The sequence below is a fragment of the Eumetopias jubatus genome, unplaced genomic scaffold (assembly GCF_037043125.1).
Source record: "Eumetopias jubatus isolate StellerSeaLion01/CBP00866 unplaced genomic scaffold, mEumJub1_p1.0 scaffold_15, whole genome shotgun sequence".
NCBI classification, from domain to species: Eukaryota; Metazoa; Chordata; class Mammalia; order Carnivora; family Otariidae; genus Eumetopias; species Eumetopias jubatus.
This window is the reverse complement of record NW_028274821.1, coordinates 30,330,690-30,402,778: the sequence shown is the minus strand read 5'-3', so window position 1 is coordinate 30,402,778 and position 72,089 is coordinate 30,330,690. Positions and strand designations below refer to the sequence as shown.

The following is a 72,089-nucleotide window of genomic DNA, read 5'->3' as shown; positions in this document are numbered from 1 at the left end:
CAGCTGAGAGTCTGCTCCCCGGCTGCGCCTCTGCAGCCAGCTTCCCTGCTCCTATACCTGGGAGCTCTGCTGCACTCAGGCACCCCCAGTCTTTCTGTGACACCGAGGGTCCTGAGACCACACTGTCCCACCAGGGTTCCAACCCCCGCTTAGCCACTGGAGCGATGTCCCTCAGCGGAGCCGACTTCTAAAATTTCCGACTTTGTGCTCCGCGACTCTTATCACTTGCCAGAGGCGGCTGTAGGAGGCCCCCTCCCCTGCCATCTATCCTCCTATCTTCCCCTCGCCTTGGATTCACTTCTCCACATGTCCTACCTTCCAGAAAGTGGTCGCTTTTCTGTTCAGAGAGTTGTTGCTATTATTTTCTTCGCTCTCCTGTTGAGTTCTTAGGTGTTCAGAACAGTTTGATCCCTATCCAGCTGAATTCCTGGGACCAGATGTAATCCAGGTCTCCTACTCCTCCGCCATCTTGCTCCGCCCCCCCTTTTTTTTGTTTTTTAAGATTTATTTATTTGACAGAGAGAAACACATGGAGAGAGGGAACATAAGCAGGGGGAGTAGAGAGGGAGAAGCAGGCTTCCCGCTGAGCAGGGAGCCCAATGTGGGGCTCAATCCCAGGACCCTGGGACCATGACCTGAGCCGAAGGCAAATGCTTAATGACTGAGCCACCCAGGAGCCCCATGATGTTTTTCTACAGAAAAAAATATTACTTGTTGATAGAATTAGTTGCCTAGAATTGTGATTTGTCGTAATTATTGTTAGGAGGACCTTAAAATACCATTGGAGATAATGAGTATTATGAATAAGAATTTGCTTCCGATAAGGCAATTATATTAAAAATACTAATTAAAGTAAGTCTTTTTTACATTCACTTCCAAGAAATGAGATGAGATAGACCATGTACTTACCCCCCTCTTGCAGCACCCCCCCCGGCCTTTTGAAATGCTTATTTAGGTAGATAAATTAGTATTTATCTATCAAAGTTCTTGGCTTAGGATCCTAGAAAAATATCTGTCTGCTGAAGTTGACTGCTTTATTTCAGTGTAACTTCCTTTCTCTGGCTTGTGTCTTAACTTCCATGATGACTATGATGATCCAAATGTTTTAGGACATGTTAGTGATGCCAGATCCAATCTAACTTTTGTAACGGACTGATGGAAACTGCCATGAGCCAGTTTGGTCATGCACAGCTCTTAGGACTTTTTTTTTTTTTTAATTTTTTTTTTTTATCTCTTAGGACTTTTTGATAGGTAACAGTAACTGCGGGAAAACTTGAGGTAGATAGGTTATAATGAAAGCTAGTCTCAGATAAAAACAATTCTACACAACAGTCATTTATTAAATATTCTTAGCAAGCAGGCATAAATCATGATACACCCTTTCCTATGGGCTTAGCTCCTGAATTTTTAGGTGTTCTGACCTCTGCTTTCATGACTGGTTCACTTGAGTTAGATATGACAATATTCCAGGTACAGGATTCCTTTAACCTTATAGTTGGCACCAGTCAACCAGAAATCCTCATAGCTAGTAGTTGGACACAGGGTACGTTACACATGTGGTCTTAAACACTACCCCTAAATAAGAGTCACATTAGATTCTTATACAATGTTTGTCTAAAATATTTTTTTTAAGGATTTTATTTATTTATTTTAGAGATAGAGCGCAAGCACTAGCAGGGGGCAGGGGAGCAGAGGGAAGAGGGACAAGCCGACTCCATGATGAGCACAGAGCCCTACGTGGGGCTGGATCCACAACCCCAAGATCATGACTTGAGCTGAAACCAAGAGTCGGATGCTTAACCAATGGAGCTACCCAGGTGCCCCATTTGTCTAAAATATTTTATAGACAGATTATACAATCTACATATATGGACAGCCATTAATTTCACCAATGAGAGCCCTTTCTAATGACTATTACTTTGATTAGCAAGCTACTCATTTTACCAATAAAAACCACTTGGCATTCAGTATTTTAATTATAAATTCTCCAGATAAACGGATAATAGAAAAGCTGTATTACCTCTGGAATGTGATTTTCCTGCTTTAAAGCTGCCCATCTTTGGAGTGTGAGTTTCTGGTAAATTGCCCCTAGATCAAGTGATTTGTCCCACAGTGTAGCTTAAACCAACCTGTATACATTTTGACCTTATCTATGCAGTTTGAAAGCAAATTTAACAATAACCCAGTGCCATTATATAAAACAAAACAAAAAAGAATTCATCTGTATCAGTGCACTCTACGTTCTGATAAATTTATTAAATATGTCAGAAGTCTCAGGTAAGAGTAATTATACAACATTCAATGATAAAACTAGAGTCTAGAACTATTAATTTTGCTTTTTTGTCACATAGCCAGAGAGCATGTGAGACAGAGGGCTGGAGAGATTGCCCCCACCCACTCCCCACCCTGGCCCCCCAGTGATTTAAAGTTTAGAGCCTCTGTTTTAAAGAGAAGGACCAAAGAGCCTGATAGAGCAGTCTTATCTTTGCCACCCCTTAGTAGCTCCCCATAAGGTGCATTGAGAATCAAACCGTTCTGAACCTGTAACCCAGGGAAGACGGATAGACTGAGGTGAAAAGCAGTTGTCAGGAGTTACTAATTCATTCTGGAAACTGACTCACTCTTCCAGTTAAGAGTGCCGGTTACTAGTGCTTCATTTAAACTGATGTCGGCCCTGGGACTGTGGATCTTGTCCTGGCTGAAAATAGCTCTTGATTGATGGGCTTATTAACAGGGAATTAGGCCACCCAGGTTGGGAGGGAGATGATACAGAAAGAAGATGAAAGGCTCCTCCCCCCATCCCTTCCCTTCTCCCCAGAGGACTGTATTTTCAATTACATATATAAACTAAGTAAAAAAGACTTACTTTTAAGATGTTCTTAAAGACCTAAGTAATACCAATAAAATAACTATTTCTTTCCCTGCCCCCCAATCCCAGTACCTTTTCTATAAATTAACTGTTTGGTGGGGTGTCTTTTGCTTTTCTGTTTGTTACTTTTCTGTTTGTTTTCATATGTATAAATTTGCCTATAGAGATACTGCTTTGTTTCACTGTTTTTACATATTATCTGTTCATCTAGTTTTTTTAAAAAAATAATTTACCTTTGTAGTATTTGTGGAGAGATTTCATAGTGCTCTGCCTCATTAATTTTGTCACAGTATGACTTAATTTTAGTTTATGTAATTATTCCGCTTTGTTAACAATTGTTATTTCCGTTTAGTTTTACTGCAGACGGTGCATTCGTAAACATCTTCACAAATGCTTCTTGGTGCCCATATGCTAGCATTTCTCTGAGGTAGACATCAAGAAGGGGGACCAGCTGGGTCAAGGAATATATGCATGACAGACACTGCCAGACTGCTTTCCAGAACACCTCTATCAATGTACAGTTCCACCTTATTTGTATAAAAGTAGCAACTTCCCCACAACTTTTCCCTAATTGATATCAGTATTTAAATTTTTTTCCAATTTGATGGTGTGAAACAGAATTACAGTTTTATAATTTTTGTTTTTTGAATTACTAATTAGGTTAAACATCTCACGTTTTTTTTGTAATTTGTGTTTAGTTTTCTGACTTGCCTTTTTATATTTGACTCCGTTTTCTGTTGGACTGTTTGCAATTTTAAGGTATTTCATAGGCATTTTGTTTTTTAAAGATTTTATTATTTATTTATTTATTTATTTGACAGAGAGGGCATAAGCAGGGGGAGCGGCAGAGGGAGAGGAGGAAGCAGGCTCCCCACTGAGCAGGGAGCCCCACGTGGGGCTAGATCCTAGGACCCTGCAGTCATGACCTGAGCCGAAGGCAGATGCTTAACCAACTGAGCCACCCAGGCACCCCTTTCATAGGCATTTTTAATATTTATTTTATATATATTTATATTTTGTTACATAAGTCACAAATATTTTCTTCCAGTTGCTTTTTTTTTAAGTAATGCTTTAGATTTATGGAAATATTGCAAAGATAGTAGAGAATTTCTGTATAGTCTTTACTTGTTTCAGTTTCCTCCAACTATCCTCTGCATTAGTCACCTCAGGCTGCCAAAATAAATACACAGACTGGGTGGTTTAAACAACAGCAATGTATTTTTTTTTACAGTTCTGGATGTTGGAAGTCCCAAGATTAAAGGTGCAACCAGGGTTGGTTTTGGTGAAGCCTTTCTTCCTAGCTTGCTGTGACCTCACATGGCTTTTACTATGTGTGTGCAAAGAGAAAGACCTCTGGTATCTCTTCTGCTTCTTTTTCTTTCTTTTCTTTTTCTTCTTTTCTTTGTTTTTTTTAGAGTTTACTTAGAGCAGAGGGAGAGGGATAGCAAACGCTGTGCTCAGTGCAGAACCCAATGCGGGGCTTGATCTCACGACCCTGAGATTATGACCTGAGCTGAAATCAAGATCCAGATGCTTAACTGACAGCCACCCAGGCGCCCCTCTTCCAATTCTTATAAGGACTTTAATTCTGTTGCTCTAGGGCCCCATTTTTATGACCTCATTTAATCACCTTCTTAAAGGCCCTATCTCCAGTATAGCCCTTCTGGGGGTTAAGGCTTCAAGATATGTATTTTAGGGGGACACAGTTGAGTCTCTACATCATCTTGAAGTACTGTGGTACATTAAGACACCAACACTGGTATGTTGCTATTAAGTATACTCTAGACTTTATTCAGATATCCACAGTTTTTCCATTAATGTCCTTTTTCTATTTTAGGATTAATTCTAGGATACTATATTGTTTTTGGTGTCATCTTCTTAGTCATCTAAGGGTCTTTGACAGTTTCCTTGACAGTTTTGGGGAGTACTAGTGAAGCATTTTGTAGAACGTTCTTAAGTTGTGTTTGATATTTTCTAATGACTGCACTGGGTGTTGGAATGAATACCACAGCAAAGTGCCCTTCTTATCACATCGTATCAGGGGGTACATGAAATCCACATGACAACACTGGTTAATTATGACCACTTGGGTTAAAATAGTGTTGGCCAGGTTTCTCCTCTGTAAAGGTGCCATTTTTCCCCTTTCTGTAGTGTATTCTTTAGAAGCAAGTCACTAAGTTCACGCAAAGAGGGGAGAGGTTAAGCTCCACCTCTTGGAAGGAAGTGTCTACATATTTATTTGGAATTCTTCTGTAAGGAAGGTTTGCCTCCTCTCCATTTTTTTTTAAAGACTTTATTTATTTATTTGAGAGAGAGAATGAGATAGAGAGAGCATGAGGGGGGGAGGGTCCGAGGGAGAAGCAGACTCCCTGCTGAGCAGGGAGCACGATGCGGGACTCGATCCCGGGACTCCAGGATCATGACCTGAGCTGAAGGCAGTCGCTTAACCAACTGAGCCACCCAGGCACCCCTCCATTTTTTTAATCACTTATTTGTATCAGCATTTGTGCATATTTATTTTATACATGGGTTTATAATTCAGTATTATGTGCTTATTTTGTTGAGTTTTTTCAGGTTGGCTACAGTATTCTTCTCTCTCCCCACCCCATTTCTAAAAAAATACTGTTATGGTGTCTTTTGTAAATTTGTCAAATCCTTTCTCTTTATAGCTTTTGCATTTTGTGTTTCAGTTTAAGACTTTTCTTAAACATCCAAAGGTAAGTATCAGGATAGGCTAGATTATGTTGTGATTACAACTCTAAAATCTTAGTGGAATGTAACAAACAAAGGTTTATTTTGTGTTCATGACACATACCTATCACTGATTAGGTAAGACCTGTTCTAAATCTCCTTACTCTTGTGACCCGGGCTGGTGGAGCACAGCTAGTACATATATAACTTTTTATTGAGTATAGCACAAGTGAACTCTTATTTATTTTAATAATATACACATATTTATAATATGTAATAGTAATACACAGAAATGTGCACTTAAGGAACAACTTGATAGACAACTTGTGTACATCATGGGTAAATAACTAGCACACAGACTAAGAAACAGAACAGTACCGTACCCCAGAAACTACCCTTTGTAGCCTTTCCTAATCACTAACCCTTCATGAATAATCCTAATTTTTATTGCCAAAGATCTGTCTTGTTTTAAAATCTATATTAATGGAATCATATTGTATGTACTCTTTCGTGTCTGGCTACTTTCGCTAAACAGTATGTTTGTGAGGGTCATCTGTGATAATTGTACATGGTTATAGTTCATTCATATTGTTATTTCATATGCCATTGTAAGCAAGTATCACAGCGTTTCAGTCTGCTGTTTCTGAACATTGGTTTGTTTTCAGTTTTTGTTTTCAGTCATTATTTTCAAATGATTCTATGAACCTTTTTTTGTATCTTTCTTAGTGAATATGTATTTATGTGTTTTTATTGTGGGTGTGTATATATATATATATAGAAGTGGAATTACTACATCATAAAATGTGATGTTCATTTTTTATGGACACTGACAGTTTTCTTTTTTTAAAAAATTTATCCATTTTTGGGGCACCTGGGTGGCTCAGTTGTTAAGCATCTGCCTTCAGCTCAGGACATGATTCCAGGGTCCTGGGATTGACCCCACATCAGGCTCCCTGCTCCGCAGGAAACCTGCTTCTCCCTCTCCCATTCCCCCTGCTTGTGTTCCCTCTCTCGCTGTGTCTCTCTCTGTCAAATAAATAAATAAAATCTTAAAAAAAAAATTATCCAATTTAGAGAGAGAGCGCACTGCGCGGGGGGGTAGTGGGGGCAGAGGGAAAGAATCTCCAGCGGACTCCCTGCTGAGCGTGAAGCCTGATGCACAGGGCTCGATCTCACAACCCTGAGATCTGACCTGAGCAGAAATCAAGAGTCAGAGGCTTAACTGACTGAGCCACCCAGGCACTCCATCTTTTTTTTTGTTTGTTTAAGATTTATTTATTTATTTGAGAGGGAAAGAATCCCAAGCAAACTCCCTGCCAAGCGTAGAGTCTGAGGCGGGGCCCTATCCCTCAGGCCTAAGACCATGACTGAACTGAAACCAAGAGTCGGACACCCAACCGACTGAGCCACCCAGGCACCCCTAGACACTGCCAGTTTTCTAAAATGGTTTGTATTGTGGCTATAATCTTGAATGCTGCTGGTCAGAGGGCAAATTCTGCAGGGTTTTGTACCATCAATTTAATGGGCCGGGCTGGAAGCGGTATATATCTTACCTCTCTGCTCATTTAGCCATAAGGGAGTCAGGATATGCAATCCTACCATGGCCTGGGATGTAGCGAACCAGAATTACTATGTTCAGCTTTTTATTCAGGTACAGTTTATTTTTTCGTGAGTAGTGTGACAAGGAGACATTTTGTAAGCCGATCATTTTTCTTCAGATTTTTGTTTACCATATTCTACAGATTTTAATATGAGTTCTTATTGATATTAACTTCAAATAATTGTGTCAAATTCTGTTTTAATTTCTCTGTGTTGCATGTAATTTAGAAATAGATTTTTTTTTGTTATCCTTTCATCAATAAGTTTCAAATTTTACTGTATTTTGGTCATTGTATGGTCTGTATGGTTTCTGCTTTCTGGAAGTTCTTGTGATTTCCTTGTGACCTTGATACATGATGACTTAAGTGCATATCCTATTTGCAAAGACTATGTTCTCTATTGAAAACAGTATTCTGTATTTACTAGATCAAACTTCTAATTCCTTATTTTATTTTTTGGAGGTATGTTAGTGTTTTATGATTATGGATTTATTAATTTCTCCTATTTTCACTAGTTCTGCTTTATGGATTTTAAATCTGTTGTCATAAGATGTGTGATTGTTGTAATCTCTTGGTAGATTATATCTTTAATCATGAAACATCTTCATCTTTTTATTACTTTTTGCTGTGAATTCTACAGGCATACCACGGAGATATTTGTGGGCTCAGTTCCAGACCACTGCAATACAGTGAATATCACAATAAAGCAAATCAAATGAACTTTTTGGTTTCCCAGTGCATATAAATATTATGTTAGCTATATAGTCCAGTCTCTTAAGTGTACAATAGCATTATATCTAAAAAAACCAATGTGTATACCTTAATTAAAAAATACGTTATTGCTAAAAAATGCTAACCATCATCTGAGCTTTAAGTGAGCCAAAATCTTTTTGCTGGTGGAGAGCCTTGCCCCGGTGTGGATGGCTGCTGACTGATCTGGGTGACAGTTGTGAAAGTTGGGTGGCTGTGGCAATTTCTTAAAAAAGGATAACAGTGAGGTTTGCCACATTGATTGACTCTTCTTTTCACGAATGATTTCTCCATGACATGAAGTGCTGTTTGATAGCATTTTACCAACAGAACTTCCTTCAAAATTGGGAGTCAGTCCTCTAAAACCCTGCTGGCTGCTTTTATCAACTGTTCCATAATATTCTAAATCCTTTGATGTCATTTCAGCAATCTTCACAGCATCTTCACCAGGAGTAGATTCCATCTCAAGAAACTACTTTCATTTGCTCATCCATGAGGAACAACTCCTCCTACATTTTATCATGCAGTTGCAGCAATCAGTCACATGTCCAGGTTCCTCTTTTAATTCTAGTTCTTTTGCTATACCATCACATCTGCAGTTACTTCTTCCACTGAAGTCATGAACCCCTCAAAGTCATCCATGAGGTTAAAATCAGTTTCTTCCAAACTCCTGTTTATGTTGATAATTTGACCTCTTCCCATGAATCATGAATGTTCTTAATTAAGCATCTAGAATGGTGAATCCTTCCTAGAAGGTTTTTGATTTACCTTGCTCAGATCCATCAGAGGAACCACTGTCTATGGCAGCTATAGCCTTATAAAATGTATTTCTTAAATAATAAGACTTGAAAGTCAAAATGACTCCTTGACCATGGGCTACAGAATGGATGTTTTGTTGGCAGCTATGAACATGTTTATCTCATTGTACCTCTCCATCAGAGCTCTTGAGTGACCAGAAACCTTGTCATTGATCAGTAATATTTTGAAAGGATCTTTATCTCTGAGCAGGGTTCTCAACATTGGACTTGAAATATTCAGTAAACCATAGTATAACAGATATGATGCCATCCAGGCTTTGTTGTTCCATTTGTAGAGCACAGGCAGGGTAGATTTATCATAATTCTCAAGGGCCCTAGGATTTTCAGAATGGTAGAGGAACACTGGCTTCAACTGAAAGTTACCAGCTATGTTAGCGCTTAACAAGAGAGTCAACCTGTCCTTTGAAGATTTGAAGCCAGGCATTGACTTCTTTTCAGTAGCTGTGAAAGTTCTAAATGCATCTTCCAATAAAAGGCTGTTTCACCTACATTGAAGGTCTGATGAGTATAGCCCTCTTCATTAATTAATTCACTTTGTACTTGTATGTCATGGAGATGGCTTCTTTCTATAAACCTTATGAACCAACCTCTGCTAGCTTCAGACTTTCTTGCTGCAGCTTCCTCATCTCTCTCAGCCTTCATAGAATTGGAGAGATGGGGCCTGGCTATGGCTTAGGTGTTGGCTAAGGGAATGTTATGACTAGTGTGATCTTCTATCCATACCACAAAAAACTTTCCCCAAATCCGCAGTGAGGCTGTCTCATTTTTATTATCATTAATGTGTTTACTGGAGTAGCACTTTTTATTTTCTTCAAGAACTTTTTCTTTGCATTCACAACTCTGCATTTTGGTGCAAGAGGCCTAGCTTTCAGCCTATCTTGGCTTTTGACCTGCCTTCTCACCAATCTTAGTAATTTATGCCTTTGGATTTAAAGTGAGGGATGTGTAATTCTTTCTTTCACTTTAACACTTAAAGGCCATTGTAGGGTTACTAATTGGTCTAATTCCAATATTGTTGTGAGGAGGGGGAAGAGAAATGGGGAAATGGCTAGTTGGTGGAGTAGACAGAATACACAAATTTATCGATTAAGTTCACCATCTTATGTGGATGTGGTTTGTGGCATCCCAAAACAATTACAATAGTAACATCAAAGATCACAGATCACCATAACATATATAATAATAATGAAAATGTTTGATGTAAGAATTACCAAAATGTGACACACAGACACAAAGTGAGCAAATGCTGTTGGAAAAAAAATGGCACCAAGAGATTGCTCGATGCAGTGTTGCCACAAACCTTCAATTTGCAAAAATCATAGTATCCGTGAAGTGCAATAAATCAAAGTGCAATAAGATGGGGTACCATATTCTATCTTTTCATTTAAATGAAACCCCTATAGGCTTTGTTTTAGTAGTCTTTATTAAACAGTATATACTTTTAAATTCAATTTGAATATCTTAAAGATGAATTTAATTATTTTGTACTTTATTTTTATTAATATGTTTGGACTTACTCTTACAATCTTATTCTGTTTTCTCTCTGCCATGTTTTTCTTAGCTGTTTGGTGCCTTGATCACATTTTCTTAGTTTCATTTTCTCTTGCTGTAATGATTTGGAAGGTGCGGAAACCTTCATAGTTCTAATGGCTTCCTTTTAAAAAAAATTCATTTATAAAATATTTCAGAAATATAGGTGAGTGTGGAGGCTAATGAAACATTGGGGGAAGATGTTTGGATCTCTTCAGTTAAGATTACTCTTTTCCCTACCTTAGTTCCAGACCAATTGATAGAGGAACACAGGAGTTAAATAGATAAAGATTAAAATATAGGCATTATTACTGATAAAATTATGGGACTTGGTTTATATCTGTGTGCATTTAGATCTGCAGGCAACTGGAATTACTTATGCAAGCAGCCACTGGCTAATTGGACAACCAACCACAAGGATAAATTCTAGATGGTGCATCTGCTAACTGATGGAGCCTCTATCATCCTGGATCCCTGGATGACTGTGTAGCATAGAGCTTCCACCCCCCTACCGATGATGGACATGTAGCACCAACAAGAAATAAGCCTCTGTTGTAGTGAACTAAATCATTAAGATTTCAGGGTTAGTTGTTGCCATAGCTTTCCCTGAGCAATAAACTCAGTTCATCATAAGGCATAGCATAGACTAAAACCATCCTCATACTCAGGTCCTAAAAAGAAGAGTGAAAAAGGACAGTTATGTTTCTTCTTTTGTGAATTTCTTATTCCCATCTTCTGCCCATATTTATTGGGATGTTAGTTTTTTTCTCTTTGACTTTTGGTTGGTTGTAAATTCTGATATTAATCCTCTTTTGCTCTTATGCGTTGTACTTATCTTTTCCTAGTGTGTTAATTCTTTTTAAATTTTGTTTATGGCGTCTTGTATTGAACACAAGCATCAAATCTTCATGTGACCAAATTTCTTAAACTTTTGCTTTATAGTTGATACCTTTTATGTCTTGTGTTTTTTTTAATCCATCCCTTTGCTGTTATTTTTCTACATTTTCTTCTAAAACTTTTAAAGCTTTCTTCTCGTATCTTAAGATTTTAATCCACCTGAGATTCTTTTCTTCTTCGGGGACAGGTGACATATGATATGAGATCAAATCTTCCCTCCTACCATCTCTGACAATAGGTACACCCAATTATCCCCATACCATGCATTGAGTATTCTTAATCTGCTGTATGTGAAGTTTCCACATATATGTGGCCTCTTTCTGGGCTCTCCTCTTTGACCTTTTGTCTATTCTATCTGTGCCAGATTATTGTAAGTTTTACTGTTTGGTAGGGCAATGGCCCCTTTTTTTTTTTAAAGATTTTATTTATTGCCATAGATAGAGCATGCGTGCGCTCGTGAGAGAGATGGAGCATGCACACAAGCAGGGGGAGCTGCAGGCTCCCAACGGAGCAGGGAGCCTGACCCGGGGCTCGGTCCCAGGACCACCCTGGGATCATGACCTGACCCGAAGGCAGACGCTTAACTGACTGAGCCACCCAGGCGGTTCCCCTTTCCTTTTCCTTTTCAAAGTGGTCTCAGTCCTTCTTGGCCCTGTGATCGTCAGATTAATTTTAGGATCAGCTTGTCAGGTTTCATGAAAAGCTCTATTGAGATTTTAGTAAGAATTGCCTTTAGTTTGAGGGTAATCACCATCTTTTGATAGTGTATCTTCCCAATTATAAACCTGCTTTATCTTCCCATATATTCATAAAGGATATGCACATTTTTTCTATTATATTTCCTAATTGGTTATTACAAATATATAGGGAAACTCTTGGCTTTTTTATGTTAACCATCTATATCTAGAAACTTTGCAAAAGTTTATTAGGTCATTTAATAGTTTGTCTACTGATTCTCTTGTATTTTTTAGGAAGATAATCATTGTCTAACTAAGGACAATTGATTCCTTTGCAGTTCTCTCTCATTTCTTTTTCTTTTCTTGGCATCAGCCAGAACTTCCAGTTATTGTAATGATAGGAGTTGTTTTTTATTTCAGGGAGATGCTTACAAATTAAAGCATGAAGTACAATATTTGCTAGAAGTATATGGAAGATACTCTTTATCAGGTTAAGGAAGTTCTCCTTTAGGCTCATTATACAAAGACTTAATTGGAACTGACTTGATTTTAATGATTCGTTTTCTGTATTTAATGAGATAATCATGTGGCTTCTGTAATCTGTTCATGTGATGGATTTTTTTTTTTTATTGATGAGCCACTTGGAAGATTTTCCTTTCATATGCTATTGACTATTTGTATTACTTTTCTGAATTGGCTGTTTATAGCTTCATAGAGTTTTATTTTCTATTGGGTTGTTATATTGTTTTGTAGGTACTTTTTATCTGTTGTGATGATTAACCCTGTATTATATGTTTTCCCCTAAGTTTCTGTTTTTTACCTCTATGACTTTTGTGTCATGCTTAAAAATTCTCCATTTTAAAAATTTATTTGTTTTATTTATTTGACAGAGAGAGAGATAGTGAGTGAGAGAGAGCGAGCACAAGCAGGGGGAGCGGCAGGCAGAGGGAGAAGCAGGGTCCCTGCTGAGCAGGGAGCCCGATGTAGGGCTCGATCCCAGGACCCTGGGATCATGACCTGAGCCGAAGGCAGATGCTTAGCCACTTGAGCCACCCAGGAACCCCCAAAATTCCCCCATTTAAATTGTAAAACTATTCAGTATATTTTTATAGTTATCTGACATCTTTTTAAGTTATGTAATCTGGTATTTTTTCTATATAATAGGTAAGATGGGAATCTCTCTTTTTATACATGTAGATATTTGCCCCTTATTGAATAAGGCCTTTTTTTGTTACTGACTTGAAATATCATTTTCCTCATATACTAAGTTTTCATATATGCCTAGGTCCATATTTGTCTATTGCTGTGATAAGATCATATTATTTTAATTATTCATACTTTATATTAGGACAAGTCTCTGAGGCAGGGATTTTAAAAATCTAAGGCTTCAATCCAATAGCCTGTCCTAATTCTGCTACCTTACTACAGGTTTAGGGACCTTGCTTAGGTTAGTCACTTTGCCTCTTCAAGGTTAGGTTTCACTTCCTGAAAAATACTGATTGTAGCAGTAGTAGTATCCACCTCATAGGTTGTAATGAGCTTATTAATACAATACCTGGCACCAAATTCTCAATAATTCCTTGCTGTCATTATTTTCTTTTTTTAAATCAGTACTTTCGTGAACATTCTTCCTCTGCTCCTCTTGGTTACTTTTTCCCTTCAAATATGCATGCTCTCATGCAGATGAGAGCTTGATGTCTCTGTTGCCTTCTCTCTCAGGTGGAGACTTGTTTTTTGTTTTTTTTTTACCTGTTCTCTTTTGTTCCATAGGTATATGAATCCTCCTTTCTGCTTGTCTTCTAGTGAGCTCCCTTATCCTGTAGGGAAGCTGGTCATGCCTCCAGCTGCTCTTCCAGGATCTGTGAGGTCAGTCCAGTTCCAGGGGTAAAGAGAAATAGTAGGGAGTCCATTGTGTCTATTATGTCCAAGTAGAGTTTTTAATCTTCTCTGTTAAAAAGTGGTATATACCGTATTATCAGTGCCACCCAACTCCTACATATATTTCTCACTTGGTTTAGATCATACCCCTCTGTTTGATTAATTATCCCCAAATATTTGTTATGCAGGAAAATGTTTTTCACTTATTGAACATAGTTATTAAAGGAAGAAGTAGCAAACTGGAGACTGAAAAGCCAAGTCAAAACAAACAACTTTGGCGTGAGGATGTTGAATGTTTCTGTTAACATTTTTAAATGGTGAGATTTCAGTTCCTTCTACTGTATTGTATTTTACTCAGGGAAGCAAGAGAGGCAGCATTATGTGACAGACATATATAGGCAAGAAGGTTTATTACTTATTTAAAACGTCAGTTTTCTGTTTTTGACAACAGAGCCATTAAGTGGAAGATAAGTGGGTTTACAGTAGGTTTATAAGTTTAATCATGAACCTTTAAGCAGAACTTTGTAAAGATCCCTGTTTCTAGCTCCAGGTTTCTAATAAATAGCTCTCATCATAGCACTCTAGTCTCTGTAACAGTTTATTGGGATATTATTCTAACAATAGAGTATTGAGAATATATTCTACAAGGATAATTGGACATCAAAAATCAGTGCTTCTTTTTTTCTTCCCTGTAATGTATAAACATCTCTTCCCACTTCCTTCTAGGTATTCCCAGTTTTATTTGGGTTTGTTAAAAGAGACTGGATTTCAAGATATATATAGGTAGAATTCAGAAGTTACTAGTTCTCTTTTTTAAGTGTGTGCAAAGGACATTTTCCAGGTTGCCCTGTACTGTGCTTACAATATGTTTTGTATCTTGACGAAGAGTAAACTTTGGAAAAACACTGTTAGCCTGCAAGTTCACTTTTCAAAAGCTTTGTAAGTTTGAATAGGTAATATATATGGTTCAAAATCTGAAAGTTTTAAAAAGGCATAAATCTCACCCTTCTGTGTTTCTGAACACCCGGTTTCCCCCTGTAAGGCATCCACTACTACCAGTTTCTTGTATCTCCTTCCTGAGATTTGCTATGCAAGATTTCATGTACGGTCATACAAATGTGTATATATACTTTACATACACTCAAATTAATCATAGAAATGGTAGTATTTAAATAGCCTATCTTGGCAATCTTTTTTTTTTTAATTTATTTATTTGAGAGAGAGTGCACAAGCGGGGGGCGGGGAGAAGGAGAAGTAGACTCCCCGCTTAGCAGGGAGTCCCATGCAGGGCTCCGACCTGAGCTGAAGGCCACCACTTAACCGACTGAGCCACCCAGGCGCCCCCTATCTTGGCAGTCTTGCCAGTTTTCGGTCTTGAAAATTTCTGCCAAATTACCCTTACTTGCCTTGCCCTTCAGGAGGTTCTCCCAGTTTATATTCCTACCCACAGGAAACGTGAGAGAAAGTGCCTGTTTCCCCACAGACTCACCAACAGGATGCCTTATGAAACTCCTTTGATTTTTGCCAGTCTGAAGGCAAAATAGTACCTTGTAGTTTCAGTTTGCATTTTTGTATTTTGAAATTCAGCATCAACATGAGATGAATTTAAAAATATTTTTCCAGTTTATCTTTTGGCTTTCTATGTTTATTTGCCATGAAAACCATTTTAAAAATGTGTATCAATTTAGTAATCGATTCTGGGCTTTTAGATTTTGTTTCATTTAGAAAGGCCCAGTTGGAGAGTACAGAAATAATTTGTTGTTTTTTACATTTAAAGTCTTTGATCCATCAGGAAATTTTAAAGTAAGGTTAGGAGGTATGCAGGCTTACTTTTTTTTTTAAGATTTTATTTATTTGAGAGAGAGAGACACAGCAAGAGAGAGAGAGGGAGAAGCAGGCTTCCCGCGGAGCGGGGAGCCCGATGCGGGGCTCGATCCCAGGACCCTGGGATCATGACCTGAGCCCACGGCAGACGCCTGACGACTGAGCCACCCAGGCGCCCCTTACTTTTGATGCAAAGGTGTATATACTGTGATATAATGCGTATGTTGTATTGAGACTATAAGTAATTTGGGGGAAAGAGTTGTTACTGTATTGCCTTTCTATGTAAGGGAGAGTCATTGCAAATTTTTTCATGCATAAAGCAATACTTTTCTGTAAGAATTTGGAAAAATAATAGGGGGAAACTAAAATCAGCCATGGCCCCGGCACCAATATATATAACAAAATCGGGACCATACTCACACTGTATCTTAATTTTTTTTCACTTGAGACTAACACAGTAACAGATTTAGAAAATACTTTAAGTGGATGCTTAGTACTGTGTCCGAATTTTTTCAACATCCCAGTGCTTTCTTGAGGCACACAGTCTAAGGCCTTTAAAGGACCGCATGGCCTCAGTTTTTAGGTGTACCTTTAAATCCTGAACAGTTGGGGCGCCTGGGTGGCTTAGTCGTTAAGTGTCTGCCTTTGGCTCAGGTCATGATCCCAAGGGTCTGGGATCGAGTCCCGCATCGGGCTCTCCCTGCTCAGTGGAAAGCCTGCTTCTCCCTCTCCCACTGCTTGTGTTCCCTCTATCGCTGTCTCGCTCTGTCAAATAAATAAAATCTTTATAAATCAATCAATCAATCAATCCTGAACCGTTTTGGAGAGCCCATTTTAGATGACACGCCAGCACTCGTACGAGCCCGGCACCCAGCGGGTCTGGAGCCGACCCGACCAAGGAGCAGACGAAGTCCCGGCCCAGGACCCTGCCTTCCCCGCCCCTCCTGTCCCGCTCCAGCCGCAGTGCCCCCTACCGGCGGCGGCGAGGGCAGCTGAGTGCGCGGCTGTGGGAGGTCGCTTGGCAGGTCCCCTCTCAGCCCTTCTCTTCTGGGAAGTCCTTTTAATGGCTTTTGGAGCCACTTGCTTTTATGAGGCTGACGTCCGCCTCTCCCGCGCTTTGCTGCAGGCCCTGAATGCAAAATTGCTATTGGGCAGGGCCTGGCGCTGCAGACGACTGGCTGCAGACTACCGCCCGGCGGCCCCAAGGCGGGCCGAGGCTCAGCCCGGGCGACTGGGGCTGTTTTCTGGCCCCACTCCCTCGCCGCTCCGTTTGGGGACGTTTGAGAAGTTTTGAACTTCCGGGGTTGGCTGGCTCGCGTCTGCCGTGTGGTGGGTGGCCGAGGGGCGTCGCTGTGCCCTGCGTTTGGGTGCGGCCCTTTAAACTTTGTTTTTTTAAACTTTGGGGGTGTGGTCGTGGCGCCTCCTCTCTCAGCGGCTGGTTGTTCCCTGGTCACCCAGTTCTTCCCTCCGCCCCGCCTTCCAGATGCTTTGGAGTCATGAGCCGGGAGGGCGCAGGGGCCCCTCTGGTGGCGGAGGTGATCAAAGGTGAGTGCGGTGGCGCGGAGCTTGTCTGTCCCGGGAACCGCTGTGACAACCGTATTTAGGGGGTGTCAGGCCGTGCCGGGGAGGCAAGGAGGCACCTATTGCCGGCCAAGAGCCGCCCTTCGACTTCGGGGCTGGGCCGATGCTGTCTCACAGGCGTGGGTGGCCTCCCGGGACTCCTCGTCTCCAGACGTGGTCTTGCTTTGGGGCGAATCCGCACAGACGTATGCAGTTGGGAACCTGGTGTCCTTACACCCCTGGCTGGTAGAGGAGTTGCCCCTACTCTCCCATGGGAGCAAAGGTCCCAGGTCACTCTGTGCACGGGAATCAAGGGTCATTTGTGGTTGGAAAGGAATAAGCTCCGTCATCTGTTTGAGAGTTTGTGGTTGTAAGACATTTCGGTTGAGGAGTTTGCAAGGAAATAAATACAGCGATTGTGCGAGTTGAATTGCAGACAAAAATTGTTTAAATTACCATTTGGGGAAAGGATGCCAGCTGGCGTTCTTTGTTTTTACTATTTTGAAGGCTGTACTTGATTTTGCCACTATCTGAGTGTAAGTAAGTATTCTATTAGTACTACTTACTACTTCTAGTAGGTATTGCAGGTGACTGCTTCCCCGTGGATTTTTAGGCAACTTTTTTGGGGGTGAGGCAGGGGAGGAAGGGTGGAGCCTCTGAGCAATACTGTGCCTTACCATTCTTGCTAAACTTCACAGCAGCCTAACTGCATTTATGCAACACAAGTTCATCTCACACTCATCTTGGAGAAAACTCTTATTGCTGCTGTTGTAATGGTAATTTGTCTAATTACAAAAGTAGTGATCCCTAAGAACAGTCAAATAAACACATTGTTTGTTTTATTGTTTGTGTTCTGTAGCAGTAAACGTTAATTTTGCAGGGATTTTGATAGCGTTCTTTAGCTTCTATTTAAAAAAATAGTTTCCTGTTGAAATGACTTTTAGGATGACTTGAAAACCTAGCAAAACATAGTGCAAGTAATCTGCTTAGCTATCGAATGCATGCTGCTGTTTGCTAAAATTTCTTAGCCCAGGGGAACCAAAGTTTTGTAATTAGAGGTTCCTCTAGAAATCTAGCCATATTGCTATGTGAAAAATTCCTTATGGCTATTGAAATTCATGGTTTAAGACAATTTCTCCTTTAAAAATGTTGCTTATTTATTGTTACCTACCAAAATAGCAGAACACTTTGAATTACCCATTGGCACTCTTACCATGCATGGAAAAAATAAAAATTTGACTTCATCTGAAAAGAGTTGCATCATGATATGTGAAACGTTTTTTAATAACCTGAAGGAAGGAACATTGCAATTTTTCCATTTCAGATCGCCTTTGTTTTGCCATTCTCTACAGCAGACCAAAGAGTTCATCAAATGTACATTATTTCAGCATAGATAATGAACTTGAATATGAGAAGTAAGTACTGCTTTTTAAATGATTGTTAGTAGCTTTTTTATTTTGAAGAATCTAAAGGTATGTTTATAAATAGAATAGCCTTGGAAAATTACAAATCTGTTGATTGATAATTGCAGAATGTTTTTTTCTTGGTAGTATAACCCTGGTAATAGGGTAGATCCATAGGGAAAATATCAAAATGAAGGAACCTTCCTAAATTTAACAATTTATATTTGAAATTCTAGCAGCTTAAAGTAAATGAGATATAAACTAGTATACTAATAAGTAAAATGTGGAAAAACGGCTTTTTTATTCATATGTTGAGACTAGATTTAAGCATTGTAGCATTTATCATATTTTTTTAATAGGCATTCCTTACCAGAATACCACTAGTTTACCACTAGTACAGCAGTATCATTAAGTTGTATGACCGATAACAATTTGATGTATGTTTTCTTGTCTTAGTTGGATCTTGTAGTTCCAAAAAGGCATTTATATTTAGAGGATCTAGAATGTATATGTATGTTTCTGTTTTTCATTTTTAAAGCTTCTACGCAGATTTTGGACCACTCAATCTGGCAATGGTTTACAGATATTGCTGCAAGATAAATAAGAAATTAAAGGTAAAATCTTTTTTACTTAAGATTTGACTTAGGTAATCATTGTTAGCCTGATTCTGGGGAGGGAAAAGAAAGGAAAACATACCTCTGTTTTTTATATATATATTAAAAAAAGGTCTTATTTCTCACTGCAGTGGTGTTTGGGACATACATGTGATTTTTGTTTTATATAGTCATAGTGTATATATGTTTGTTTTCCAGAGTTTTGACTGAATGGCTTAAGATTGATTGGGTCATTTGGTTCTGGTTTGGATTGGTGATGCTCAGATACTTGAAAAGCCAAAGTAGAAATTGGTTAATAACGTGAAACCTCTTGCTGTCTGATCTAACGGAACTGAAACCTAACAAGAGGAACTTTCCTTGCTTTGGTCATTGTTCTTTCTGCCTTTACTTTGACAGAGTGCTAGCAAAGTAATAAAAAATACTGGCTCATCTTACTTCCATTCTATCTTTAATCTCCCATGATACTGTACTACTGGTGACTCTTCACCCCCACCTTTTTAATGGTATATATACCATTAAGGAGCAGGGAAAGCAAGAGCAAACAGTGTATCTTTAAGACTATGTGAGAGTTGCAAAATTGTATTTCTGTTACTTTGAACTCAGACCCCATTCCTTTATTTAAAAAACTTCTAAGTTATGGTGACATCAATAAAAAGCATTTATGTACTGCTAGCAATTCCAAATTAGTCACTGTAAATTCTCAAGTAGAAAATACTGGATTTAAGGGTAGGTAGTTCTTAAAAAACAAGTTTCTTAAAAAATAACTTTCTCCAATTAATAACTTACCATACTAATACACAGAAGAAATAAAATTTATTTTCAATTAAATTTTAAATTGTATTACAAATTTATGAGTGAGTAAGGCAGATTTTTTTTTCCTTGAGCCTCAAACCTAAAATTCCCCATTATGAATGTTAGAAGCACCTGTCAAAGGAGTTACTAGTCTGCAAAATAGAAGTTGGAGTATTGCCTTTTCTTTTTTGTATTATATGTTTACCCTACAGATTTATGTAGAGATGGAGACTCTTCTTTCTGGACTTTCTTTTTCTCTTGAATAGGAGTATAAGCATTTATAGCCATGTATATTTATGTCCACACCCTCCTCTTTTTTTCCAGTTGCTAATGGCAGGTCTTTTGTTCATACAGGGCTGGGAAGCTAAAGATCATTTCCTCCCTGAGGCCCCCCGCTGCCTTGTGTTTCTTTGCTTTAATTTTGAAAGACTTTTTTTTCTTTCCTGTACTCCACCTTTTATCCTTTGACTCAACCAAGAATATATTGGCATATTGGTCCCTTTTTTTTTTTCTTTTTACCAGAACAACTTTCAGGGTGTTGACCATCCAACCTGATGGAAACATTACTGCCTATTCAATTAGTGACAAAAGTGTGTTGAGAGTTTGAATTAAAGTGTCTTGTGCTTGTGTTTCTCTATGGCTGGTTGGGTTTTGTTTTTGTTTTTTAAAATCAACTTGGATCTCTTACTCTATGTAAACAACTAAAGGAAAATATGTACACGTTCATCACTGACTCACAGAAACCAAGAAATATGTGTTTTTGAACTGAATGTATCCTTTTCCTTGTGCTTACCTGAATCTGTTTCTGCTCACGTTAGTGAAATACAGGTGAGGAGGTGCTAACTATAATCATATGCTTTTTTGGTTTTTAAATTCCATACCCTTTTTATTTAACTGTTTATCAAAGTATAATGTATGTACAGAAATAGGTGCAGATCTTGAGTGCACAGTTCAGTGAATTTTCACAAACTGAATATACTTAGGTAATCATCTTGGTCATCAAATCAAGAACAACATTAGCACCACCACATAAGAGCCCACTTTTGCTCTCTTATCTCTGCTCCACCCTCACCCTGCCCTCTTACCCCATTTACCGTCTTGATTTCTAACAGAATGAATTATTTTTGCCTGTTTTAATATACTGTTTTAATTATAACGGTTTTGGGAATTGATTTAAAACCAAAAACAGGAAAAGGAGAGAAAAGTCTCCCTCCCCCCTCACTGCCTTTTCCAGCATCTTATATATTCTTTCAAAGTTTATACTCCAAGCATATATCTTCTTCATGTCCCCTCCCCACCCCTTAACTGTACTTTCATCCTAATCCAAGAACATGTCTTTTATGGGAAGGTACATGGTATTTTGGGGCATCAAAGTTAATCATTTTAAAGATCTCGCTAAGGTAAATGCTTATACATTGTAAGGTTTGGAATTTATCTTCATCACAAAATGAAGTTTTAGAAAACTTGAAATTAAAGAGAAAACACTAATACCTGCTTATCTTTATGTAGTCCATCACAATGATGAGGAAGAAAATTATTCATTTTACTGGCTCTGATCAGAGAAAACAAGCGAATGCTGCTTTCCTTATTGGATGTTATATGGTAAGTATTTAACTGATTTCCTAACATATTAGTGAAAATGCATACAACAGTGGTACTTTAAATTGTAGTTAGAATTTTGAAATTACTTTTTCTAAGATAATATTTTGATTTCTTTCCAGAAAGATGTTTTGCTTTTAAAGATTTGACCAACAGGGAAGGCTGTGCATATTTGGGGGGGATAGGATATATGGAAGATTTCTGTACCTTTTACTTAGTTTTGCTATTCTGAACCTAAAACTGTTTTTTAAAAAGCCTATTTTTTAAAAAATTGACCAACTACTGTGAAAACCCTTTTCTGTGTTATAGCACTTAAGGTTAGAAAATAATGCCCCCAAAGCTGTGTTTTTATAAACCCATGATCCATTTAGTGAAGTTGTGAAAGTGGAGTCAGGACCAATAATTGATTTTTTTTCTAGAAAAACATCAAAGTGTATCACATGAGGTAAGAGTGCTTTATAATTTGAATATAGGCAGTTTTTCCTAACTAAGGTGTGATTCTTAAGTCTATTCTTACGGATTCTCTCCATTCTCATAAAAACATCTAGAATGAGGACATGGTGAGTCAGTGTTGTAGGAAAAGTTACATACTATGTAGGTTACATAGGACATTGAGAGGTCTATTTGTCGTTGTTGTTTTTTAAAGATTTTATTTATTTATTTGTCAGAGAGTGAGAGAGAGAGAGAGAGCACAAGCAGGGGGAGTAGCAGGCAGAGGGAGAGGGAGAAGCAGACTCCCCGCTGAGCAAGGAGCCCAATGCAGGGGCTCAATCCCAGGACTCAATCCCAGGACCGTGGGATCATGACTTGCACCAAAGTCAGATGCTTAACTTATTGAGCCACCCAGGTGTCCCAAGGTTTATTTCAATCATTGGAAAATATGCTTTGGAATAGCCAGTATTTATTTAAGAGTTATAAATTTCATTTATTTATAAGCATCATGGAATATCTTTGTTTTTAGAGTCACATTTTATCACTGCCTAGTACATTCATCTGCAGGAATACCTTAGCAACAGTTTTTCCAGAGTAGGCAAAGAGCTCCTCCAGAATAGTGCCCCTTATCTTTTTGTTTGTTGGTGTGGAAGCTAGCTATCCTCTTCACTGGAGAATAGTGAGTGGATATGTCTTCTACTCCCACCAACCATAAGGGGATTGTTTTTGAAGTTCTTTAGATAAGTTTTTTCTTCCCTGAACTTGCTACTTGCCTCTGTCATGCTTTCCCTCCTTTTGAAAATTATTTTCTTGTATATAGTTTAATAATTTGGAATATGCAGTGATTAAACCAGAAGTTGGTGGTACTGAGATTGCACCCAAACATTTCATAATTTCCTTTTCTATGTTTAAGGTAAATCATTAGCAAATGTGATTAAAGCCTTTTTGCTTTTGTTTTCCTCTTGTGCTCACAGAAGAAATGTTTCTGGGCTAGCTCTAAGTTTTCTTACCATCTCTGAATGTGTGAAACACGGGTGGTAGATTAGGTCTACTAAAATTTGACTTCTTGGGGCACCTGGGTGGCTCAGTCGTTAAGCGTCTGTAGGTCTACTAAAATTTGACTTCTTGGGGCACCTGGGTGGCTTAGTCGTTAAGCGTCTGCCTTTGGCTCAGGTCATGATCCTGGGGTCCTGGGATTGAGCCCCGCATCTGGCTCCCTGCTCGGCGGGAGGCCTGCTTCTCCTTCTCCCACTCCCCCTGCTTGTGTTCCCTCTCTAGCTGTGTCTCTCTCTGTCAAATAAATAATTAAAATCTTAAAAAAAAAAAAAAGTTTTAAAATTTGACTTCTTAAACTTACCCAGATGTGGTGCTTTTGTTTGTTTTTTCCCCCCATCTCTCCTGGTGTTTATTATGCTTAGCAGCAAAAATTCTTAGGGGAAAAAAAAAAGCCTATGTAAGTTCTAAAGAAAAAGAGCATGGAGAGGTGGCTCTTTTAACTGGGGCATTTGGTGCCATTACTTAGCCCTCGCTGGGGAGAGGAACTTCATGGATTAGAATAAATCATGACAGCTTTACAGAAAAAGAGATGCAGCCAGAATTCTTGGGGTTTGTAAAATATTAAAGGGAACCCTGGAGATATGGCCCTTAGTGTGACAGTAAAAGTCTTTACATTATCCAGGAGGAAATGGCTAAAGACATTCCATTCAAGAGAATGTGCTTCTGAATAGAACACACAGAGCTCTGCCTGGGCTGCTCTTGTGTCGGTCATTTATTTGTCTCTGGTCAGATGAGATGTCTCCAAGATGGTGGAGGCGGGGGGCAGGCAGAGGCGGGTCTCGGGGAGCCAGACATGGTAACTTCAGCGTGAAGAACCCCCAGAGAGGGTGGCTGTGAGCATGGTGGGAACCACGGGTTTTGTTAAAAAAAGAAAAGTGCTTGATAATTTTCTAAATAAGAAATCTCTTTTTTAAAGTCTTATTGCTTAACCAACTGAGCCACCCAGGCACCCCTTTAAAATCTTACTGCTGTTGTTTTTTACTGCTAGTGATAAAACAATGACCCCTTGGCATATTTACTGAAAATTGTTGTCATATTTGTTCTAAGTTTGGTATTGACCTTTTGACTTTGTTTATGGTTGCATTTTGGCATGTAGAAGTTTATTTTTCTATATTTAACATATTTAGAGTTAGAAATCCTTTCAGGATTTTACGCTCTCAGATTAGCACTGATTTGATTGGTTAGGAAAGTGCCAGGTAAGCAATTTGGACATTCACTTGAGTTCATTCCTCTGCTCAGTTAGAAGCCAGCTTACCAGGAGGATTATAGCTCTTGGCTATAGCAAAAGTCTTTGCAGCCATGACTGGTTGGCTGAAGTAGGAGCTTGGAGTTGAAATGATACTAGGTGGGAAAACTTCTAAGAAAAGTGTATTTATTTATTTATTTATTTATTTATTTATTTATTTTTAAAGGTTTTGTTTATTTATTAGAGACTGTGTGAGAGCATGAGTGGAGGTGGGAGATTCTGAGAGGGAGGGAGAAGCAGGCTCCCTGCTGACCAGGGAACCCGACTTCAGGCTCAAGGCTCAATTCAAGGATCCTGGGAGCATGACCTGAGTCAACGGCAGACGCTTAACCGACTGAGCTACCCAGGTGCCCCAGAAAAGGAAATTTATTAATAGTAGCCAAGGAGTGTCAAGATATAATATAGATACCTCAAAAGATTAAACATCAAGTGCGGATTTGATGGATTTGAGGTGAGAATTTGATCTGGTTGAAGTCTGAATCCTCTGATTAAAGATTTTTAGAAAGAGTGAAGAGTTCCCTAAAAATTGGTCTGCAGCCTTGATAACCTTTTCTGGAGTTGTTGAGGAATTTTGGAAATTGTAATGCTTTTTAGTGATTGACCTGGAAGATGGTGCAGTAATGTTAGAACAAAAAATCTGGGGCTCAGTTGGTTAAGCGACTGCCTTCGGCTCAGGTCATGATCCTGGAGTCCCAGGATCGAGCCCCACATCGGGCTCCCTGCTCGGCAGGGAGTCTGCTTCTCCCTCTGACCCTCTTCCCTCTCGTGCTCTCTATCTCTCGTTCTCTCTCTCTCAAATAAATAAATAAAATCTTTAAAAAAAAAATCTGGAGGAAGAACTGTCAGGAAGGAAGTATTCTGAATGGACTGACTCTCTCTCCATCCTTTTATACTCAGGGCCTCTGAAAGGAATGCCCTCTCCATCTTCATGTGTTCAAAAGGACGTAATATGGAGTGTGGAGGAGGCTTGAGAATGAAGTGTCAGCACTTCTATTTATTTTTTTGTCTTAAAAACAGAGGACGTTGTGTTTTGCAGATAGTCAAAATACTCAGCTATTAAGTGGTGAAGGGATCAGATGAGAAGTTAAGCCTAAGGAAGCAGAGAGGAGAGGATCTGAAAGCAGTAGGTAAGAATCCAGTTCAGCAAACAGCAGTCTCGACGGGGCAGCAAAGACTGGAGGATAAAACCAGGTGGGCCGGCCCAAGTCTTTGTAAATACTCATCCCTTGACAGACACCCTCCTGGGTGTCTGTGACAGGCAGGGCAAACAGCAACAGGCTGCTATAAATAGCAGCCAGGAGCTGGGTTAGTGTGAGTTGTGCCTGGAAGGGGATGGCGTGGGCCAGAGGAAGAGACCGTGTGGTGGAGGGAGCTGTAGGCATCACAGTTGATCACAGCCTCACTTCCTTTCTTGCCCTGGTGAGCCCGACCACTGGTGTTACAGCCGCCTGTGACACTTGAGAGGTGGTATTAATTTGGGGAAAGAGTGAAGAAAAATGGCTCTCTGTTAGGAGCTTTGATTGTAGATCTTTTTTTTTTTTTTTTAAGATTTTATTTATTTGACAGAGAGATAGCCGGAGCAGGAACACAAGCAGAGGGAGCAGGAGAGGGAGAAGCAGGCTTCCCGCCGAGCAGGGAACCCTATGCGGGACTCTGTCCCAGGACCCTGGGATCATGACCTGAGCCAAAGGCGGATGCTTAATGACTGAGCCACCCAGGTGCCCCTTGATTGTAGATCTTTTAAGCTCTCTGGAATTTTGGATCCTTGTTTCAGTACTTGTTTTAGATAGTATGGTTTCTTGTCTATAAATAAGGCCTGAGCAGTAGCCCCTCTTCCATCCAGTAACAAGCAGTGTGATTTTGGGTGACCAGTGAATATCACAGGTTGGAAAGTAGTGGCCTGCTAGCTCTACGTAACTGAGTATTTATAAATTGTAGTTTATTTGTTTTTGCCAATGTTTAAAAATTAGGAGATTTCATGCAAAAAAAAAATCAAGATTTTTGCTTTGTTTTAAAAAAAATCCCTACTACCAACATAATATAACCATGTACACTAATACCCAGGGCCAATTCCCTCACATTTATTAGCTGTCTGGCCTTGGTAGATACATGATTGCTATGCCAAACTTGCAGTTTGCCTTTATCTAAATCGAGGATCATTATACCAATCTACTATATATATATCTATGTAGATGTATATATTCACACATCTACACATAAATAATTGAAAAATTAAAACTATTGAAATATAAGGCATCTGATTTTTTTTAAAAGTAATTAGGATTTTTGTTTTTGTTTTGGTGCAGGAGCTGTGAAAGTGATTTTACTTTATTTACTTATTTTATCATATAAAATTGTGTGTTATATATAGTTTTGTCCCTACTTACCTTTTTTATTTAGCAGTTGGATCTTTAAGCTTATTTCCAACTTGCATTGATTCATGAACATTCTGTGTTAATCTGGAGAGAGATTTTTTTTTTAAAAGATCATTCAAGTCTTGGCATAGGAAAGACTATGTCATCTGGTTGAAGTGAAGATAGTTAATACCGGAAACATTGTGACATTTCTCCATGAAAAATATTTGGAAATGGTTTACTGGTTTATCAGGCTACCCCTTTGTTATTCTTCATTCTTAGGATGATTTGTGTAATGTTCTGGTTTTTAAAACCGTACGAAAGGCTCTCTGAGTACATAGCAAAAATATCGTATGTAAGAATAGAAATAAGCATGTGTCTAAATGATTGCGTTTTATTGTTTGAAGCCTGAATTGTCAGGATAGAAACTGAATGATCAAGCTGTGATTCTTTTCTTTCAGTCCACTAATTTCATTCAACACTGATCGAGCCCCTCCCGGGTTTTGAGACATAGATCAGTAGTCCAAGGTTAGCAGTCTTCACAGGGACTGGGGCAGGCAGATGATAATTTTGAAAAATGGGACTGTGGAAGTCCTAGAAATGGGTATGGTATTATTCAGCAAAAAATATCTTTGCACCATGACTTCAAAAAGCACTACTGATGTCACAGGTATTTTTTCCTTGATATTTTATTCATCCTGTACGATTGCCCTTTGCTTCTTCAGAGAGATTACCTTCCTCAGAGAGAGAGGTGACAACAGGCTCTCCCTCCTGATGCTTTCTAAGCCATGGGGCTTGCTTCCATTTACATCTCTGCACTTGTCATTTATTTGCTTATTTATCCACTTCTAACAAACTGAAGTGATCATTTCCTTACTCACTGTTGTTTATTGTGCTACCCTGTTACCTTTGCTGCCTGACAAATTACCCCACTGGACTGCAGTCATCTGAAGGCTTGCCCGGGGCTGGAGGGTACATTGCTAAAACATGGTCCATTCACACCCTGGCCAGTTAGCACTGGTTATTGGTACGAGGCTTCTGTTCCTTGCCACACAGGCTGCCCAAGTGCCCTCATTGAATGACACCTTGAGGTACCTAGAGTGAGGAATCCATGGCAGAAGCCCCAGTGTCATTTATGAGCCTCAGAAATCATACTCTGCCAGTTATGCATTGTTTACACACGGGTGCCCTAGTCATTGTGGGAGGGGGCCACCTGAGAGGGTAGAAATACCAGGAGATGAGCATCATGAGGGCTGTTTTAGAAGCTGGCTACCACAGCTGTTTAATATCTCTCTTGTTCCTCATTTGTTGCTTCCTATTTTTGGACAGCAGTGTGGAGTTAGAATGACCATTCTATATTTGTACATAGCTTCCCATGAAAATATACCAGAGGAATTTGAGAAGGACCTAGCTTCCAAATTGCCAGGAACACAGTGACAGATCATAAAATTGCATTGATTTAGAGTTTACTAATTTGAGGATTTGTGTTAGTAGAGGAGTCATTTATAGGATTTTTCTTAAATTTAAAATAATTTCATGTGGCAAGGCCTTTTGACTAGGGAAGATGCATGGGTGGTGTACGATTAAAAATGATAGATTACTAGCAAGTATTTCCTTGATAGTTACGTGTCTTAGTCCTTTTGGGTAGCTATAACGAACTGCCAGAGACTGGGAGGCTTATAAACACAGAGAAATTTATTTCCCACATTTATGGAGGCTTTGAGGTCAGAGATCAGGGTATGTCAGCATGGTCTGGTGAGGGCTCTCACATGGTGGAAGGGGCTAGGGATCTCCCTGGCCTCTTTTTAAGGCACTCATCCCATTCATGATGCTCCACCCTTATGGCTAACCATCTCCTGAAGGCCCCATCTACTAATACCATCACTTTGGGGGATTAGGATTTCAACATAGGAATTTGCAGGGTGGAGCATGCAAACATTCAGACTATAGCATTATATAAATAGATTTATTCTGAGTCTATAAATTTCCTTCAGCTTATCACGTTATACCCAGTATCATCTATTTATGTACGTTATGTACAAGCATTCCCCAACTGGATTTAAAAATAACATTTTTTTAAAGCTCATTACTAAGGATTTAGGTGTTATTCCCTCAAAGGAGAAAATGTTATATTGCTCTCGTGTTCTTTGAATTGAACATGTGTTCTAAGGCATAATTCCAACCCACAGTTATTTAATGTATTAAAGACTATTTTTGTTTTGAAGGTTAGAAGGAAATAATACCATTGCAGTTTTAGTAATTGAAGAAACCAAAGAACTGCAATCTTGAGTAAGAGGAATTATCTTTAATCTGGTGCTTAAGGAAAGATTTCTATAATTTGAGAGAAGGTCTTATTAGAAATTTAGGGAGAATCTGAAAGAGGTCTCTGGATTTCATTTAATTTAAATTATATGTGTGTGTGTGTGTGTGTGTGTGTGTGTGTTTAATAATTGGTTTTGGGTTGGTCTTTGGAGGGGGGTCTATCTACTAGTAAGTCCTAAAATAGAATGGAGAAAAGAAAAGACTTTACTGGTGTTATACAGTAAACCTTAGAAGAGAAAGGAAGCATGTTGGAGACTAGAAGTGAATGAAAAGAATGAGGAAATTTGGAAAAAGGGGGAGGGTTGGATTTTAAAATTTTTAAAAATTTTTCCTAAATAATTGTCATGCTGTTTTTCCAAATAGTAATAAAATAGAAAGTCATGTAATAAGTTGATGCTTAAAAGAGGAAGTAATGTATAGACAAAAATGATGACTGAGATTATAAATGATTATCTTGTTAATTCGTGATAAATTGCAATCTTATATGAGTCACAAATAACTGTACTTGAAAATTTATACTAGGTAACAAAACATTTTCTTATTCTTGGAATGTTCTTTGTATACCTTTTTTTTTGTGGATTTCTATGCTGCTGTAGATAAAAGAAGATTCTGTATGGTTAATTGAAGTTTTGTGTTTTGGGTTTTTTTTTTTTTTTTTTTAGAGTGAATGGGATAAAACCATATTGAGAAACAGCCTAGGCATTGAGAAAAAGTTCCGTTTATGATTCTTGGAACAGAAAATTGGTAAAATGCCCTCTGAAAGCTGAACCAACTGTTATGACCAGTTTTGGGACATGTCCTTCTCAAAGTTTCAAAGATCCTTGTTGGATCTGTGATTTTATAATTTCTCTTAATCCAGTGATGTTTTAAAATTTAAGATTTAAGAATTTAGGTTCAGTGAATTAAACATTGAATCAGAGTCCATATATAATATATGAACCAGGAATTTAAAATGAAACCTAAGGGGCACCTGGGTGGCTCAGTCGTTAAACATCTGCCTTTGGCTCAGGTCAGGATCCCAGGGTGCTGGGATCGAGCCCCACATCGGGCTCCTGCTCCGCGGGAAGCCTGCTTCTCCCTCTCTCACTCCCCCTGCTTGTGTTCCCTCTCTTACTGTGTCTCTGTCAAATAAATAAAATCTTTAAAAAATAAAAATAAAAAATAAATAAAATGAAACCTCAGTCATGGTTCCTCACTTCAGAGAGCTCACAATTAGATTGAGGAAACAGCTCACATATGTAAGTAATGGAGATAAAAAGTTTATAATTAATTTTTTTAGTGATTTCTTGTTTTTATTTTAAAATTTTAAAGATTTATTTATTTATTTATTTTAGAGCAAGAACATGCATGAGAGGGACAGAGGGATAGAATCTCAAGCAGACTCCCCACTGAGTGTGGAGCTTAACACAGGGCTCAATCCCACGACCCTGAGATCATGACCTGAACTGAAATCAAGAGTTGGACGCTTAACCAGCTGAGCCACCCAGGCACCCCTTTAGTGATTTCTTTTTACCAGTCAAAATTTAAAGTATATTATCCCAAAGTAGGCTTTAGCATTGAGTCTAATTTATGTAATAATGTATGTGCCAAATCTAATGCTTGTGGTCACCCCCTCGTCCCCCCATGTATAGCTAAAAATGCCCTGCCCTGCAGGGAGATCCTGAGTTGGAAAAAGACTTGTGCCTTCAAATTGAATGAGGGTCAGAAAGTCCCAGGCAAACTTCATTGGAGATTGAGGATCACTTACTTAGATGCCAGTGAAATTCTTGAACTCCAAGTTTCTTTCTTCTTTTTTTTTTTTTAAGATTGTATTTATTTATTTGAGAGAGAGAGACAGAGATAACGAGAGGGAGCATGAGCGGGGAGGAGAAGGTTCAGAAGCAGGCTTCCCGCGGAGCAGGGAGCCCGATGTGGGGCTCGATCCCAGGACCTTAGGATCATGACCTGAGCCGAAGGCAGACGCTTAACGATTGAGCCACCCGGGCGCCCCTGGAATTCCAAGTTTCTAGAACAGGTTGCTTGTAAGAAAGAGGAGGAGAAGATGAGGCTAGTAAAATACTTTTGCAACTCTAGAACTGAGAAAACACTGGAACAACATGTATGAACTTTGAGAGAAAGGACCTACCCACCAGAAGTCATATACATAGTAAATGTCAGGGCAGAGAACAAGAAACTATTGGAAATGCAAGGAATACCAACGGTGGACCCAAAATGCTGAAGAATCTACCTGAAGTAACTCTACCAGATAAAGATGGAAGCATAATGTAGTTCTGAGGATAAAAGAAGACAATGAAAATAGGAAGCAAATGCAGTTTTATAGGAAACCTGTACAGTATTGTAAATAGTTAAATCTAAATGGATGGAGATAATCAAAATCTTGCTCTGCCTTTACATCCTTCTCCACCTTTTCCCCAGTTTCAGGCCATTTCCCAGCCCCATCCCCCGCACACTTCTTTATGGTCATTTCAGTGGATTTTCAGGAAGCAGATGAGGTTAAAAGCATGTGTTCAATCTAATGTCCTGATTTAGAAAATCTGTTTTTTAAAATGCTATACTTGTTACCACAAAGGTTGTTGTAAAGTTGTTTGTTCAGTGTTCTTACTGCAAACAATAGAAACTAGCTATGGCAGATTTAAGCCAAAAAGAATTCACGGATGGGGTACTGGATGACTCTTGGGATCCTTGGGAAGGCTGGAGAACCAGGCCCAGTTAACTGGAGAGAAATTGTATAAAACTTCACAGTGACAGCACTATATCTTCATTTAGAAATAAACTGCCTTTTTCTTCTCTTTTCAAATGTAGGTTATATATTTGGGGAGAGCTCCAGAAGAAGCATATAGAATATTAATGTGTGGAGATACATCCTTTATTCCTTTCAGGTAAGTATAAGAATGATATATATGGTAGATTCATTCAATCAAGCCCTTGCCAGAAATATCTTGGTATAGTTGTTTCTGGGGGGAAAAAAGAAAAGACCTGGTAAATAGTCATTTTAGAGTGGGTACAAATAACACCACAGATCTAGGTTGCTCAACAGTGACACTATTGACATTTTGTTGTGGGGGCTGTCTTGTGTGTTGCATCCCCGGCTTCTGCCTACTGGTTGCCAGTGACACCTCCACCTCCACGAAATTAATTGTGGAAACCAGGATGTCTCTAGACATTGCCAGATGTCCCTCGTGGCAGTGAATCACTTCTCTCTGAGAACCTCTGCCACTCATGGAAGCTATACTTTGTAATCAGATGAAGTCCTGGAATTCTGGTACTCAGAGCTACCACTGAGGATTTTGGGAGGAGGAGTTTGGGTCCTGAAGAGTTAAGAAATAAGTTTTCCTGATAATCAGGAGTTAATTTCAGTGGCAGAAAGGAACCTCTTCGTCCTAGTAATATGCTAGCAGAGAGTGGGTGAGGTTGCTAATGTAGCACCACTACTAGAAAAACCAAATGGCTGTGTCATAGAGGATGTATAGAAGTGATGTCCATATGTAAACGGATGATAGCCTCATCCTCATCTCAAACTTACCAGGTGATTGTGTTGAAGATACTTTGAAAAAGCATGTGTTCTTTAAGTTCTAAAAGTTTCTCTACCTGTTTCTCAAAATCCTTGGCTTAGCTATGCAATCAAAATATTGTATGGCACTTAACGTGTAATACATGTGAAATAATTTTTACGGATTGCATACTGTGTTGATAATTTCAAGTACTGCATTTTTCTTCCACTCATAAGTTAGTAGTTTTAGTATTGTTGCATATGCCTTGGATGTTGAAGGTATGGCCTTGCTTTTAAAACGTAAGGTTGTGAATTTGACTTCATTGTAGACGGGTTTTGGGATGGGTCTCCCATTGAACTTAGGCAGAATCTTCTTCAGTAACTATAGGACTGTCCATGGACTTACTCCATAAATAGATATTTGTTTCAGTTCTATATTGCACTGAAAACTGTATATTAAGTGATTTAGCAAATTAGAAGAATTGCTTTGAACCCAGTACTACCATCTTTTCTTTCTAGTGCAAGGATTATGTGGGGTCTTTTGTTATTGAGGTGGGTAGGAGGAGATGAAGATTATTTTCTAAACTGGAGAGTGTTCTACTTGTCTTCTCAACCTGTAATATAACAGCAACCATATACTTCCTTTAGAAGAAATGCTTGTATCTGTGTTCTATGAGTCACAGGAACATTGGTATACAGTGTTAATTTTGTTGTAGAGTTCTTTATATTGGTATTCCTTTATAATAGTGCCATTCTTAAAGTTCATAACATAAGGTCCTGAAATACAATAAGCACACACATTTCACGTATCCAAGTAAGGATCCATGGAACACTGTTGATGTAAAAGAGGATTTGCATTAATTTAAATGCAAAGGCCAAAAATAGAATAAGTGTTGCTTTTTTGCCATACCTGGTTTAAGTTGATTGAAGTTTGGCACTGAGAAATGAAGTTAGTTACTTCTGGTCCCAGGAGTAAAGTTAGTAATTCTCTAAAAAACAGGACTTTGCTAGAAACAGCTCAAGTTTGTAAAATTTGAATCTTTATAGTCCTAGATGCCAGATATTTGATGTATCTAAAGTATTGTTTCTCCAAGTATGGCCTGTGAACTTTTTGTTACCAGCTGTGATGAGATAAGTATATTAGAAGAATTTGGGCTTGTATTTGAGGTGTTTTTTCCTTCTATCTTTCTAGTAATTCATTTTTATTTGTAAATAAATATTTACATATTTTTATTAAATAGAAAGTATTTTTTATTTACAGAAATTATTGTTATTTTTGGGTATGTAATAATACAGTACTATTGTATTTTATACTTAATGCATTTTACAAAAGTATCAGCCTATGCAGATTTAAAAATCTGGTGCTTCACCACATTTTACTGTTCTTTTAAAGTTGCTAATAAGAAAGTAGGTCAATCAGAATTAATAAAGCTTGATAATATTTTTTTAAGCTTGATGATACTTTGAAAGAAATTGCGTTGTAGTCTTTTATCCTTGCCACTTTAAGTGCGTAGAATAAATATATGCACTTCAAGTGTACGGGATAGCTGTTAAGAAGAATAGCACTCATTTGCAGTTAAACTTTTTATGCTCCATAGCAATATTTAGTTAGATTTAATTCAACTTAGATATAATTCTTAAAGCACTGAGTTTACATGTTTTGTATATACATATATATGATTTCTTAAGGATTATATCAATATATCTCTGCCATCTAAATAAAAATACAATATAAAATGTAGTTCAGTATTTTTTTGATACCTTAGTGTTACTGTTAGGAAGAGCATATACTGCTGTTCTTTGGTATTACCTGTAATACTCCTTTGCTGCTTAGTTGATTTTTTTGTGGGGGCAGGGGAAGGGGGCCTCTGCTTTCTGTTTTCTTTGGAGATAGTATTGTAGTTTTTATAGCTAGATTATTGATGTCAGACCAGGGGGAGTCTGACCCTCAGTTCTGCCACTAACATCTCTATGGTTCTTTACAAATGTGAGCCTTGGTCTCCTATCCATAAGTGGCAATGACAGTAGGATTTCCCTAATGGGGTATGAGGATTAAGTAACATCCTGCATATAAAACACCTAGTATAGTCCCTGTCCTTAACTAACATTTATTGGACATTCATATTTTTGGGTTTTTTTCAATTGATGTATATCTTCATACAGCTAAAAGAAACTTACTAATCTCATATGTATATGTAACTACCATCCAGTTCAAGGTACAGAACACGGCCAGCAATCCTAAGGATTCCCTTCAGCCCCTTTCTAGTCAGTAACCACCCCCCAAGTAACCACTACTTCTACCACATCAGTTTTTCTTGCCTTTGAACTTCATATGAACGGAGTCATACAGTAGGCATTTTGGAGAGTTGGGACCTAGCTTTTTAAATACATAATGCCTGGGGTACCTGGGTGGCTCAGTCCATTAAGCGGCTACCTTCGGCTCAGGTCATGATCCCAGAGTCCTGGGATTGAGCCCCACATCGGGCTCCCTGCTCAGTGGAGAGCCTGTTTCTCCCTCTCCCTCTGCCTGCCTCTCTGCCTACTTGTGCTCTCTCTTTCTCTGTAAAACAAATAAATAAAATCTTTAAAATAAATAAGTAAATATATAAATAAATACATAATGCCTGTGAGATTTATCCATGTTGTGGCAGGTATCAGTAGTTCATCCTTTTTTTTATTGCTTTTGTAGCATTCCATTCTATGAACATATCACAGTTTACTTGCCCTTAGTCCTTTTGATGAATTCTTGTGTTATTTGCAGTTTTTGGCTATTATGCATACAAGCTGCTGTAAAAGCTGTTAAAACCAGTATTTGACATTGTTTTGCAGTTCTCAGCAATACTCTTCTTTCATTGATTCTCATTTGCCTTATTTATTTATTTGTTTATTTATTTATTTATTTATTTATTTATAAGATTTTATTTTTAAGTAATCTCCACACCTAACTCAGGGCTCAAACGTACAATCCCGAGACCAAGAGTCGCATGCTCCACCGACTGAGCCAGCCAGGCACACCCTCGTCTGCTTTTCTAGGTTGTTTTTTTCTTTCTTTTTCTTTTTTATTTTATTTCATTTTATTTTATTTATTTATTGTTAGAGCCCAAGCATGGGGAGCTGCAGGTAGAGGAAGACGCAGGCTCTCTGCTGAGCAAGGAGCCCAATGTAGGACTCGATCCCAGGACCCTGGGATCATGACCTGAGCTGAAGGCAGATGCTTAACAGACTGAGCCACCCAGGCGCCTGCTTTTCTTAGTTTGTTAAATGTTCTTAGTGACAAGTACCCCATCTCCCCCGCTCCAGCCTTACATCCAGATTCATAGCTGCTATTCTGCTGTTTTGAAGAAGCCTGATTGCTTGGGTAGAAGGAAGGATGGTGTGGGTGTATTTAAAGTCGGAGGTGTAAAGAAATAAACATGAATGAGTAAAGAAAGATTTTTGTTGTCTATTCAGGTAGTATGATGTATGAGGCAGAATTTTAGCTGAGCCCGGATTAAAGCTTGTGGAATCATCATTGACTAGAGCAGGGCTTGGCCCATTGTAAGGTTTTCAAAAAATATGCATTGAATAAATGTCTCAAGTTATCACAAAGACTGAATCAACATGCCTTTAACTTGACTGGGGAGGAATTATCAGTAGGTTAAGAAGATAATAAAAGTAACTGAAGAGACATGGTAAAAACACGGAGATGTAATTTGAGAGTTCACCATATTTCCACGGATAATTTTTTTTTAAAGATTTATGTATTTGAGAGAGCACATGCAAGCAGGAGGAGGGGCAGAGGGAGAGGTAGAGAATCTCAAGCAGACTCTACACTGAGCAGGGAACCTGACACAGGGCTCAGTCAATCCCAGGACCCTGAGATCATGACCTGAGCCGAAATCAAGAGTCGGCTGCTTAACCAACTGAGCCAACCTGGGGCCCCTCCACTGACAATTTTGGGTCTGGTTTAGGTTAAATTACTTCATTTCCCTACCATAGGTTCTCTTTCTAAAAATGTTCTTTATTCCTTGAAAAAATTATTCCTATAAAACATAAATTTTGTGTTGATTCTGTAGGTCAGTGGTTCTTAAACTTAAGCATACATCACAATCACCTGGAGGATCTCTTAGAACAAAAATTACCTGGCCCACCCATAGAACTTCTGACTCAGTAGGTTTGGGGTGGAGCCTGGGAATTGGCATTCCTAACAAGATCGGGTGATGCCTATGCTGCTTGACCAGGGACCACACTGGGAACTATTGGTCATTTTGTTTTTCTCCTTTCTGAATATTGCCAATAAACTATGGGTAAAATCATTTTCTAAGCTGCATAGAGAGCTTTTCTAGCTTTTAGAAGAGAGTGGCTTTTTAAATTCAGAATCTTATAGGAAAAAATGGTGTGTTTTAAGACTTTGTGTGCAGTCCTATGAGGCTAACATATAATTTACCTCAGTGATTCTAACCAATTCAGACAGTAATGTCTAAAACTATTTTAAGTAAAAAGGATGTCCTTTTCCTTCTTGTTCATGTTGCTATAAAAGTGTGTATTCTAAAGGTTTGTGTAAGTTGAAATTTTAAAATGTGCTGTTTAGGGGCACCTGGGTGGCTCAGTCGTTAAGCATCTGCCTTTGGCTCAGGTCATGATCCCAGGGTCCTGGGATCGAGCCCCACATCAGGCTCCCTGCTCCATGGGAAGCCTGCTTCTCCCTCTCCCACTCCCCCCGCTTGTGTTCCCTCTCTCGCTGTCTCTCTCTCTGTCAAATAAATAAAATCTTAAAAAAAAATGTGCTGTTTAATTTTTCAGGTAAATAATATTACAATGGGAAAATCCAACCAAGGCAGGCAATTAATGATGGCGGCTTCGGTAGCAGCCTGGTTCCACCAAGGGACCAAATAAGGACCATTCAGAGAGTCACAGTTGTTTGGCATTTCTAGAATGATCACAATTAAATTAATTTTTATCTTGCCTAATTCCAAACATTTTCACCTTGTAATGGCTCAGGTTAGCTGGAAAGGAGAGAAGGTGGGAGTGGAGGATTGCTTTATTTTTCTGGACAAAATCTTAACTGACATTAAGAGATTTGTGGTAAGATGACTGACAGCCGTTGATGCGGTATTGCGCGGAGTTGTCTGTAAACTAATTTAAACTGCGCAGGAGTACTAAAGGTGGTTGACCCATTAGTTCCTGTGGTTTTCTTGGTACCCTACTCTTCTAAGAATAAGAAAGAAGTTACTCAGTTAACTCGTTAAAGATTGTGAAAACATAATGAGAAGAGCAGACTTTTAACTTGCATCTAGTATTACATATTACCTTGATTTCCCAATATTTTCTTCCTACATGGATGGACATATACCTACAACACATACTTACACTTGTATGCATATATATGTAAATACAGAATCAAAAAGAAGTCTTTGCTGGTAACAGTTTAATATGGTATTTTCCAGTTTGAAGAAAAAACGCAATGCCTTGCCCTTTTGTCGGGAGGGGAACATTTTACTGATTAGAATTCAAGAAGAAACTTTTGAAGCCTAGCCATCAAGGCCAGAAATGATCTTGGGAGATCATTTTAAATTTAGAAAGTGCTCATTATTGATCTACATATATAAAACAGTATCTGCTGGAATAGGTAGAAACTGCAGTGAAATTTATAACAGTGACCTATCTTTGACTTAAAAACAAAAAGGCGAGATTTTTTTTTTTTTTTTTTTTTGAGCCTGGTCCTGATTTTGTGGTTTGATTTTAAATTCTAGTCAGCTCTGTCTTGAGGCAAGTATACTACAGGAAATTAAATTAACTGAGCTATGTATTTCAATACTTTTGGGATTTCAGAGATGCTGCCTATGGAAGTTGCAATTTCTACATCACGCTTCTCGACTGTTTTCATGCAGTAAAGAAGGTAAGTGATTCGTAGGATGTGCCCAGTGTTGAGTTGGAAAACTACAGTTCCAGGAAGTCTAGGCCTTCCACAAAGATCTTCCAAGATGTGTATGATGTCAGTGATACCCCATTTCCCCACTAATGTTAAAATGACGCCAAACCAGAAAAGTTTTTCTGAATCTTAGTGTTTCTCTGAATGAGTTGGGAGAAAAGCTGCTTGAACAACAGAGGACAATTAAGAGATAGTTACATAATTAGGTGCTAAATCCAGACTTGCTTTGAGTGTGTTGTGATTTCAAAGAAAAAGTAAATAGATTACTGGTTTCCAAGTTCTCTTTGATTTGTGTATTTTTTGTGTCCAGTCAATATCCACCAATCCTAATTACAACGGACATTTCTAGAACACGGTAACTGATACAAACACTTCGTTTTTGTATCTTCAAGCATTCAGTTTTTAGTTCAACAGAAGAATTTGTATAGCCCATTAGTTTGTTACTAGGTTTCATATAAGACTAAGTAGGGCACCGCTGCTTTGTCAAGGCTATTTAAAAATAACTCCTGTGTTTTATAACCAGGGCTGCCTGCTGTCTTTGACTCCTAGGGACACCTTTCATGTCACGGTCCCCTGGAGTTCTGTGACGCAGCAGACTCTGGTTATAACACTCACTCCCTCAGGTATGTGTCTTGAATGTCAGAGCAGCACAAGAAACAAGAATTGCAAATCAGTTGCCCATGGATCAAATAGGCCTTCAACAACGTCTCAAGTTTTATGTGACTTGTATTTTCAGAGGCAAAAGGAACCTGGGTTTACTTTCTTGTATAACTTAATGTTCTTTGGTGTTTGAGTCCAGTGACTGATGGAGCTGGTCAGGTTCGTTGCCATCGGCTTTGAGGTAGCTCCATCAGGCCTCAGGTTAGGCAGGTAACGTGCAGAGGGAGTGCTCAAGAGATGGAGGGAGAGCAACTGTAAACGAACCTCTTCCAACTGCAGTTACAGTTCCTGCCAGATGGGCCCCTAGGAACTGTTAATGTAGGCAGGCATGCTTGTCCTGATCCTAGGCCTCGCTTCTGTCCTTTAAAAGGAGAGGTGAAAAACTTAGAGAGCCTTAGAAATGGTCAACTATAACATTCTATAGAGGTTTCCATTGTTATTTCTCAGTTTAGTTTTTTTTTTATCAGATATTGCATCCAAAGTCTAATTAAATTAGCAGGAACTATAGACCAAGATTGCTTTTCTCACTATATTTAATTTTATTCAGCAGCTTCTGATTTTCAGTTTAAACATTTTTTTGTTGGTAGCTGATTTGGAATATTACTACATATATAAAACATTTATAAATATAATTGTGACTTAATTTTAATGAGGCTTCTAATAGGCTCTCCTGATGAATAGAAATTGCCTATAAACCACATTTTACTGTATCATTCTGTTAGGAACATCTCTATTTCAAATGGAATGACATATATTGAGTATTTTGAATTCAAAGAAATATAATTCATCATGGTCTTGGAATTAGAATTTAAATAGCTATATTTTTTAAAATGGGGGCTTTTTGTTTGGTATTGTAGCCTTATTTTTCATTCGTATTTCAGTAGGTTAAATTTTGAAAGCTGAGTTTACAGAGTCACCCCTTATGAACCAAAACCACCTTGCTGATCAAGAATTCTTGCTTATGCACAGAGATGGAAAGTACAGCATAGAGAATGTAGTCAGTAGTAGTATATAATAACGTATGGTGACTGATGGTGACTACATTTATTGTGAACACTGAGTAATGTATAGAATTGTCAAATCATTATGTTGGACATCTGAAACTAATAAAACATTGTATGTCAACTGTACTTCAATTGAAAAAAAATTCTTGCTTACATACTGCTTGGCTCGAGGATCATTGAGCAGGGACAGCGCTTCTCGGGGCCACCAACTCATCTTTGTCTCAGAAACTAGATACTCTGCTTATTTTGCTTAGCATGATCTGTCCACTGCAACTCAGAGTGAGGCCACAGAACAGAAATCTTACGGTTTTTCTTTTTATTGAAAGAAGAATTTTCTCAAAATTTTGAATTTTGTAGTATCAGGAACATTTAATATTTTAATTCAAATTCAAAAGAATTTGAAAGTGAAAATATTTACGAAGTGGTGGGATTTGCTTAAGATAAGCTAACCTATAGTTTCTTCTTTTTTTAAATTTATTGAGGGATCATTGCTTGGGCATTATGTTTGAAGGCTGAGTGGTGTTCATCTACTAAGTTTAGTAGGATTACTTTGAAAACTTGGTTATTTAGCTCTGCATGGATAGGATGACTGATGAAGGAAAGTTAAAAAAATCAAATCTCATTAAAATAAATATTGTTATAACTAATTTTCCAGATAATGGAAACATTTAAAACACATAGTCCACCTTCTTTGAAAACGAGTCAGTGGAACAAAATCTAAATATAATAATGTTCTTTTGGGGTACCTCCTGAAGTTTTTAGTTAGGAAATTGGATTGGAAATTGTTTTCTTATTTACATCTTTATTCTTAAAAGCTTTCCTTTGGATTTTAGGCAATGCAGTATGACTTCCTTAATTTCAACTCATTTAACCTTGATGAATATGAACACTATGAAGTAAGTTTTCAAGGATATCACTTTTAACTCCTTTATTCATGTTTTACTTACAGAGATAATATTCTTGTTTTTTAAAGAAGTGAACAATTTAGATGTGTATAGAGTAAAAAAAAAAAAAAAATCAAGTCTTTATCCTCTTACCCCCAGTTCTGCAGTTCCAGTTCTTAGTGGTGATTTCTGCATTTGATGCATCTTCTCAGAATGCATGAATGTGCTTATGGGCATTTTTCTTTTTTTTTTTTAGTATTGATATTTTAATACTAAATTTAATTTAATTTAATAATTATATTATTAATATATAATAATAATATATTAATAATACTAAATTTAATTTAATTTAATAATTATATTATTAATATATAATATTAATATATTAATAATTTTCATATAGTGAGTAAATGAGGAAATCATGAAACCCTTAGCATAGGATCTGATGAGATGAATAAATAGTCATTATACATCTAATTACCTCTGGAAAATATGTTTTTATCATAACCTTTTGTTTGTATGCAGTCAAGACACTATTGGTTGCAAGTTACAGAAAGTAAATAGAAATGGCTTAAATAAAAAAATTTATTGACTTACATAAATAAAAAGTCCAGGAGCAGGTGTAACTTCATGCATGACCAGATTAATATACTCCAGTACTTACCAGAAATTGGGCTTAAGCTCCCCAGTAGTGATAGAGATGGCAGCCAGCAGCTTTGATTTATTCGCTCGGCAAACTCATCAGAAAAGACCCAAAGGTTCCTCATTGGCCTGCCTTAGATGTGTCCGCCCTAAACCAGACTGTGGTTCTGATGAGGGTGGTTTGTGGGTGGGCCATCTCCGTAGTCGGAGTGGAGTGCTGGGATCAGCCTTATCAAGCCACACAGACAAGGAAAGAGAGAAGAAAGTCCAGGAAGGCAAAGCAATAGATGTCCTCTGTGTTTTCGAATGTTGTGTATTTGTTTTTTAAAGAATAAGTAATTTGGTTCTACCATTCTACCCTTTAAGTAGTAAGATGCTATGCTAACAGTCTCTTCCCCAAGAATACTTGTGGAATCTTGGCTTTTTATCCTACTCTGGTTATCTTGAGCAGATGTTCTCACTCATAATGGAGGGATTCCACAGACAGCACCTCGTGCAGCAGTATCTGGAATCCTTGGATAACTGTCCTTTCACAATCGATTGCTAGAGTAACTATTATTTTAAACTGTTAGGTAAAATTGTTTTAGTAGTTACGATTAGTCACTACTGTGACGTGCAAAGATCTAAAGCATAGCTCAAGATTGATTCATTTGGCCCACTGTTTCGTCTCTGTAATAGTATGTTTCTGAAGTACAATATATATTTAATTTGCATCTTAAACTAGTAAATATAACTTAATACCATTATTTTTGTGCTTGTCCTCATAAAATTAAACTAAATTTAAAATAAAATATACTTTCTCTTTTTAGTCAACTAAAACTAGTAAGAATGCCAGTTGGTGTCCTTCAGTGAAGCAGAGTGATATCTTTATATGTTACTGAGGAGTAATATAGGTGCTAATTAGTTTCCCTCTCAATGCAGAAATTGCAATGTTGCGGAGAGTAGCCGGGTTGTCCACAAAAGCTGTTCACTTTAAGTGAAACTGCACTGAGACACAAGAAACTGTTTAGGTAGCTACAGACCATGGGTCTGTATTTAAAAATTTTGGATTAGTGTCTTTCATTGATTCCATGATGCCCATTTTTTCCCATTTTAACTTCTCTGAATTCAGGATCCATCTTACAATCTGTGATGTCTGCGATTCAATGAAATCTAATCACAGGATTCTCATTAAAAACTCCAGATTTCTGGTTTCATTTCAAAATTGGAATATCTGGGCACGTTCTCATTCCTGTTTAGGCCTTTTAGTATGGAACATGGGCTCATTAATTTCCCTTCAGTGATAATTAAGTCAAGTAAATTGGATTTGGATTTCCTGACTGGCCGGCAGATATTCAGGCAACTCCTGGTTTATTTCCTCCTTGTTCTTGGGTGCACCTATGTTATGAATACCCCAATTGCAAAGCTAACTGATCTTGTTTTTATTGCTAGTTCTCTCCTTCTCCACTATCAGGTGTCTTCTACTCCCTGCTTAAGTCTTTGTGTATCCATTTCTATTATTGTTAAAGTTTAGCTATATTTATCTTACAATAATTGTTATGGTAACTTAGTTGAAAGGACTTAACAGGAAGTAAAGTGTTTTAAATTTCAGTCTATATTCATGTTTTTTCCTAGAGATCTACTGTGATCTTACTGTACTTGTAATTTCAAATTTCCTGGTGCAGATTTCTCATTGACCCTCTTACTAAATAGCTAACAAAATGATGGAAGTGTGTCTCTCTAGAAGTAAGGTGTAAATATGGAGAAATCAAGAATTTTGTTTTTTTCCCTTTGTTGAAGGAGTCAAGATTGCTCATATTGGAAGCCAGTTAGTCCTTCGGGAAAACAGGGAAGTTTCTGGATTCCCTCATAGTAAAAAAATTTTGCTTTCTTATTAAGTAGCAGCAACCATATGAGAATTTACATGGATAAAATAACCAAAATACTTAGGTATATTTTAGGTAGCAGCAGTCAGCTCTATTTTCCAAAGGTTGACTACCCTAGAAAAGAAATACTGTTCTAAGAACAGTGATTAGGACCAGGAGAAGTTAACTAACTCTTCCCTGGGAATATTAATAGGAGGCTAAATTTTAGTTTCCTGTCTCCTGGTCATTTATAAACAGTTCTTGTGCTAAAGAAAATGTATTTGAAGTCCTTCAGACACTCAGTATTGAGAAGGGATGTGGACAGGACATGAAGTCTAAACATGAATTGTACTGATCTTCCCTTTGCAGAAAGCAGAAAATGGAGATTTAAATTGGATAATACCAGACCGATTTATTGCCTTCTGTGGACCTCATTCAAGAACCAGACTTGAAAGTGGTATGTGAAAATAGGGAACCTACTACAGTTTTGTTATTAAAAGAAATATCCATCCTGTATTTTTCCTTTGAAAGAGGCCAAAGAGTTAAACCACACTTGTCTGTCTTAATTATTTAAATATACTTGGTCATTTTAGTACATCATTCTGCCTGGCTTTTAACTTCTTAAATTAGTGCTTTTCCGGTTATAATCAAATTGGTGTTCAATCCTAGTCCAGATACTCTTTCCACCCATTCACAGGTAAAATTGTTATCCATTGTTTTTCTTTTCTGCATTTGACAGCATCTGGTGAATTTCTCTATGTAGGTTACCACCAGCATTCTCCTGAGGCTTATATTCCATATTTTAAGAATCACAACGTTACTACCGTTATTCGTCTGAATAAAAGGATGTATGATGCCAAACGCTTTACGAATGCTGGTTTCGATCACTACGATCTTTTCTTTGCGGATGGCAGCACCCCTACTGATGCCATCGTCAAAGAATTTCTGGATATTTGTGAAAATGCAGAGGGTGCCATTGCAGTACATTGTAAAGGTATGTTTCCAGGGCTGGTTAAAGAATGGTGGACAGGGCGCCTGGGTGGCTCAGTTGGTTAAGCAACTGCCTTCGGCTCAGGTCATGATCGTGGAGTCCTGGGATCGAGTCCCGCATCGGGCTCCCTGCTTGGCGAGGGGCCTGCTTCTCCCTCTAACCCTCCCCGCTCTTGTGTACTCTCTCTCTCTCATTCTCACTCTCTCAAAAAAAAAAAAAAAAAAAGAATGGTGGACATGCATGTATGTATATTTAGAAACACACCATGCCCATTTAGATTCTATGCCAGGACACGTGAAGTTGCCTTTCTTGTTTTTTGTAAGTTGCTTTTTTCTTAAAATCACTTTATTGAGGTATGATTGACATTAAAAAGTATATGCATATATGCATTCTGCATATACAGAATGCTTTTAAAACCCTAATTTCATATAATCTAAATTATATTCATTGGTAACCCTACAAAACCTTAATCTCACTGAAATGCATTCATTTAGGGATGCCAGTGTGGCTCAGTCGGTTAAGCGTCCAACTTTTGGTTTCGGCTCAGGTTATGATCTCAGGGTCGTGAGATCGAGTCCCATGTCAGGCTCGTACTTGGCAGGGAGTCTGCTTGAGATTCTCTCCCTCTCCCTCTCCCCCTGCTTTCTCACATGTGTGCTTTCTCTTTCTCTCTCTCCCTCTCTAAGATAAGTGAATAAAATCTTAAAGAAAAAAAGATACGCATTCATTTATTCCTCAAATACCTATTCAGGGCCTTTTGTTTGATATGTTCTAGAATATATCTAGAGCAGACTCTGAGAGCTTATCTCTGTGGAGCTTATATTCTAACAAGTTGCTTTGTTTTCAGCAGCTAAAGCAGTGCTTTGGCACTTAATAAGTATTTATTGAATGAATGATTGTGTAATAATAATTGTATGATGTACTAGGGTTTACTTAACTTCTCCCACATTTAATAATGGAAAAAAGCAACCAGATAGAGGATCAGTAAGGAAATAGGAAATAGAGGATTTGAACAACACAATAAACCAACTAGAAATAACAGACATACTCAGAACACTGCCCCCCAACAAGAGAATACACATTTGTCTTGAGTACACAGAGGCCATGGTGGTAATTGTTACACAGCAGTGAGTTGGTTAATGCCACTGAAATGTACCCTTAAAATGGTTAAAATGATCTCCAGACTCCGACCGTAAAGAAACCTAGATTTTTTAATTACTGGGCAAAGAATTTGAAACAGCTGATTTAAAAATGCACAGTGAGCTAAAAGGAAACATAGAAATAAAACCACGAAAATGATGCATGAACAAAAATGGTAAACTTTATGTCCTGTATATTTTACCACAATTTAAAAAAATAAATAATTCCAACCCTGGTTATAATTTTTTAAATTATAATAAGCAGTTGAGGTTATTCTCACCCTCATTCAGGGTGGTTCTGCGCCCCCCAGCAGACATTTGGCAAAGTCTGAAGACATTTTTTTTTGTTTTCACAAATTGGTGGGAGGATGCTACTGGTCTCTGGTGGGAAGAGACCGGTGATGCTCTTAAATAAATAGCCCACAGTGCACAGGACAGCACTCACACCGGCCCCAAATGTCAACAGTGCTGAGGTTGAGAAACCCTGAGGTTGACTGGTGGCCAGTTAAAAACCTGAAGAGGATTTGATATGACTGGATCTTTGTTTTGGAAGAAAACTGATGGCCGTGTAAAGCTTGGATTTTAGGGAGTGTATTAATTTGCTTGCGGGACCACAGCAGAGTACCACAGACTGTGTGGCTTAAACAAAAATTACTGTTTCACAGTTTCGGAGGCTAGAAATCTAAGGTCAAGACTCCGGTAAGGCTGATTTCTGGTGAGGCGTCTTCCTGGCTTGCGGGCAGCTGCCTTCTTTTTGTCCTCTGTATACACTCATCTCCTGATGTCCCTTCCTTTTCTGCTAAGGACACCAGTCCTGTTGGATTTGGGGCTTTCCCCACGTGACCTTATTTAACCTTAATTACTTCCATAAGGCCTTTTTCCCAGAGATGGTCACATTGGGAGTTCTGACTTTAACGTGGATTTTTGGAGAGGCAGGGAGCAGGGGACACAGTTCAGTCCATAACATTGTGTTCTCTGGTTATCCAATATTTCCTGTCTTCATATGACAGCCCATCCCAACAGCCTCCAAAGACAATCCATTCCAAAATCAGTTCCAGGTCCAAAGTCTCATCTAAATATCCTCTAAGTCAGATAATGGATAACACTCCAGGTACAATTCATCCTGAGACAGAATTCTTCCCCAGCTGTGAACTGTGGAACCTGACAAGTTAAGCGCGTCTAAAATACAATAGTGGGACACCCATAGAGTAGGCGTTCCCATTCCAAATGAGAGAAATCAGGAAGAAGAAAGGTCTGACCGGTCCCAAGCAACTCCAAAACCTGGCAAGGCAAATGCTAATAGATCTTAAGGCTCAGAATTGATGATCTGGTTCATTCCCTGTTACGCAGGCTCACACGGCTAGCAGCCATGCCCCTGAGGTTGTGGGCAGGAACAGCCTGGCCACAGAGCTGGCCCTACCGTTTGAAACCTAGGACTAGACAGCCTTGTCCCCGGGCTTATGGTGGCAGTGTCAGCCTTGTTGGTCCCTTGGGGTTATGCTTCCCTTTTCTTGAAGGATGAGGCATGTTTCCAGTGAGATATTTCTATTAGTCCTATTAGAATCCCAGAAACCTGAAAGCCTTCCTTTATTTCATCCTGTGTGATGAGTTCAGACTGGCAGTGTGTCTGCTTGGTATAATCAATCCCAACACTGTTTTTGGCTTCTGCTGAGATGGCTGATTAGATCCATAGGTAATCACTTTATGGAGTAGATCATTGACCATACTCTTGGTGTTCTTTCCAGAACACACTTTCTCACTGTTTGCAATATGGATAGGCCTAGAATTTTCTAAATGTTTAGTTTCTGTTTTGCTTAACAATTCCTTCTTCAGTTCATCTGTCTTCTCTCACGTTTTACTGTCATAAGGAGAAACCGGGCTGTACTTCAATACTTTGCTTGTAAAGCTCCTTTGCTAAATATCCAGGGTTGTAACTCACAAGTTCTACCTTCCATAAAGCACTAAAACAATTTAGTCAGGTTTTTTTTTTCCATTTTCTAACAAGGATTTCCTTTCTTCTGGTTTCCAATAACATGTTCTTCATTCCCATCTGACTCAGAATCAGAATCACCATTAACACCCATATTCCTACCAACAGCCCCTTCAAGGCTATCTGAGTTTTTTCTAACATTGTGCCTTAAAACTTCCAGACTTCTACAGTTCCAACTCCAGAGCTCCTTCCCATTTTTATATATGTTACAGTAGCACACCATTTCACAGTACCAGAGTCTGTCTTAAGTCAGGGTTTTCCAGAGAAATTAGAACCAATGGGATGTAGATATAAAGAGATGTATTATAAAGAACTGGCTCATGTGAATATGGAGGCTGACAAGTACAAAATCCATCATGTGAGTTGGCAGGCTAGAGACCCAGGAGAGCCGATGGTGCAGCTTAAATCTGAAAGCAGGCTGTTGGAGAATTCTCTCTAGCTTGGGGAAGCCAGTCTTTTTGTTCTCTTCAGACCATCAGCTGATTGGATGAGGCCCACCCACATTATGGAGGGTAATCTGCTTATTCACAGATCTAAATGTCAGTCTCTTCCAAATACACCTGCCAGGCTGACATACAAAAGTAACCATCACAGGAGGTAATGATCGTAGTGTAGATGAGAGTAAAGGAGGACAGCAGGAATAGATTAAAAAAGAAATCCATGTGAAAATGGGAATAAAAGTAGAGTAGAAAAAACTGTTGGATGAGGGGAAAAATGTAAAAGTTGAAGCCCATGAGTTTGGAAAGATGGTGGTACCATTAACAGAAAACCCAGGGTAGAAAACAGTGCACTTACTGAGAATCATTGCTTGGAAAAAGTGATTTTTCACTGTTGACTACTATCTGGGGGATGTTAGCAATCTCCATGTCCAGGCTGTATCACATACCAATTAAATCAGAATTCTGGTGGTGAGACCCAGTATTTTTTAACACTCTTCAGGAGATTACCGTGTGCATCCAAACTTGAGAACCCCTGTTGAGGGAAGCAGAATCATGGGAAGCCTTCTAAAAATTGTACCTGCCCAACACAGTTCTGGAGTACATGAGACCAGGTCCCTTTGGTTTGTTTCTTTCTCTAGCTGGCCTTGGACGAACAGGCACTCTGATAGCTTGCTACATCATGAAGCATTACAGGATGACAGCAGCTGAGACCATTGCTTGGGTCAGAATCTGCAGGCCTGGGTCAGTGATCGGACCACAGCAACAATTTTTGGTGATGTAAGTAGACAGAGAACTTTGGTAATTCCTCAGGGAGCACATGGGTCTGGAAAATGATGGGAAGTCGATTTTTCTTAGTCTCCAGTAACAACAGATAGTCTGTAGGAGAGAGTCGTTTGCATGTGTCTTTCTAAAAAAAGCTGTATTTTGATGTTATTTAAATGCTTTAGGAAACAGGCAAGCCTCTGGTTGGACGGTGACTATTTTCGTCAAAAGTTAAGGGGTCAGGAGAATGGAAAACACAGAGCAGCTGTCTCAAAACTCCTCTTGGCTGTTGATGACATTTCAATCAATGGGGTCGAGAACCAAGACAAGCAAGAACCCGAACTGGTAATCGAACCATCCCCATCACGCTGTTGCCATTGTTTTCAGTGCTGTTGAGGACCTTATAGGGCATGGGGAAAATTGTAGATAAAAATAATAAAGCACATTTTGAGGGATTATTGTCACACATTTTTTTTTTTATACTTATAGCCCATTCTAGGAACTTTTTACTCAGAATAGTTAAAATAAGGTCATATGTTCATAAAACTGAAATTGTTTGTTTACTCACTAGGCACTGGAAAAAAGAGGTGTGTGAAGTAAGCTCTTTAGATGGACCTAGTGACGCTTCCCCGTGGGCCCTGCTGCTCCACCTTCCCATTTTGCAGCAGTTGATTTAGGGAACCAGTTGTTCTCAAATGGAAGACTTTAAAGAATCAAGAGTTTAGGGGGTAGTGGTACTATAGTGAGTGGTGGTAAGTGGATTGTGAAATTTTAAAAAGAATGTTTTCATTATTGAAAACCCATTATGCCTCCTCACAGTATGTTTTATAACAAGAGTGCTGTTGGGTTCTGTGTCTGTAAAGTTAACATTTGGTTGTCTTTAAATGCAACCTGTAACTTTATTTTGAAAGCAGCAAAATTTTTTAGAGTTCAGTTTATTTGTATGTGTCTATATGGATAAATGTAGCTGCTATGCTTTACTGCCTTAATAAGTCCAACTGAAGTCACTAGCTCAGTGTTTCTTTACTTACACAGTACAGTGATGATGACGAAATCCATGGAGTGACACAAGGTGATAGACTGCGGGCCCTGAAAAGCAGAAGACAGTCAAAAACAAACGCTATTCCCCTCACGTGAGTCTGGTTTCCTTTGTGCGGTTGATGTTATTTAATATATATTTGAGGTCCTTCATGAGCATTTTTTCCTGTATGTTTTTCTCCATGATCACATGCCCATTATGCCACTTCGCAATGGTTATTTACATTATTTAGAATCGAGGGGTGTTGCCCAGGAAGCTCTTGGCTGTCCTTTATCTCCGTCTTCTGTTGTAACCTTACCAGCCTGTGTACATAGAAAAGCAGTATTGGGAATGCTTTTTCTCATGGATAAGCACCACGTGACATCCTCAGGAGAGTGGCAGCAGAGGTAAACCACAGAATAACACATTTGTCCATTGTTACTGAAATTGTGAATTTCCTTAAATTCACTACCATATTATAGACAGTTCGTTTGGATATGGTAGAATTTAATCAGTGATGACATTGTGGCTTACTGTCCAATATATTATTTTAGGGCAATAATGAACTGGATTAAATAATAATTTTGTATTGATTTTTTGTTTGAGTTACTTTCAAGTTACAGAAGGAGGTTTAGTATGGGGATAGGAAGTTTTATAGTTAGTGTGTGTATGCCCACCTGTACTTGATTGTGTAAGTGCTAGTTGGGATTCACCCTCCTGGAACATCTAGGATCATTAGAAAAATATGTAGAATTTAAAGACTTGGCCATTGTACTTTTTTCTAGTATATTCTTTAGTATATGCTTTCATTTATGCTGTTGGATTCCTTCCTTGTAGTCACCTTCCTTTTCAATGTGGGGTACCACATTTCTGATTATGTTCTTTTTTGCGGGGGGTGGGGAGGGAGAGCATCTTAAGCAGGCTCCGTGCCCAGCGTGAAGCCCAGCACAAGGCTCAGTCTCATGGCCCTGAGATCATGACCTGAGCTGAAATCAAGCATCAGACGCTTAACCGACTGAGCCGCCCAGGCGCCCCTCCAGTTACAGTTTTTTGGTGTGTTTTTTTTTGGTGATGGAGTCATGTCATTTTGTTCAGTAATCATCTGTAATATGGTAAGGACCTAATGACATCATCAGTGTTCATGGCAGAGAAGAACAGGCCTTCTTTTTAATCAACAGTGGTTCTTCACTGGCACCTCCTTGTTATCTAAAGTTCCAAAGTAGAATTACACAGAAGGCATGTGTCTTCATGGGCCCCCGCCGTGGAACGTTCTTAAAAGACCCACGGAAAAGAATGAAGTTTTAAAGGGCCGTGTGAATGAGAAGTGTCAGTATGGATGATAGGCATTCACTAAGCCTTCTGGACAGCGTGGTGGTGGTGGTGCAGCATTTAACTGAGAAAGCTTTAAGAATGGTGCATTTTATGTCCTTTATTTAACTCCAAATGCCATTTTGATTTTAATTTCATAAGTCTTCCTCTAAGGCCTTCCTGGTTCTTTTTATTTAGAAATATAGTCCCCCAGATAATCCTTCTGAGGCCAGAGGAGGCATGATAGGTGTAGGTACTTCCCTAGAGCAGTGCTCAGACTCCACCGTGCATTTGAGTCTCCTGGGAGCTTGTCAGAACGCAGATTATGGTTTTGGGACTGGAGTGTGGTCTATGACTGCAAGCTGCCAGGTATCACATACACTGCTGGTCCAGGGCTTTGTGTCACAAGCCCTAGGAAATGGTTGATTTGTGGGTTGCTTTTAGTCGTGCCCAGGTTTTTTGTTTTGTTTTTATGAATCTGCAGCATCAGTTTATTTCTCAAAAACTTCTGATGAAAAGTCAAGTTGGGAGTTGTGATGGGAATTCTGCTTAGTCAAATTTCCTATTAAATAGGGCTTATAGGAAATTTCCTTCAGCAACTCTGAGTCTGCTACCTTGTGAATATGTGTTCCAGAGTGTTCATGTCACTTGCTGCCCTTTTCTACAGATGAGACGATAAAAGTCTCTTTCATAGCTGATAGGTTTGTGGCAATGTAAAAGAAAACAATGAATGAAGTCTAAAATTCTAAATATTGTTGGAAACCAGAAGGCGACACTAGATGTGATCACATTCACCTTGGTGTGTGAGGTGTCCCGGGGTGAAAGCTGAGTGGTCAGTGATGGCTGAAGGAGAGACCAGCCTCCACTATCACTTGTTATGGAGTTACACCCCACCTTACCCCCAGAAGGACATCGTCCCTTTTCTCTGAAGCATTTGGCGTAAGTTCTCAACCAAGGAAGATGGTGAAAGTTAAGAAAAAATAATAAAGCAAAGTTAAAAAATAAATAAAGCGCTAGTTCAAGATCCCTTTAGTTGTAATTGTAATCTTAAAACCAGTAGAATAGATCCCAAGCTGTCCCCCTCCCATACACAAAATTAAACTTCTGGCCACACTTTTGAAGGAAAAAACAAAATGCTAGGGGCGCCTGGGTGGCTCAGTTGTTAAGCGTCTGCCTTTGGCTCAGGTCATGATCCCCCAGGGTCCTGGGATTGAGCCCCACATCGGGCTCTCTGCTCAGCGGGAAGCCTGCTTCTCCCTCTCCCACTCCCCCTGCTTGTGTTCCCTCTCTCGCTGTGTCTCTCTGTCAAATAAATAAAATCCTAAAAAAAATCCTATTAAAAATGCTAAAATCCTTTTAAGCTCTGAAGTGTAAAAACCCTGGGGGATTTTAGATTACTTTGGGTAGATTTCCCTACCTCCTCCTCTACAACATTTTACTTATCCCTTCCTCTGCTTTTTCTGACCCTCCTTGCTGTTGGAATCTTCTCTTTTGCTCTTATGTGTAGTTCTTCTGGCCCTAGAAGAAGAGGTCAGTTGGGGATTGCCTTTCCTTCCGAAGTGGTGGTGTTATTTTAGAAATAAAAGAGAGAGAGAGTTTTCAGTAGCAACTTGGGTTGAGAAATTTAAGTTCAATCCCCACCTCCTGTTGTTGACCCCTCTATCACTGTGGGTAACCTATTTTGCTTCACTGTTGGTACTTAGCCGAATGAAAATACTTACAAGAAGGAAAGTTAGTGAAAAATATATAAGTACTGGTGATTCTTAAGAGCAAGTTTATACTACTCAAAATAGCATTCCAGTTATTGTTTTCTATTTTACAAACAGTATTTGGGGGAGAGTTAAAGTTGTTAGATACAGTAAGGTAGTGCTTTTCTCAGAGTCTGACTGATCCCGACTACCACAAAGACAGTAAATCATGTAGCACCTTGACCTTGACGTGATCTGCAGGACGTGATGGCAAGTATATTATTGTGCTAAAGTAGATTTGGTAGATTTTATAACTTCATCCATGCTGCCTGTCTCTCTGCATACTGATCATTTCTCCTACGTTTGTTAGGGTTAAATGAAATGGTGCATAAAGAGTCAAGGGTACCCTACCTGGGAATAAGGTGAAAATATCAACCTAATTTCCTTTAAATCTCCCTTAACAGCACAGTATGGATGGGTGTGCTCTCCTTATTGGAAAATAATTCTTAAACCATGAGCTTTCATAGAAGAACAATGAAAAATCTGTGACGGAGACACTTGGATATTCAGATCATTCTGCCTTTAAGATCACTGTTAAATCAGTAACTGCAAATGAAACTTGGGGGTGGATAGAGAGTCCTCTAGGCCAGTTATTCTATTCTGTCTAAATACTAAGCCCCTGTAATCTTAACATATATTAGTAGATTTTTGTTCTTGTAGAACGAGTAAGTGAGCTGGTGCCAGGTGTAACTTGCAGGGTGAGGTTCAGTTTGATTTCAGGTCCATCCTTAGTGTAATCCCTTGTCACTAGATACCATAGGGTATCTGTTCAGTGATTAAGATGACAAGGACACCGATAAAGATCACATAGTAAGCCAGACCAGTCATTTATGACTCAATCAGCACAGTATTTGTACAAAGCAAATGCTCAATAGAGCCTTTTATGTTTGGTCACAGATGTGTCCTAGTGACCATTTGGAAGTAGCTGGACAGAGTCACCACTCTTCAAACTGAGATTTTCTTCTTCACTGCCAAAAACAAGACTGCTGGATTAGGAAATACTGAACTGAAAGCCAACTTTGGCCACAAGAGGAAAATGAATAAGGAAAACAACTGAGCAAATTTATCTAATGTTGATATGTAGGGGAAATTTTCCCCATTTTGTGTTGCCCAGGGTTTGGTGTGCTTCTCTAGTCCTTATTTTCAGAGTATGCAGTTTGCCTTAACTCCTAGATGATCCAGTGTGGGACTGCATTGAAATGAGATCAGTTCTGCTATGCTCTGTTCATTTATAATTGTGCCTCCAGTGAATCATTGTTAATGCAGTCCAGGGTTTCTTGTTATTTGGCTGGTTTTCCCTCCTTTTCCTCTGGTTTGGTTTAGTTTTCTGTGTGTGCATATGTTGTGCTTTTTGAAGAATTTCAATCCTGTAACTACAACTCTGATTTCTGTATCATATAATTAAGTTAACGTGGGGCAGTTATCCAGCTAGAGATTGGGTCTAATCTTTTGTTACCAAATATCAAATCAATTTAAAACTGAAGTTAGCATTTTCTCCCCAACATAAAATGGCAAAACTCCATCCTTGTTTCCCACCCCTTTGTATCTATCACAGGGTGTCTAAAATTCACATGTGGCTTTATTTATTATTTTATTTATTTTGGCTTCCCAGTTTGAACATCTGCTCTTTTCCCTTCACCCCTTTCCAGATGTCCCCTAGTGGTGCTGACCTCTGCACTGTGTAGTGTTGTCATCTGGTGGATTGTTTGTGACTACATTCTTCCCATCCTGCTATTCTGTCTGGATGGTTTCAGAACACAGTAGCCGTCGGGACCCTTTGACCAATAGCTGCTGTGTAAGTGTCCCCTTCCATTTATGTGGTCACCTCTGGTGGACAGTGTGTTTCTCATGGTGCATGTTTTTCTCACTGTCAGCTCTCCTAGCTTTGTTGGTTTGCCTCTTTTCAAAGGTTCTTTTTCTGAAACTTCTCAATTAATGGGATGGTGGCAGTGGAAGGCCTTCCCTGATCCTTTCCTATAGGGATATTAAAAATAACAAGTTTTGTTTTTAAGTTGTGCTTACTCTTAATGCATTTTTTGAAATAGCAATTTATAAAGTCACTGAAATAGTTTCTTTTCCCTATCAAAAATAGTGAGTTCGGGATAATTGGGGTGGTTTTCTTTCAGTCAGTTTCCTCTAATTTTCCAGAGTAAATATCTTCAGCATATCCTTTTCAATCTAGCAAAAAAGAATTTGCCCGGGGCGCCTGGGTGGCTCAGTCGGTTAAGCATCTGCCTTCAGCTCAGGTCATGATCCTGGGGTCCTGGGATTGAGCCCCGCATCTGGCTCTCTGCTCAGTGGGGAGCCTGCTTCTCCCTCTGCCTGCCGCTCCCCCTGCTTGTGCTGTCACTCTCTCTCTCTCTCTGACAAATAAATAAATAAAATCTTTAAAAAAAAGAAAAAAAAGAATCTGCCCGCTGCTTTTCTGCTGTTGGTAGAGATTTGCTTTTGCAACCAGTGAGCGTTGCATGCTGTTTCACCTCCGACTCTGCCGTTGGACACAGCGCTCTTAGCTGCAGCTGCTTCCCTGCTAAGTCTTCCGTTTTGAGTAAGCAGAATCTTCTCCTTGGCTTCATTTCACAACCTTCCCTGTAGGGAGGACAGTTAGTACAGTTTTCAAAAATGACGTTAAACGAAAATAGGACAGCAGAGAAGACAGGAGTCCCTTGTTCAGCCTCGTGTTTCTGCATGACCGATGCTGTGCTTACTTCCTCCCACTTTCCTTTCCCAGAAGTAATCAAAACGCCCTTATTAGGTGAATATAGCAGATTTTGTATTCTCTTGATATCTTTTACCCTTAAACGAATACCTTAACAATGAACAGACTTCTGTTCTGCAGTAGAATGTGGCAGGAAGCTTCCCCGGGGAACACCGTGCAGTTGCCACCGAGAGCACAGGAGGAGGGTGTGTCCTGTGAGACTGTGGTTCACCGCTACCCTCTTATGTCTAGGCTGCATTCTTTTTCCTCTGAAACTCTTCCCTTAGCTCATATTTCAAGAATTTATTTTCTTGTTCCAACTTGGACTTGGGAATTGTAAAGGAATATGAAAGTTCCTTCGAGGATCTCCTCCAAAGTGGAATTCCATTGCAACCAACTCCCATGCTTTGAGGCTTCATGGAGTGTCTTCAGATGGCTAGAAAAGACTTAAAAATCCAGCAGACACCATTCTTTTCAAAGTTAAGGAAAGGCTGCTTAACATGTTCCTATTATGACATTTTCTTGAATATCTTATTAGTATGAGTTTATTATTGCACAGACAGATATGCAATATTTCTGATATAGATGATCTTTTTGGTTTTTTTCCCTTTATTCCTCTTAGTAAGCTTAGATTTCTGCATATTCTGACTCAAAGAGCATCGTGCATTGCCATTGCATAGATTTATTCTTGAACTCTTCTAAGTGGCGAAGGTATTTCGAGTAGGTGGAGTTCTAAACGGGTGGAGTCGTTGCTAATACTACTTAGGCACTTCGTGGTTGTATTACTTTGTCCAGGGTAAGTTTAAAAATGGTTTCTATCAGACACCTTTCTTTTCAATATTCTATGTAAGATACAATCTTTTTTTATTGCTACTACTGATGTTTGCCATTGCATTTGTAGACCCAAAGCAGAGTATTCAGTTTAGCTTGCCTGATTAATTTGGGATTTACAGAAACAAAAGCCTTCAGCAGTAACAATGATGTAAACAGGTATAATCCTTGTAGTTATCTTTTGAGAGGACTACTTACGGGCCCTGTGGTTGGTGTACGCCTCTATTGTGATGACGTAACGTGGCCTGATAGGTTGTTACCTGGCACACCTGGAAAATCAGACTATCCCACACCTCAGATGGCTGCATCAGATTCTGGCAAAGTTGTGTGTGAAGGTTGTAGGGCCTTAGGCCCATCACTTTGAAAGCTTGTTTTGTGTCGGTGGATAACCAAGTGTAAATAGTACATAGTCGCACTGATGGATTCTTTTCTTGGAATTGAACATTTTTGTTCAAAGCATTTTGTAGTTTGAGAGGGAAGAGAGCTGGCTTGTCAGTTACTTGCTTTGCTGGATGCGTCAAGTTGCAAGTCTCAGTCTGGGAATACCGGGTCTCAAAAGAGGCTGCAAAGAAGAAGGTGAACTGTTGTATGGGCAAGACATTAAAAAGTAGGACTGCGGATTCTGCCAGGGAAAGATGGAAAGGAATTTACAGAAACAAAAGCCTTCAGCAGTGGCAATGATGTAAACAGGTATAATCCTTGTAGTTATCCTTTGAGGGTCCTACCTATGGGCACCGGGAAGGAGAAAATACATATGTAGGATATTGCTCTGCAAAGCCATGCGATTGGCCTGGGTTGCACAAAGTGAGAAGTAGTGGGCTCCCACGTACCCTGTGGCAGAGTGAATGCGTCACCGAATTTGCCAGCTTATGCCACCTTATGTATGGTGTGGTGGGTAGTTTATCACAGGTAATAATCTTAAGTATAGTTGCTGGGGCTTTTTCCAGTTTATTGATGCATAACCTACAGATATAGTAACTGCTCTGTTGTTAATGCAAATAACTAGTGACCTAATCTCTACTGGTGTGATTAATGCATTCCAAATTTCTATCATGCTTTTATTTTCAAAAAATCCACATAAATTATGTACATTAGTTTTATAGAGAAAGAAATCCTTTTTAAAAGATGTTTCCTGTCAGCCTGAAATTTGATTTAGCAGCGATTTCATTTTTCAAATAGTAAATATTTCAGTAGTAATTTAAGAAATCAAGATTTAAATTTCCTAAAGCCAAGTAATATATTGGCTCTTGTTTTTATTCTCATGTTAATGATTTTACAGTGTGGTAATTGTCTATACTTTCTCGGCTGTAAGTGGCCTCAAATTATTTGACAAGTTGGTGTGGTATTTCCAAAAAGCCAACAGGAGTCTCATTTTCTCTCTTTGGATTAATGGAGATAAAACCCAGGAGCCTCGCGGAGCAGATGCAAAGCAGGTGTGAGGCTTCTGGACCACAGTGGCAGTACCGCACGCTGGGCCTGGGCTTCAGAAATAGTGGTGAAGTTTGGTGGTGGTTTTGTTTTTCTTTATGAAAAGTTCTATATTCAAATCCTGTTAACAGAGACCATTAAATATTCTCCTGTCCCTCCCCCCCATTTGATATTTGATATGATCAGAAAGATTTTTAAATCCTTGTTTTCAGAGGTAGAATTCATATACCAGGGCAGTTGGTTGCCGCCTTTGATCAAACACCTGTCTGCATATACCTTTTCTATGTTGTTAGAATGATAAAACTTTGTGAGAAATCCTGAGGCAAGCATTGGCTCATTTACCCAGGATCAGTTTCCTTCTGAGACCTAAGGCCTGTTTCATAGGCTTTGAGAAATACCATGGGGATGAAGCAAAACAGCTGAGAGGGCAGCCCCCCGCCCAAACAGCTTGGAAACCGTGGGCCTCCAGCCTCAGCTCTGGTACATGGCTACCCATTACTTTTTTTAGTGATGAGAAGTTAAGCATTTTACTAAATGCTGAATATACTGTGGTTTGGGTAATACTAAGAATTTACTGATCTTCTTTACAGTTCAAGGCCCTGGCTTTGGTCATTAATTAACATGGCAGTAACTCGGGCTTAGGAAGTAGGACTCCAAGTTAGTTGTAACGGTTTCTGTTTACTCTCATGAGCTGGGTCCTCCTAAGTTGTTACCGGCTCTTACCTTTGTTTGGACAGGAGAGGAGGAAGCTTATTTTTAAGGCAGTGTTTTCTCTTACAGATAAATAAAGGTTGAGTATATATAAATGTGTGTGTATGCAGTTCAGCATTTTGGTCATTATCTGTTGAAGAAGAGAATTGCGCATAAAATCTTTTGATGTTTTCTGCTGTTTTCCCTATGACCATTCAATGAGGAATTACAAAACACCCTCTACTTTTGAGCAAGGTACTTTATGTGGGCTTTATCCGAGGGTGTTCTTCTGACTCATGAATTTGCCTCCTGGGCAACCTACACCCATAGGCATCAGTTCCTTGAGATTATTTTAGAGTTTAAAGCAAGTTTCACAAAATTTAAACAGTTTTGCTTTCCATGTTAATGGTACCTAGTGATTTAGTAAGTAGTTATAACCCAGACGAAATTCAAATTTTGCTTGAATATATTTTTAAAATTTGAAATGTTATATAAAATTGGTATTGATTTGGGGTTTATTTAAAAGTCCATACTTTCACCTCTGAAGAGCGACTATTTTATAGATTTTTATATTCATATTCTTCAGAATTTGGGGTTTTTAAATGATTTCTTGCTTTCATGACTAGAATTCTGAGAATCTACTTTTACTTTGGGGCACAGTTTGTTTTACTGATTGATTTCTTTGGTGTGGGAATTGCTTAAAATGCCAGGTCATTTGTTTTCTAAAAGTGAAGTATATTCCAGTTATCTTTGTATAACTTCATGGGGAAATGAAAAAGACTTCGATGTGAAAATGTGTTTCAGATTTTTTTGGCAAATGTGTTTATGGAAAATCCTATCAATGCTCAGCAAAATAATTTGCACTAAAGTGCAACGATGACTTCCTCCGTCAAGTATTTGAAAATTGTTTCAGTGAATATAATCTTATTTTTTTCCAACTGTTTTCAGAGTAATTCTTCAGTCCAGTGTTCAGAGCTGTAAAACATCTGAACCTAACATTTCTGGCAGTGCAGGCATTACTAAAAGAACCACCAGATCTGCTTCAAGAAAAAGCAGTTTTAAAAGGTGAGAAAAGAATCCTACTCTTCTGAAAAGTTCTAAGCATTGGTTTTCCAGTTTAATCTTCTGGAGATAGAAATGAAGAGAGGAAGAGAGGAGAAAGCAGAGTCCCTGTGATAGGAAGTTAATCAAATCTGTTTGACTTGTTCATCATCTAAGAAAATCTGGGCCATTGCTAATGTAGGGTTTGTTTTATTTTGTTTTTCAGAGGTGGTTCTCAACACTGGAAATGTGGTCTCGGGGTCAGAATATGGAGAAATTGAGAGGGTTGTACTTATAAGCTCTTAAATTTCCAAAGCTCTCTGTCAGGACTCGGAGGAAATTTTTCCGTATGTCAGATACAGCATAATTGTTGGAGGATTAGCTGCAAATAAGTGTGATGGTGGGATAGGAGAACTCCAGTGAGTTTGGAATCCTTGTTTACCTAGGGCCTGGGCTCTTGGCCACAGTGCACACCCTAAGGGTTCATGCTTTCACCCGGAGCCCAGCATCTTCCTTTCCTTCGTTATTACAGGCTATGACAAGAAAATGCGCATGTTCCATGACCAAATCCATTACTCACTGCTGTTTGGGATGTTTATCATGAACTGAAAGCAGACATTTCATTTCTAACCTATTCCAGAAGCAGTCCCCTTTTGAGGGAAGAGCAGATAACCTGCTTACTGTCCTCTCAGGAGTGGAGGCGGGCACCTTTTTGTTTTTGTATCTTTGCCTGGTGTCGACAACATGTGCGGTCCTGGGCCCACGGCCCAGCGCCTCTCTTTCAGTAGACCACCAGCGGCCTGAAGATAGTCTGAACCAGACTTCAAAGCATCCTTCACGGTTTTCCTTGCTTCTTTTTAACTTACTACCCTCATATCCTTGAGGCTATGGGACAGCTGAGTTGGTCTCTAGGGCGGGTCCCAGCAGCCTGTGTCCTGAGGGACTTGCTACAAACCAGAGAGCTGTGTGTGTGTGTGTGTGTGTGTGTGTGTGTGTGTGTGTGTGTGTGTGTGTGTGTGTTGTTTTTTTTTAAGGAATTGTTCGGTTCTGCCATTTCCCCGTCTGCTGATTTTTTCATTATAATTTTCACTACATATGTTTACTTATACAAGAATGTGATAGTGCCTTAGTACAAGTAGTTGAGGACACCAACTCATAATTTTGGGGATTTTGAAGTTTTCATAGAAAGGTATCAAAAATTCATAAATTTTTTACTCTAATTTCATTTGAGAAGAATATCAGAGAAATACTGACAAAAAGTCAAAGATTTGGGTACATTATAACTAATACCAGTATGGTATTTATAACCGTGAGGAAGAGGAGATGGGCTAAAGATTGTTAATTATGCCAAATGAATCAAGAGTCATGTTTTTAAAGAAAACTGAATGGCCTGGATAAATGCTCATGAAGCAGTAGGGGAAAAGAGCTACACATGAAAATTATGAAGTATTACTCTAATTTTGTAAATGTACAGTAAACTTTATAGAAATGTATACATCTACAAATATATTTATGTGTTTATACATCTATGTATATATGTAAGTTTGTGTATATTATACATATATTTAAATATTTATATATACATACATTTCTCTGCACGTATGGAAATAAGGTGACCGAAACATATGCCGTAATATTAACAGTTCTTCTAGTTGGTAGGACAGTTAGGGAGTTTTACTTTTTTATCATTTTCTTTTTCTCCAGCTTTTTACAGTAAGTAGGGGGAAATGGGAGCATTTTAACTTTGACACTTTTAGGTGAATTAAACTATTAAAAGTTCAAATAAAAAGCCTGCTGTTGGGGGTAGTTAGACATGTCTTGAATGAACATTTTTTTTTAGGTGTAATTACTCAGGCTTCCATTACAGTTGAGTGTGTCTTGCACATTTAATTCTGCTTTCTGCTTTTCTGGATTGTGCTCTTCAGGCTACAGAGGAATAGAGTCCAGGAGCCAGGACCATGCGTGCGCAGTCACACCGTGTTCCTCTGAGGGGCGTGGCCACACGGCAGTTTTTCCATCTAGGTCTTGTCTAGTGATCTAAACTTGTGCTTCTCAGCAGAGGTGGTTCCTGGTTGCAGTGAGCATCTGCCTGAGGTCCCTGGACCGGATGCTTTGAGGGGTTGAAAGTAGAGTTCAGACTGAATACACTTGACTGAATTTTGAAATGGCGCAAAGCAGTTTCCAAGCATTTGGGATAGTGCCAAAAACCAAAAGGCTTCTTTTCAATTCTCAGAATGGACTTTTAGAGATTGGGAAGGGCAAAGAAATAAACCAGTGAGAGAGAATTGGGTTTCAATTGTGTTTCCCACCTCCCTTCACGCAGGGTCTCCTTGGCCTCTTTTGGGTCTTTGGCCTGTGTTCACATCACCTTAACTGTGAGCCACCGACCACTCATGAAACGAAGACAAATCCCTTAGGTACAGGTCCCATTTCCTGCTTCTAGGAAGTAGGGGGAGTTGAGGTAGCCAAGCTGTAGCCTGAAGCTTTTATCGTACTGAATAGTATTCATTTTTGGTTGGAGGGTACTGAGGGAATTAACACATTTGTGCATAGTCTGATTCAGGACAAAATAATATAAGATTGTGGAATAATTGTGAGGTTTTGAATACAAAACTTTGGTTTAGATAGTAATACGAGGAAATGAAATAGTACACCTTTCAGTATAAAATAAATACCTCCAAGGCGCCAGGGTTGCCTATCTGCTGTCCCCCCCCAACCTGTGAAGCCTTCTTTTGTAGGTTGATGTTCACACATCATCATCATTGTCATAACCGTCCTGCCACAGGAACTTGACCTTGCATGCCTATGTTCTAGTCTCTTAGAGGCTTCCGGGATGAAGACCTCACCTAAGCTCACTTTCCACTGATTTGGCTCTTTTGATTTTTGACAGTTTACTGAGAGGCTGTACAACTTGGGACAGCTTTTCCACAAACACCTTAAAAGAGTAATTATTTGGAGGCTGAAAAATTGTGTTGTCATAAGCCTTTGTTTCTGGAAAGAAATGCCACCATGTTTCTCTCGTGGCAGATGATCATTTCCTCATGTATCCATGAAACACAAGCCTCATCTGAACCTAACTCCCAGGTGCCATGCTCTGCTCTGGCCCAGTGTGCAGTTCAGGCCCAGAGCGCTGGAGTGTCTGGTGGTGGATGGGGCACACTGACCCTCAGGGCCAAGAGGGTTCTGTGTGGCACCTTCCTCATCCCCTTGCTCACATCCAAAGAAGTAAATCAGTGGGTTTCCACTCCTCCCAGTTCCCGTTAGAGCTATAAATCATTCTGCTGTTTCTCTTTTAAGAATGATTAAATCCAGTGGAGAATTGGCCTGTTTTCCAGTGTTCTTTCTTAACTCGCTGACGAGCTCTCTTAGAGTCTTGAAAATCCCATCATTGTGCCTCTGATTGGGGACCTGCAGCCACCTCACCTCATGGGATACCATTCAATTCAGTTCATGTCTTGACACAACGTACCATTGAGTGCATGTTTCTGTAAGCTTGTGCTGTTTCTTTGGAGGAGTCTGTCTTTTTTTCTTTTCCTTCTTTTTTTAAACAATAACTTCATTTTCTAAGAAAATGGTCACAGATGAGTGATTTTTTTTTTATTCCAAGTTACGTCATTGGGAACCATCACTTTCTGTCCACCTGTCAAACCAACCTAATGTTCATGGCTTCTGGGGTATTTTGCACCTAATGATTCCTGTTGTGGGGGAACAAAAATGCTCAGGGTGCCTTCCTTGGCCTCTGAAAGCGTGAGTGTCTTCATGAGCCCTTCTGTCGGGCGTACTACATTCAGGACTTCTTTGGCTTTTTCAGGCTTCTCATTTGTGACTTTTGTCATCATCATGTCTGCCACTGCTTCTTGTCCCTTACAGTCTCAGATCTCAGTGTCTGTTCCACCACCTCGAGGCTCCCGACTTTCTGTTACTGCCATTATCTCTGAAAGTACATCCGTCTCAGAAGCCCCAGAATGTTGTCACTAAATATCCCTTTAAAAAAAAAAAATGCCAGTTTCCTCTGATGTTCTAAAATACTGATTTCCCTTTGAAATTCCAGACATTTTCCCGTTGGGCTGCACCAGTTGACCTGGAGCCTTACATAAACTCAGTATTCTGTTGGGGTCTCCAGAAACTAAGTGATGGGGTCCGGGGAGCTCGCTCCTCTCCGAGAGCGCCAGCATCACTCGGTGAGGGGCGCCTCCGTACGAGAACTGGCTTCTTGGACTCTTTTCTTTTGCTTCCTTTCTCCTCTGAAAGTTGCTGTTGAGTTGAAAGTTGACAGAATGAATTGGGACGGGAAGGAGGGAAGCAGGGTGAGAATCCGTGCAGGTCAGTCTCGAACCAGGGGCCGGCGGCACGGTCCGAGGATGGCGGGCGGCGGGCGCCCTCCATGCACTGCTGCACTGGAAACTGCTTGAGGTGCCAGAGCTTTTTCTGTGACCGAATTCTGGCCTTGGGAATAATCAAGTAACACTTCTTTATCTTTTCGTTCTTTCCACCTTTCCCACAGCCTGGTTCCTCAGAGGGAAGGAAGGAAAAGGAATGCTTTGCAACAAATGCCCTTAATGGCATTATGGTACTCGCATTGCTCTGCTGCTTCTGCCTACCCTTCCTGTTTTCTTTGTTTTTATCGTTTTTTTTATTATTATTTTTTGCAGAACTGAACCTTTTTCTGCTCTGCCTTTCTCTCCCGTTTGTCTTTACTTTACGGTTGATATTGTACTGTTTTTTCCAAAATACTTGTCATTAAAGAATTGCACAAAGCATATACTTTTTAGCATGTCACTACTTCTATTATGTTGCCTTCCTTGTCTTTTGGTAACTACATACGGGACACTTGGAACCTTCATGGTAAAATCCTTTTTTTTCTCCCCCTGTAGTCCCTCCATTTCAAGGACTAAAACAGTCTTGCGTTAAGTAAAAACCCGTGACCAGAACTGAAGGAAGACTCTAGGAACAGAAAACTACAGCAGGACTTAGCACAAATTTATTTGGAAACAAAACAAAATTGCAAAAGCCTTAGCTGCTTTCCACCTAAGAAGTTTATTCAATGAAGACAATGTCCACTGGAGTTTAAATAACTACATGAGTTTGGGCACAAGCAGTGACTTGAAGAAGGCCCGGCTCTCCTTTTGTAGAAACGTCTCAAGTTTAACGACAAAAAAGCTGTTGTAAGTTTAGTCTCAGGTGTAAATATGAAAGCCGTCTGGTGTCGGGAGAGCTGACTAGTCGGTGTGGTGCAAGTGTGTCCCTGTGATGGCAATCATTTTAGCTGCTGGCCTTCAGAGGAAGTGAGGATCTGATGGAGGTTTTTTACGTATTTATTTTCTGTTCACCCTGTGTCGAAATTTATAAAGAGAAAACAGGCATTACTGAAATGGTACTCTCTGTAATTTGATACTATTTGGTTTAACCATCTTCACTTTAATATTTGTAACGTTGTTGTAATGGTAACTCTGTTTAAGTACCCAAGCTGCTTGTCTTCCACCAAAGAGTGCTTTATTAACAAGAACCTGTGAAAACCCTGTTTGAAGACTGTTGGATGTTGTGATACAAAGTGGTACTTTGGCAACCTAAACTGGTAAGAGAATATGAGTGGTAGCTCTAGAAGACTTGGAAGGGGAAACTGGCTGCAGAGTTGGAAGATTGTTGGAAGTCATTCCTCTTCGTGTCACTGAGGGACTGGAGGATGCCAAGGCTGCCCACTCTTTGGTTGCCCAGTCATACAAATTAAAATCCTATTTCCTTCCACACGTGATTTAAAAAAAAAACAAAACACTGTTGGTGTTTCCCTTGGAAACAGCCATCCCAAATAATGGTGGCTTTAAAAAAAAAAAGGTACTGCTTTATTAGGGTCTTTCTCTGTAGCATTGTGGATTTCTTTTTTTTATGTGATCAGCCTAAGACCACTCACACACCCTTTGATTTCAGTGACAGTTACTCGCATCTGGATTTCAGTTGTTTGTAAATAAGAGACTCACTGTTGCCTTTGGTTAGGGAATACAACTAACTCTTTGCAGAGTGCCTTCGCCCCTCCACCCTACAGAAACACAGCAGAGTCTGTGATATAAAGCAATCACACACACAAAAAAAATTATTTGCTGCTAAAACAACAAAAAAAAATGGGGCCCAAAATACAAGAATATTTTGCAGTCACTTTGGTTACCTCCATTAATAAGAAGTGAATGGTTTTAGTTTTTAACCAATGTTTGCCTATCCTGGTTTGGAGAACAGGGGTACAATATGGAAAGGCTAGAGAACGCAAATGCCTTCACATTACAAGATGAATGAACCAGGTGAGCAGGCAATTCCATTTTAAAAAGCTGCCTTTTTAACAAAACTATGAGTGGTAAGAAGTGGTTGGAATAAACAGATTAAAGTCTGTTAATGCAGAATTCCAGTTAAAGTTACTGGAAGGCCATGGCTCCATTTTGATATTTATTCTCTTGGAATAAATTATAAGGTTGACTGGCTTTGAGGGGAGATGGCAGGTGCCACCGTCTTGGGCAGACAAGCGCTCTTCCCCTTCAGGTGTAACAGGGGTGGGTTGTGCCGGCTTTTAAACACTGGGCACTAGATCTCAGAAAAAAAGGTGGTTTTCTATCCCTGGAAGTGAAGAGATACAAAGACCCACTTCCCTGACGGGACGACCCCTCTTCGCTAAGCTATGGGTGGGAAGAGAAACATTCCATTTGCTGTCTAGGAGACAATACTAAGTATTCAGACTGTGCCCTTGCATAAAACATTGAATTCTCAGGGCGATTCTTCTTCCCTTGACAATTTTAAAGGCCATCTCCTGCATAAATCATCCAGGTAGTTAGAAAATCAAACTTCCATCTGAACTGTCCCTGGTTTGGCTTTTTATTACATCAGAACAAGTTAAATGTGCTTTCTCCTTCACAGTGAATAAGCCATTTGGTGTCGTGGCCAAGAGTGAAAAATCTGAGCTTCAGTGTTAACCACAGTACTTTTTTACAAATTGCCTTTTTGTGTTGGCTGCTCAAGTTTCCAGCTAGCATTGCTATTACTGTGGCTCTTTCTAAAAAATCTTCGTGTTTAACAGGCCCACTGAAATGAGTCATAGGAAACTAGTGATTTGATAAAGAAGCATTCCGTGGACCGCACCAGGGCGTTGGGATAGTGCCTTTCAGGTGGATTTGATAGCACACCAGTAAACTTTCTGGGGGCATATGTAGAATCCAGGAAGTCTCTGGGTCTGACTGATGGAAAGCTCTTCCTGCTATGAATAAGAGTGGACTCTTTTTTTTCCCCCAATGGAAACTTCACCACACCCAGAATCTTCTGAGATTCTAACTTCCTTGTCCAAGAGAGACCCTGTTGCTATGGAATATGAAATAGGGCACGTCAGATGGAGAGATTCCTTTAAACTTAAGAGCCTTAAATAACTTTGAAAGGACACCGAGAATTTCCATTGGGATTAAAATGAGAAATGAATATTTTTAGGTGTTCTCAAAGCTTTTGGGGGACTCACGTCCAAAGTCAGAGACAGTCCAAAGGAAGGGTGTCTGCAAAGCTGGGTATCTAGATGTAGAGACGGACTTCTGTTTTGTAATGCTGAAGGAAAACTCGAAACCTCTCTTAGCGGTCGGTGAGGAGGGATGAGACCTGAGCAGTGCCTCACTCAAACAAGCAGCCTTCCTCGTCCAAGTAGCCGCTCCCAGGCGGCACGCTGCTCTTCTGTTCTAACCTTGGCCCCATTAGCCTGTCACCCACCCACTCCCTTCTCGTCCCTCCTCCCCTCTCACAGGGGTGACTTCTACCTCTTTTCTTGGGCCCAGACATTTTTTAGAGGAGTTCCCAAGTGTTCTCCTGAGGCGAATGTGCTTGCCTTTGGAGCCTGATGGCCGGTCCAGCGCGCCCTGTGGACCACAGGTGTTCTGGGTGGTGTCGCGCCAAGAGCTCCTGGAGGCTTTCCTTTGCTTGAATCACCGCCATTCACGACAAACGAGCAATGCGCTCTTTTGATGTTTGTTCTAAAAGTAGCTTAACTATTTCTCTTCATACATTTTTTTTTAAAGTAATTATTGCATTTTGGAAAGCAGTACTCATCAAAAACAACTTTAAAAACCTATTTTAATTCTTTAATAGTTCTCTCCTGCTAAAAGTGTCCTGGTAAGGCTAGCTGCTGCTTTTCCATTTCTCCTCAATCTGAGTATTCCTCGTGTCGCTAAGTGGAAATACTACAGATACGTTTTAAAAGACTGGACAATTCACCTATACTCTGTAGGAAATTACCTCCTTAATTGCCAGTAGAATTAACTGTCAGCAGCAGATAAGTTCATCTGATTATAGTACTGCAGTTTTATATTAATAATTTGCAGACTTTTATCTAACCTGCACTCATGTACAGATTATTAAAAGTTTTAAAATGTAACTGATTAATCAGTATTTGATCATTGTCTTGATTTTTTTATTAAAATGTATATTTCTAATCATATTTTATAAAGCCAAGAGAACTGGTTGAATGAATGTTTATTTTCCTGAAAGTATTTTTAAGATAAAGCTTCATAATGGCCTGTAAACTTTGCATATCTATGTAGTTTGATATGTATTGTTGAGTTTGAAAATCTTGTGTATTGTAACTGGTTTTATACAAAATATCAAATAGTGAAAATTGTATAATTATAATCATATAATTAAAAGGATTAACCAAACAGCCTTTTGGTTTATTGTATTCACTTACCATTCTGAATCATGGTAGGCAGTGGTCAAAATAGAAAGTGGATATAACCTTCTGTATTAGTTTGCTACACTGGGCAGCTGAAACGATGTATTTTCTTCCACTTCTGCAGCTGGAAGTCCAAGCTCAAGGTGTGGGTAGGGATGATGCCTCTGTCCTTGGGCTTTTCTCTGTGCACTCCAGTCCCTGGTGTCCTTCTGTCTGTCCTCCTCTCCTCTCCTTATGACGCTAGTCTAGATTGGAGTATGGTCCGTCCTAATGGCCTCATTTTAACTAATCACCTCTTGAAAGGCCCTTTTCCAAGTACAGTCACGTTCTGAGGCACTAGGGGTTAGGGCTTCAGCTTTAACTTGGGGGATACACCTTCCTTAAGATGAGATAGTAAGGGGCTCCTGTTATGAAGCCCTTCTAGACACACCTACCACTAGCTCAAGTTATGCGAAGGTTTGACTGGAGAACTTTCTGAGGATAAGACACACAAAAATCAGGCCCCTTGGAGTCTTGTGGGTTGTAGACTGTACTCCCCTCACTCACGTTCCCTGCCAAGGTCAGTATTAAAGAGCTAAGCGAGGGGCAGGACCAACGCTAAGGCATCCCCATTCTGATGTCCAAGCCCGGACGCCATCAAAAGGCCATCTGCCTGCCTCCCCTTCACCTGTCTCTTGATGGCCTGGACCCTGAAGACCTGATGCCCACACCATCACGCAGAGGTTGTGTCTGGGATGGAGGAGCTTGTTCTGTTAGGAGTGCTGTCCCATTCCCCAAAGAACTCAGCTTTGATTCATGCTAGGATACAGGTTTTCAAAGGACAAACCACAAGGACCTGCCTTCCCCCTCCCCCATCCAAACGCCCACCAGGCGCTGCCCCCTGCCCCCCCCCCCCAGTGTGAGACTCGCAGGCTCTGTCTTCTGTTGAAGGCCGCAGTATCTACCTGCCCCTCCTGCCGACAGCCAAACCTAGGCTGATTGGCACGGGCCAAGCTGCCCAAACTCCGTAATGCTGTGAAGGGGGCAGGCTTGGCTCCTGTAAGACTTGCGGTGAAACCCCAAGTCACATCTTCCAGGGCCGTGCAGTGTGGGCGAGGAGCCACGGAGACCCAGGCCCTGCAGATTCTCGCTCTTCTCTGTGGTCGACAACACTGGTGCCATGTACCACACAGACGATTTGCTAAACCCCTCTGCTTCTGTTTCTTAAGTAAAATGGGAAGAAGAGGAATTCCTATCTTAACAATTGGTATGGGAGTGAAATGAGATAATCCATGCAAAGCAAAACAATGCTGGCACATAGCTTTCAATAAATTAATTTTTTTCATACATTTAAGGTAATTTTCTGTAGATAATTAGGTAAAGAGATTGTGATCAATTCTGATCCCTCCATGTCTGGTATTTTTGGTGCCTTATCACAGGTCCTAGTGCCGGCACAGAGCGTCCCATCCAGTCCCATCTGTTGACTGCTTCCTTGCCCTCCCCGTGTGTCTGAGTGTGGTGGTGGTGCTTGTGAAGCGGGGGGTGGGGGGGTGGGGGTGGTCCCCACGAGCGTGACGTGGAGCGCCCCACCTCAGCGGTCCATCTCCCCGTTGCTGCCAGCCTTTTGCTAGTGCAGCGCTGCCTACATGTTCTCCCCTGCAATTCTTCCTGGGTGGTGCTGCCGATTTCCGTAGGACAAATTCTTCCAAAAGTCATTTCTACTGGCTCGAGAATGTGCAGAAATTTAAACTTTTGTTGCTGTATGCTCTGTCAAAAAGCAGCTTGGTATAATGGTTCAGAGCATGGATTCTGGACCCAGGCTGGGTGCAAACGTTTGCTGCTTATTAGCTGTGTCATCTGGGCCAGGATGACGGTCGTATGAGGATCGAATGGGTTAATATTTGTTAATTAGAACAAGTAAGTGCCTGGCATATACCAGGAGCCATACATACCTACATTGTGTTTAATAAGAAAACAGACTGCCTTAGCGCTCTCCCTAAGGTCTGTGACAGGCAAGTCTGCTGTATTCCCTTCCTTAGCAGCAGTCGCAGGGCCCTGCCGAGGTAGCTAATGACGAGCAGGACACTGGGCTCAGTGCTGTAGGTCACGGGGCACATCACTCCCTGCTCTATCTAGTCTGGACCTGTTCCTGCCCCATTACTTGGATTTGGGGCCTTTTGTCTTCTAAGTAGTTGGCACAGTATGTACCTATCACAGTCTCACTATTTTTCTCCGCTTATCGGGGGGACAAATGGACCCTTCTGAGAGCCTCCCCAGACACCACCCCTCGCTTCTTCACTGGGGGTGCTGGCCCAGGCCCTGGAGGAATGTGGAGCCATGCACGTGGCCTGGCCTTGTCTTTCTGTCTCTCATCTCTTTGCTAGCAAGTTTGCGTGGCTTTGACATGCTCCTGGGTGACAGGTGCTCCATCCACACTGAAATGCCCAGGTAAGGAGGCCTCTCGGCCTGCAGGGCCAGACCCCACGTTGGCTGCCGTCACCAGGGACTGGCCTTGGCTCCTCAGATTCTTACACTGACCACATGTCCTGTTTTTAGGCGGGGAGAGGCTTTGGGTGGGAAAGGAAAGAGTGAAGGAGGTAGTATGGTTTGTACATTCTTTTAATTGGAGAAAGACAATGGTTTCTTTTCATCATGGGTGTGTTTCTTCGTATAAAACAAGATGCCTTTTCAGGCGGGACAGTTCTTGTGTAGGACTCTCCAGAGAATGCAGTCTGGCATCCCCACCCACTAAATGCCAGTCATATTCCCAGCCACTGGATAATCCAGACACCCTGGCACATTTTCAGCCACCTTCAGGAGGCGGTGCTGCCCCCAGCTGGGAACTGCCGATGAGCTTCAAGTACAGGTTCACCGGGCAGTGTCGTGGAAACAGGAACGGCTGCGCTTACGCCCTGTTCTGGCCCGAGCCCCTGTGGGCAGAAGAAGGGGCTGGAGGAACGGTTTCACTTACCAAGGAGGCGGCAGGGGGCTCAGTCCTCAGGAATGGGGCTCATGAGGATTTGTGAGACAGACGGGGCGGGGGAGGGCTTGAGACTGTGTGCAAACCGCCTTCCTGCCTGGCCCTGAATTATTCCCTGCCATGTGGCAGCCACCGAGAGACTGTCTCCATCCCTGAGAGCGAGGGGTCTGTTGTGACCGAGCTGGACACCACGCGGGAGCACTGCAGGCAGGCCAGTGGTTGGCAGGTTCTCAGGACAGGACAGGACAGAGCAGGGCCTTGATCGCCACCCTGGACCACTCTTGTTCAGGGTGGGTCTGCTCTGGCCAACCCCAGTTTGCCTTGCAGTTACCCAAAGAGTTGAGGGCATGCACTGTGGAGTCGCTTCTCTAGCTGGCGTATTAAACTAGTCCTTGCCACCCCCAGTGACCCCCCTAAGACAGGTTCCGGTGTCATAAATACAACTCTGTCCATCTCCTCCCTTTTCCAGCGATAGTTGGCTGTCTCGAGCTGTAACCTTTCTAGACCGGCTTTTAATCTGGCTTGGGATTCGCGAGGACTAGACCTCCCAAGAGGATCTCTCCCGGACAGCACAGTGCTCACCAACGGAAATTCTCTCCACGTGCAATTTAAGCCTGTTTCCTCAAGCGTGTGCCTCAGCCTCAGCAAGCGTGTGTGTCTGCTTCCTCCACTGGGTATCGAGGTTTCGGGCCGGGGCTAGAGCTGGGCCTGCCAGTGGGTGACCTGGACGGATGACTGGGATGGGAAGGGGCCAGGCTGGCCCCTTCTCTGGGTGCAGTTCAATCCCAAGCCCCCAGTAAACAGCGTCTCTTGGAACTTTCTTACACTAGGGGCCCCGGTGATTTATCTGATGGAAGCTGGTCTCTCTGTCTCCCCAGAAAAGTTACTACAGCAGAATATTTGAATAGTTCATAGCTAGGCCCCGTGTGGCCTCACTGGCTGTGCACCCTCCAGCTGCAGGAGTGCTGCTCATTCAGGTGCAGTGCAACCCTCCGCGCCAGTCCCTCCAAGCCCCACT

The 72,089-nt window shown here is 39.9% G+C and overlaps 1 protein-coding gene across 6 annotated transcripts; it reads left to right on the top strand.

Annotated features, from left to right (window-relative positions):
* The first annotated feature begins 16,953 nt into the window (after positions 1-16,953).
* On the top strand, positions 16,954-68,041 carry CDC14B (cell division cycle 14B). 6 transcript variants are annotated; one of them, XM_028122261.2, is made up of 14 exons: positions 16,954-17,077; positions 18,417-18,507; positions 19,034-19,109; positions 21,411-21,503; positions 31,713-31,789; positions 38,212-38,278; positions 40,809-40,871; positions 43,715-43,802; positions 44,109-44,339; positions 48,544-48,682; positions 48,853-49,012; positions 49,703-49,800; positions 59,337-59,453; positions 64,304-68,041. In XM_028122261.2, exons 1-14 carry the CDS (start codon positions 17,029-17,031, stop codon positions 64,338-64,340), a joined length of 1,386 nt encoding a protein of 461 aa, XP_027978062.1. In that variant the 5' UTR covers positions 16,954-17,028; the 3' UTR covers positions 64,341-68,041. The 6 variants fall into 6 exon arrangements, with proteins under 6 accessions (XP_027978062.1, XP_027978066.1, XP_027978060.1 ...); XM_028122265.2 differs by lacking the exon at positions 59,337-59,453 and adding an exon at positions 54,391-54,536; XM_028122259.2 differs by having other exon boundaries at positions 44,085-44,339.
* The last annotated feature ends 4,048 nt before the right edge of the window (positions 68,042-72,089 follow it).

What these genes read in the sequence shown, in the direction of transcription:
- CDC14B (XM_028122259.2), top strand. Translation starts at nt 17,029, where the DNA reads ATGAGCCGGGAGGGCGCAGGGGCCCCTCTGGTGGCGGAGGTGATCAAA. An exon ending in ATGAATATGAACACTATGAA is followed by an intron (nt 40,872 to 43,714) that starts GTAAGTTTTCAA and finishes TTCCCTTTGCAG; the next exon opens with AAAGCAGAAAATGGAGATTT. An exon ending in AGAAAAAGCAGTTTTAAAAG is followed by an intron (nt 59,454 to 64,303) that starts GTGAGAAAAGAA and finishes CTCCCCCTGTAG; the next exon opens with TCCCTCCATTTCAAGGACTA.